The sequence below is a fragment of the Panthera leo genome, chromosome B4 (assembly GCF_018350215.1).
Source record: "Panthera leo isolate Ple1 chromosome B4, P.leo_Ple1_pat1.1, whole genome shotgun sequence".
NCBI classification, from domain to species: domain Eukaryota; kingdom Metazoa; phylum Chordata; class Mammalia; order Carnivora; family Felidae; genus Panthera; species Panthera leo.
In genome coordinates this window covers 79,019,913-79,081,290 of record NC_056685.1, presented here as the reverse complement: position 1 = coordinate 79,081,290, position 61,378 = coordinate 79,019,913, and the positions used below count along the sequence as shown (strand labels likewise).

General features: G+C 55.3%; 4 protein-coding genes across 9 annotated transcripts in view; 1 reads left to right on the top strand and 3 right to left on the bottom strand.

Annotated features, from left to right (window-relative positions):
* The window catches only part of SOAT2 (sterol O-acyltransferase 2), a 10,553-nt gene extending 466 nt beyond the window's left edge, over positions 1–10,087 (bottom strand). The window contains exons 1-14 of one of the 3 annotated variants that reach the window (XM_042946647.1): positions 9,074–10,083; positions 8,513–8,568; positions 7,852–7,988; positions 7,438–7,497; positions 7,043–7,150; positions 5,281–5,557; positions 4,779–4,848; positions 3,924–4,008; positions 3,373–3,418; positions 3,037–3,166; positions 1,961–2,058; positions 1,439–1,537; positions 797–932; positions 157–302 (exon numbers count right to left, since the gene is read on the bottom strand). In XM_042946647.1, coding sequence (XP_042802581.1) covers positions 157–302; positions 797–932; positions 1,439–1,537; positions 1,961–2,058; positions 3,037–3,166; positions 3,373–3,418; positions 3,924–4,008; positions 4,779–4,848; positions 5,281–5,557; positions 7,043–7,150; positions 7,438–7,497; positions 7,852–7,988; positions 8,513–8,568; positions 9,074–9,149 — 1,524 coding nt within the window. In that variant the 5' untranslated portion in view covers positions 9,150–10,083. Of the gene's footprint in view, positions 1–156; positions 303–796; positions 933–1,438; positions 1,538–1,960; positions 2,059–3,036; positions 3,167–3,372; positions 3,419–3,923; positions 4,009–4,778; positions 4,849–5,280; positions 5,558–7,042; positions 7,151–7,437; positions 7,498–7,851; positions 7,989–8,512; positions 8,569–9,073 lie in introns of those variants that run through there. The other 2 variants (XM_042946648.1, XM_042946649.1) reach the window with 2 other exon arrangements.
* Positions 10,088–10,441: 354 nt separating this feature from the next.
* On the bottom strand, positions 10,442–14,573 carry IGFBP6 (insulin like growth factor binding protein 6). The gene is made up of 4 exons (XM_042946646.1): positions 14,038–14,573; positions 11,900–12,039; positions 11,595–11,714; positions 10,442–10,796 (listed from the first exon to the last, which is right to left on the bottom strand). Exons 1-4 carry the CDS (start codon positions 14,363–14,365, stop codon positions 10,674–10,676), a joined length of 711 nt encoding a protein of 236 aa, XP_042802580.1. The 5' UTR covers positions 14,366–14,573; the 3' UTR covers positions 10,442–10,673.
* Positions 14,574–26,830: 12,257 nt separating this feature from the next.
* On the top strand, positions 26,831–41,273 carry SPRYD3 (SPRY domain containing 3). The gene is made up of 11 exons (XM_042946645.1): positions 26,831–26,920; positions 28,422–28,568; positions 29,558–29,633; positions 30,163–30,287; positions 30,607–30,742; positions 31,582–31,767; positions 37,880–38,029; positions 38,474–38,531; positions 39,215–39,334; positions 39,419–39,591; positions 39,928–41,273. The coding sequence occupies exons 1-11, from the start codon at positions 26,898–26,900 to the stop codon at positions 40,060–40,062; spliced, it is 1,329 nt and encodes a 442-aa protein (XP_042802579.1). The 5' UTR covers positions 26,831–26,897; the 3' UTR covers positions 40,063–41,273.
* A 209-nt stretch (positions 41,274–41,482) lies between these two features.
* TNS2 (tensin 2) lies at positions 41,483–57,545 on the bottom strand. Of its 4 annotated transcripts, none has more exons than XM_042946642.1 (29): positions 57,526–57,545; positions 53,007–53,115; positions 52,473–52,510; positions 51,551–51,589; positions 51,197–51,235; positions 51,000–51,049; positions 50,618–50,789; positions 50,283–50,333; positions 49,855–49,977; positions 49,703–49,767; positions 48,763–48,846; positions 48,187–48,299; positions 48,033–48,093; positions 47,689–47,764; positions 47,306–47,435; positions 47,160–47,225; positions 46,971–47,084; positions 45,573–46,784; positions 45,278–45,428; positions 44,572–45,161; positions 44,368–44,457; positions 43,898–44,023; positions 43,584–43,676; positions 43,404–43,481; positions 43,158–43,235; positions 42,587–42,755; positions 42,437–42,505; positions 42,260–42,289; positions 41,483–42,128 (listed from the first exon to the last, which is right to left on the bottom strand). In XM_042946642.1, the coding sequence occupies exons 7-29, from the start codon at positions 50,765–50,767 to the stop codon at positions 41,990–41,992; spliced, it is 3,858 nt and encodes a 1,285-aa protein (XP_042802576.1). In that variant the 5' UTR covers positions 50,768–50,789; positions 51,000–51,049; positions 51,197–51,235; positions 51,551–51,589; positions 52,473–52,510; positions 53,007–53,115; positions 57,526–57,545; the 3' UTR covers positions 41,483–41,989. The 4 variants fall into 4 exon arrangements, with proteins under 4 accessions (XP_042802576.1, XP_042802577.1, XP_042802575.1 ...); XM_042946643.1 differs by lacking the exon at positions 57,526–57,545 and adding an exon at positions 55,755–55,786; XM_042946641.1 differs by lacking the exon at positions 57,526–57,545 and adding an exon at positions 54,726–54,947.
* Positions 57,546–61,378: the final 3,833 nt, after the last annotated feature.

Genomic DNA, 61,378 nt, shown 5'->3' with positions numbered 1-61,378 from the left:
ACCCTACGCATCCAAGACATGGGAGCCCATCACCCCCAAACCAGGCCTAGCCCCTGACCATGGCTATTGAATTGGGCAAGAACAGGGGGCTGGCTCTTGGAGAGGGGAGGTGTGTCCTTCTGGATGGGGAGCTGAGGGAGGGCGGTGGTCCCTTACCTGGGGTAGGGGGCAGTGTCGCCGTGCATACCATTCCTGGCAGTACAGGCTGACTTGGATGCCTTGGCCCAGAAAGAGCAAGGTCCACATTAGCACATTCCATGCTGGGCCTGTGTGCCGGTCATGCATCATGAAGTTCAGCAGCCCTGATGCAGGAGGAAATGTTGTTACCCCAATTCCAGTGCCTTGTCTCCCTGGATGCCCCCCATCCCCCCATCCCAGGGTACTGGGAAGAGATGGAACAGGAAGGCATCATTGAGGAAGATCTTGAGCCCAGCTCTGGCAACCCATGGAGGTCTCAAGCGGCTCATGTAAAACCAGGATTCCTCAGTTTACACATCAATATCCTGGATCTCATACTAAACCTCCCAGCCTCATGCCAGTTTTCTCTCCTTTGTCTCCCTCTATGTGTGCCCTGCTCAGATGCTCCACTCCAGCCAGAAATCTTCTCTCACATCCCCCAGGATACCTCCTGCTGCTTCCCTCCCTGTTCCCAAGTTCCTCCCCACCCCAACTTTCATGCCTCTTCCCAGAAGGGTATGTGGCCTCCCCCATCCATCTGGAATCTGCAGGAGCAGGACTCCTGGCTTCCTCCCTCTGGATGGCTCCCCCTCCAGTGGCACACAGAGGCCAAGCTCACCTCCAAAGACAAGGAAGAGCATGAGCATGACCGGGTAGAAGAATCCCAGGACAAAGCAGAAGATGTACTCATGGACCACTGCAGAAACCAGGAACACACCCAGCATGGCTGCCCCTCGGGCCCGGCCACCGAGAAGCTGGCAGGGGACGGGGGAGAAGGGTGGAATGAGTCTCTCTAAGACTCTTCCACAAAGAGTCCCCTCCTTAAGGAAGCCAGAAAGTATACAGTACAATGGAAAGAATATGAGATTTGGGGGTCTCAAGGGGTGATACGTCCTACTTAAGTTCTTTGGGCCTTACATGCAATTTTTTAAAGGGGACATAATAATACTTACTTCTCAGGATTACAGTGCAGATTATATATGTGAAAAGCCTTGGTAACTGAGAATTGCTACATGCATGTTTCTTAGAAGTCTAAGGAGGAGAGAAATGCTCTGTGGAGGGGTGGGGTTAAGAGTAAAGAGGGAAGGAAGTTAGATCCTAAGAAGGATTTTCTGCCCACTAGGTTGGGTAGAAAGGAGCAGATGAAAGTCCAGGGGGCCCCTAGGTCTGGAAAAGGCAGATAATGCAGAGGAAGGGAAGGAGAATGTTCTGGGGAGGCTACATTAACTGTGGGAGCTGAGGGGGTCTGCAGAGCCCATACCCACAGCCCATCTTGATAGACGTAGCTGTACAGCCAGTCATGGACCACCACGTTCCAAGTGCGGTAGTAGTTGGAGAAGGACGTCGAATTCCACCAGTCCTGGGGAAGAGTGGGGTCAGGGTTAGGGGAAGGAAGTGAGCATCAGGGCCCTGACTTTCCCATGCCCCAGTGGCTTGCTCCCTGCACCCTATCCCAATGTTCTCCCACAAGGGGCTGGGCCCTGGCCGAAGAGGGACAGCAAGAACTTTCCCTGCAGTCTCTTCAGGACCTGAGGCCCGCACTCCCTCCTTCATCCCCTCTCAGGAGAAGATGGTTCCAGTGTACCATGCACACAGAAGCAGTTAGCCCTGGCTAGTCAAGAGGTGGACAGGTGGCATTAGAGCCACACCCAGAGGAGCGCATTTCTCACGTGAGAGCTTGACAGCACGGCTGAGGTGACATCCAATGGAGCCATCATCCTCCCCAGATCACTCCCCAGACCTCCCTGCACCCAGCTCCCAAGTGGCCAGGTCCAGGCCCCACCCGATAGAACATTCTGTCTCCAAACCGTAGCATCTCTGCGAAGGCGTTGAGCCAGCAGTGGAGGAAGGCAAAGAAGATGAGCAGCAGCATGAAGATGCCTGGTGAGTGGGGACAAGGGCTGCATGTCAGACTGCCCACCTGGCTCCCTTGGGAAGCCCTGAGGGGCCCTCATCAGCAACCAGGGCCCCAACTCCTTCCAGCCAATTATTTGTCACTCACAAATTCTTACATTCATTAATCCATCCATCTGCTCATGAACTCCAAGCCACATGTCGGGGATGCACAGATGAATCTCAAAGCCCTGGCCATTGGCAGTTCACAGAGTGGTTGGAGAGAGAGAAAGAGAGAGAGACAGAGGCAGAGATCGGGACAGAGACATGTCCAACCATGCGTCAAGGTCAAATGTGCTGGGAGCTAAGCACGGGTGGCCATTGAGGTGCTTGGGAATGCAGAGCAAGGGGTGGGTCATAGTGACTGATGGCTAAAACTGACAGGCTTCCTAGAGGAGGGGGCATCTCTGTTATGGGCCTCCAGAAACAGACTGGAGTTTACAGCTGGAAAATGGGGAAAGGTCATTCCAAGCTGAGACACCAGTATGAGCAAAGGCCCGGAGGCATGAAAGTACATGTCTTTCAAGGAATGGCTGAGCTTGTGGCAGGACGAGAAGATAGGCTAGGCTGTCGGGGAAGGGGTCTTGAATGCCAGGCCAAGGGGTCAAATCTTATCTGGAGATGCCAGCAATGGGGAGTGACTGGAGTTTTGGAAGCAGAGTAGGGAATGATTAACCTGTAGGAGGGAAGTTCAACCGGGGAGCAGTGTCAGGGGAAGGTGGGAAGATTGAGAGGGAAAGCAGGCAGGCGAGGAGGCCGATGTGGAAAGAGGGAGTGGAGTGGCCATCTGAATGAACTGAGACCCTGGCAATGGAGCAATGAGGAGGCGGGGGACACATGTGGGAGAGGTTTCTGAGGCAGGAGGTGTTGAATCTGACTGAAGAAAAGGAGTGAGGGGAGGGAGGAGCTCCCCGCTAAGACTTCCCAGGGTGCAGCCCTCCCCAGCCCTGCCTTCGGTGGGCATACCTGGCAAGGTGGCGTGCATGATAGACAGCACCAGAGCCCGGGTACTGAAGGGCTCCCGGCTCATGTTGGCAAAGACGGGAACGCAGAGGCGGCCCAGGATGAAGCAGGCATAGAGTACGCAGCCCAGAGCCTGGGGGGCGGTGGGTGGGGGGTACATAACTTTGACAGGGGTCACTAGCAGCTGCCCCCTCAACTCTGGAGTTGGATTCTGGCCCAGCACCTGCCTCCTCTTACCTTAGCCCCACCCTCTGACCTCCTCCCCAGGCCTCCCGGACCCCACTTCCAGAAATGCCCCACTCAATCACCACAAGTCACACTTCTACCCCATCTTCTGACCTGGGCAAAGTTTTTGGCCACGTAATTCCACCTGACGTTGGGTGTCCTGCAGCAGCAATGGGGACAATATGTTTTTAGTCTTTTTATCTTTTAGCTTGTTCCATACCCACTGGTACACAGGTTCTAGGGCCCTCTCTCTGAAGCTCCCTCAATTGCTCGGGCCTGGGAGGATTATCTAGGCAGGTAAGGGTCTAGAACACTTTGGACCTTCCCCAATAGACATGGCAAATGGATTTTTAACTTGAAGGTCAACTAAAGTGCAACCATCGGGAGGTTGCTCCAGACCGATGGGTTTCCCAGGGTGCAGGATTTTCAGTGCTAACACTGGGACAGCCCAGGGCCAACCCAGGACAGTTGGCCACCCTTGTGGGTTGTGCTTGGAGAAGGCTTGGAGAAGGCGTAGTCTGTCTGACACCTATTTCCCATTTTTATTATGGGATGCTTCCTGAGAACGTGGTCAGTGCCTGAGGCTAAAGGCCTCAGAGAATGGAAAGTAGAAGGCAAGGTCCCTGATGGGTCTGGGCATTTGGGAAAGAGGAGCAGGGTCTTACCTGGGGTAAGTCTCCCTGTAGATTAGTGTGGGGCAGAAGAGGAAGTAGAGGTAGCTGGAGAAACTGGGGGCCCGCATGCCCTCACCTGGGGAGGAAGGAGAGGGCTTGGATCAGTGAAGTGGGGAAGGAGAGAGGGCAGGGGGAGTGGAGGCTGGGACTGGTGGGTGGAGGCCTGGATGGGGCAGAGGTGGGGGGGGGGGGAGGAGGGTGGAGTGGGAGGGGCCTGACATTGGGTCTGGAGGTGCAGTCGGGAAGGTGAAACTAGGCAGGAGCTGAAGCTGCTCTTTGATTGCCCTTCTTTTGCTTCCATTCTAGGAACCCAACTTTCTGGTGCAGCACCTGCTGTGGCCAGAGTTTCATTTGGCATTTATAAGCTCCACCGCCCATTCTTTCTCTCCTTCTGCTCTGACTCCCCCACCACGTTTTAAAAAAGATTTTATTTTTAAGTAATTTGTACACCCAACGTGGGGCTCGAACCCATGACCCTGAGATCAAGAGTCACATGCTCTGCCGACAGAGCCAGGATATACGTCCATCAGATCTTAAGTCCAACACTTAACCACTCCGTCATCCTGGTACCTCCTGACTTGCTAATATGAGGCTCTCATACTCTGGGTCTTTCCAGACTAAGCCTGGAAATTGGAAAGCGCCAGAAGTCCTGGGCCACAGAGGTACCATATCTCAGAGGTGGGACCGGAGGATGCCTAATGACTAAAGCCCACAGAGTCTAGTTGGAGGTCAGAATTCTGCCTTGGGAGCAACACAGGCTTAGGAAGTCAGAGCTTTTATGAGAATCCTGGTATGGCTGGCTTCATTCAAACAGCCAAAATGACTGAGTTCAAAGCAGTGCCTCACCTCTTCTGGCACAAAGGGTTCCAGGCACAGCCTCTCTCAAGAAGGAGTAGCTCTTCATCAGGAGCCTGACCTGAGAAGGAATGGAAGGGAGGTTAAGTTGCTGTGTGGCTTTGAGCAAATCACTTAACATCTCTGTGCACTTGTTTACCGAAGAGAGAGGCCGGCGGATTGCAAAATCTGTACGATCAAAGCCCATACTTTATTTTTTTGTCGGATAGTCTTTTAACCTAACACAGGTAGCTGCTGGGATGAATCAGGAGTAAAGACGTACAGGAAACGCCAGGGTGGAGCCTCCAACCAGCCAACCCCCCTGACTCCTTGCAAAATCCGATTACTTTTGCATAACAGCAAATATCCTTGGTTCCTGCTGGTGCCCTCAAATCCTTCCAGATGGACTCCGCCCCTAGTAACTAGCTCCGCTTCCACCAATACTGTAGTATCAAGTCCCCTTCCCCACAGGGGCCCTACCCCAGCCTCGCCTGCCCATCACCCCATCACCTACCTGCTCAAAGACCAGGATACAGCGGGAGGCAGGCGGGAGCTGATACTTCAAGGCCACGTGGACGGGGAGGACCCAGAGCACGGTGGTGTGGGCAGCCAGCAGCATGCAGCCCAGGCCCACCCCCAGCATCCAGGCCCCTCTTGCCCGGGGCCTCGCCCACAGCCTCAGGGCCTGGTAGGGCACCAGCAGAGTGGACAGGAACATGGGGACCCACGTCATCAGCGCCAAGGGCAGCTGTCCAAAGCTGAAGATCAGTAGGTCAAACTCCAGCATCAGCCTTGGAGTAGAGAGGAAGAGACAAGGTAGACAAATGTGTGGCCCGACTTTGTCCCCTCCCTGTGCAGTCAGAACTCTTGGGAAATAAACTGAGGCATTTTGCCCGAGTTTCCAGCTCCCCATATCTGAAGGTGTTCAAGATGGCACCTCTATTGTCCCAAACTTCTAGCACAGGGCGTCGCTGGAAAAGACTGGATCGTGGGATGGGTTTGCTTACAAATGACCTTTAGAGCCCTCTGAATTTTGCGGTGTTGCAGAAGGGCTCAGAACTTTGTATGCCGTGGGCATTAGAATATGAGGTTTTCAGAGTTTAACTTTGATTTTTGTCAGTTTTGTTCTTTTGGAACGTCTGTCGCTGCAGACGCAAGTTAGTGGAAAGCAGGTCGTTAGGTGTTTTGTTTGCTTAGGTTAAGAGTGTTTGGCTTGTAATGGTGAAAAGTTGGAAACAACCTAAGTGTCCCTTGGTAAAGGACCAAATGAGCAAAAGACTGGCACCTCCAGACCACAGTCGTTAAGAACAGTGGGCTGACCTGGAAAGATCTCTGAGATAGGAAGATAGGTTGTTAAGGAATGAAATCAAGAAGTACAGTGAATATCTTATTTATATAAACTTTCTACACACCGCTTCTTGGTTCTTATAGACATGTGGGGGTGAATGCATGGCAAATGCTCTAGAGGGACTCTCTCAAACCTGTGAAAACCCTTAGTTCCGGTCTGGGGTTGAGAGAGTAGTAGGGAAGGACGGTCCCTTTACATGCATTTGAACTTTTTACTGAGATTTGATCCTTATACCACTCATAGAATTAACAACAGTTTTACCAGAAGGAAATACTGTTGCAGAACCTGCAGATCTTTGATCCTTTTCTTTTTACTGCTTCCTAAGCCCTACTTAGGGTGAGGTAGGGGACATGCAAATACAGACCCCCTGGGGCTACAGAGCCCTCTGAGGCTCACCCCCAGCGTGGGGGGTGCTCTTTGGGGGCGTTTGCATGCATGTCTGTCTCTCCCCTCCCCAAGACTGGTAGTGCCTTATAGACAGGGAGGGGGTCTGGCCGTCATCTCTCTAGCTCCCAGGGCAGGTCCTTGGGAGGTGCTCCATGAAGGTTGCTTGGGTTGAACTTGGGAAGAACTTGAGAGAGTGGTGTGAAGCGAGCCTGCTAGCTTAATGGATCTGCCTTGGGGCAAGTTTCCTACTGAGAAGTATTTGAGCAGGCGACAGAGTGTCCCCAGAGTGGCTGACCTGGAAGGTCAGAGCAAGGGCCATCCAAAGGCTGTGGAAGGAAGAAGTCAAGGTGCGTTTTAGGTGGGAATATTGCTGGAAGCAATGTTGATGTGGGTCCAGGAATCACAGGATCAAAGGAGGGCTTGTGCTGTCTTAAGCCAGTGGCAAGTGGAACACTAGGGACCTAGGGGGTGTGATCCGCGTGCCTGTCCCAGGCATGCGGGGGGCGGGGGGGGGGCGGGGGGGGGTGGGGGGGGCGCCTACCTGCCCTCATCAATGAAGTCGATGGCCAGGGTGCTGATGATGAAGACGCACAAGCCGGCGATGAACATGTGGTAGATGGTGCGGAAATGCTGTACTTCCATCAGCTCGCTTGGGGGACAGGGGCCCGAATGTCAGTGTGGGAGGGTCCTTGAGGTCCCGCGGACCCGCTCAGGCACTGTATGCGGGTGGGGGTGGGGTGGGGACTAGTGATTGGGAACTTCCAGCTAAAGGCTGGGCCGATCACACCCAGGGCAAATGGGGAGACTAAACTTTAGAAACCCTCTCCAAGTCTTCCCTCCAAACACCTAGAACCCGAGGATGAGAAATGAGGTGTCCTGGGACCCTCGCTGAATCCCTTTCTTTTCCTCCATCCCCTGCCCTTTAGGTGGACTTACTCAAGCAGGGACTTTCGGATGATGAAAATTTTCCGCTTCCCCAGGGATGGCTCCCGGGCCCTAAATGAAGACAGTTGTTCTGGATCAGGACCCAGAGGAAGAAGGCCCTGGGTAGAGAGCAGGGCCTTGCAGAAGGTCAATACTTGGGAGCCAAAGGCAATAGTAGAGGTAGGTCAGGGCCAGGGCCAGAGGGCAGGAGCAGGTGGAAGGTCAGGGCCAGGGCAGAAAAGGGCCCCAAAGGTGGAGGTCAGTGTTGGGCAGGCAGAGGCAATATGAGCAAAAGAGGGAAGGTTGAAGTCGGGGTCATGCCAGTGCTGGCAAAGGAAGCATGAGATGATATTTAGGGCTCATGACCCTTATGCTAGAGGAGCCCGCTCTAGCCATTCCCCAGCCCCCAGGTCCTCAGACTCTTACTTGCTCAAGGAATCTGGAGGAATGGAGGACAGGGGTCCACCTTGTGGTGGGTAGCATTGGATGGCTTCCTGCACGACCCGATCCAGCAGGTCTATCAGCTGTCCCTGTGCTTGCTCCAACAACTGTGTCTTCACAGCCTACAGGGCAAAGCAGGGCAAGGCCCACTGTCCCTCCACCCGGGCAGCCATCCTCTGGTTCCCCGTATATCTACTGAGCTTCTTCTCTCTGAGCCAGGCGCATTGCTAAGCGCTGGGGATAGAAACATGAACAGGCACGGTTCCTGCCGAGAGGCTCCCCCCAAATTTCTCTCTCTCTGGCTTCCCAGACCAGCAGTGAGGACCAAGAAAAGACATTTCCAGCGCCAGGGCCTGGATCCCAACCACCTTGTTGTCTTTGACCCTACTCCCTTCCCCCTGTCCCCAGCCTTCCCTCTGCTGACCTTTAGCCCGACTAACAGAAGACTGTTCACTGGCTGACTCTTGGCCTCTGCCCTGCTGACCTGTATTCCAACCCCCTCCATCTTAGCCGTTGGCTCCAACCTGATCTGAAAGGTTTTGAACCCAAGAACAAATGGTCTTTATCACCAGGCTGGTCTTCGTCCCTGCCTCCTTCCACTCCCAAGACCTGTCCATCTTGACGTCTGACCCCTGACCTCCCTCACCTCCATATGTCGGGTCCATTGCACCAAGTCCAGGCCTCTGTCCTTCTCAATGTTTCCTAGGGGGTGGGGTCAAAGGGCACACCCAAGGGGGAGAGGGAGTTAGGGTTCTGTGACCTTGTACGGACCCAGAAACATCCTCTTTCCAGGAAATGCTTTCTGCAAGCTCAGCAGCCTCCCTGCCCCCAACCAGTCGATATGTAGTATCACAGTGAGGTGATCAGAAGGGGAAGTTATGGGAGGCGATCAGAAGGGGAAGTCATTTTTGCAGGGGGTGAGGCCACTGATCAGGCCCAGCAGCCTGATCTCTTTCCCAGCAGCCTGACAATACCCGGGACTGGGAAGCTACTCCATTCACCCTCTGGGGTGAAAGAGTCTGCAAGACAAGGCAAGGCCCCCGCGCTCCGAATATCCCTTTCACTTCCCTTTCCCGGCTGGGCAGTGAGGGACAGAGGCAGGGGCTGCCTCCCTTATCCTCCCAAGAGAGTAGGAGCCTCCCCTGCAGCAATGCGTCTCCACCTCCAATGCCCCCTGAGCTTTCTGCACCCCCAGAGGGTGCCTCACCACCTCCGGAGCGGCGGCGCTCTTGCTCTCCTCTCGGCCCTTCTCCCTTCCGCGATCGGGCCGCCCTTGGCTCCATGGTGTGAGTCTCGACTGGGCAGTAGGCGGCTATGGAGTGTTCCCTCCCTTCCTTCACAGCCTGCCAAGCTCTTATCTCACTCCGTTCATCTGACAGCTCCAAAGACTAAAGTCCTTTCAGGAGGAGGAGACCTCCAGGAGCACAATACGTTATCAGGTCTAGAGGGTAACACTTCTCAGCTACAGGCTCGGCTCGGCTGGCTGTCCCAGGGAGGGTTGCAACACCCCAACAGCCCTACCCGACGCCCAGATGCCCAGCTGAGCAAGCTATCCCTCCCACTGGAACAGTGGCCGTGTACTGTGTACCTATGTATGTCCATGGGGAGGGGGACTTTGCCTCTCTGAGGCTTATCACGTAGGATGACTTGCCTGCCGATCTCTTTCCCAGCAGCCTGATCTCTTTCCCAGCAGCCTGAAGGATCTTTAGGTGTCAGTGCACTCGGCTCCCTTAGACCGGGAGATAAGGTATGTGAAAGAACCTTGTCAGCTCAAAAGCACTGTGTGCAAGTGATTAATGTTCTGATGTGACTAATGTTCTGTGACAAGGTGGCGTTCTGGCCCCTCCAGGAAGTGCTGGGTGCCAGGACCCCCGCCCCCCAAATCAGCTCTTCCCTACACCTGCTTGGATTAGCATGTGGGCAGAAAGGGGGCAAAACAAACACTTATTCAGCACCTAGGGAACACCAGGTATCGTCACAGACCACTCTGAAGGAAGAGCGAGATTTGAATCCTCCCTCTGTCATTTACCAGCTGTGTGACTTCAGGCGAACGACCCAGATATTTTAAGCCACAGTTTCCTCCTCTGAAAAACAGGGGCCAAAGTTCCTCCCTCACAAGGTTATTGTAAGCTCAGAATGAGGTAGTGCAGGTAAAAACACAGGGTCCAGGGTCTGGCCCATGGGAAGGGCTTAGTAAATAAGAATTTCCTTCCCTTTTTTAGTAGGATGTAATAGAAGGATAAGTGCTTCGAGAGTTTCCTCTTTGTTGGGCTTCTGCTGGGGATTAGCTATTAATCCTTTCTCTCCCTTCTCCCATTGTGTCCAAAGATGAGTGCTGGAAACAAGGTCACAACTTCAGACCAAGGTCATGGCCTCAATGTCTCCCCTGCTCTCGCTCCCTGGTGGGTACTGGAGTGAGGGCTGAGGGCTGGAAACCTCCGCCAATGGCTGTTTCCTGCATCCCAAGTGCAGCAGGAGAGACAGAAGGTAGTCCACGGGAAAGGAGAGCTGCTATGGGGGACGGGTAGAGAGAAGGGCAGAGGCTCCATAAATGTGAGAGGTGGACCCAGAGACGTAGGCCAGAGACCCCCAACACAGCTTTATTAACATCCCAAGCCAACACCAACCATCTTTCCATGTGTGGGGTCCCAGGGGTGAGGGGGACACTGGGAAAGGGCCTGACGGTGGAGTGTGGGGCTCAGGGCTCCCGAGTTACTCGTCCGTCACTCAACAAATGACCCAAGATGATAGCTCCGTGCTCCTGCCAATGGTCCTGCAGCCTCCCCCTCCCCGCCCCCTGCCCAGCCTTAGCCGCTGCTCCCGGTGGGACAGGAGGAGCCTCCTTCGCCTTCTGGGGACCCCGGCAGGGGCTGGCCCATCCGATCCACACACCAGCAAGGACCTCTGCGCTGGCCCTGGGAGGAGCGGCACTGGGGAGAGAGGCACACAGATCAGAGGTGCGGCACTGAGGCTCCCGCAGGAGGGATGAGAGGGCCCGTGGGTGGGGGATGGGCTGTGGGCCCCAAGTGCGAGTGTGCAGAGACCTCTGAGAGCTCTCAGGACAAGGAGACAACTTGGGTCCCTTTCTCTTGCTCTCCTCTTCTCCACCCACCAAACGGTGCCCATTCTTCTAGGCAGAACAGTAGTTCTCAAAGCGTGGTTCCCAAACCAACAGCTGCAGCAGCAGCGGGCACTGTGTTAGAAACGCGAATTCTTGGGCTGAGAGGGGCTCAGCCATCTGGGCGTTCCCAGCCTTCCATGACTCTGAGCTGCCTCTCAGATGTGAACCTCTGAGTCAGGCAATCTGGCTCCTCTACCACAGCGTGGGGCTATTCTCTAGGTTTCTGTGGGCCCTAAAAGTTGGGGGATCCTTAAAGGCAGCAGCAGTGTCTTCTTTGTGCCCCCTTTGTTGTTGTTTTTAATGTTTGTTTGTTTGTTTGTTTGTTTTGAGAGAGAGAGTGAGCATGAGCTGGGGAGGGGCAAGAGAGATCAGGGCAGAGAGACAGGGGGACAGAGGATCCGAAGCAGGCTCTGAGCTGACAGCAGAGAGCACAGGGTGGGGCTTGCACCCACGAATGGTGATATCACAACCTGAACCGAGGTCAGATGCTTAACCGACTGAGCCACCCAGGCGCCTCTCTTTGTGCCCCTTTGTAAACTCCCCCCACCCCATCCCTGGTGGGAGCCTTGTGCCACAGGATGGAGGGGAGGAGAGGTGGGGGCCTCACCTGCCGCTTCCGGTAGAAGCCCCGATGGTCACAGTTAGGCACGTAGAGGGTCTGAGCCCCTCGGTACACCTCAGTCTGGAGTTGCTGCAGCACCGAGTCCAGATGTCTGCGGCATGGGCCCTGGGGGAAGAGAGAGCAGGCAGCTCAGAACCCGTCCAGCCTACCTCCACTGTCCACCCCCCTCCCACCACCAGCCAGGTTCCCAGGATGCATGTGGGAGACTTCTCCAGGCCCAAGGGGATAGCCTCGGACGGGAGTGTGTAGGACTCCCCACCCTGCCTGCTCCCTCCCATTCACAAACGCACCATCTCCGTGTCTTGGGCACCCCCCGGACTGGGCCGGGCGGGAGTGGTCGAGGTGCCCGGATTCCTCTGTTGATCTCTGCGGTTCACATCCTGTGGACGAGTGGTCCCTGCCTGGGATTTACCCTCCTTAGGATTCTCCCCTACAGCCACAAGGGAAATGGGGGAAGAAGAGTCCAGAAATCAGCCAGATGCCAAAGACCAGAACCAAACGGAAGAGAGCCCTGTCCACCTTGACTCCCTGAAGTGGGAGGAAGGGAGGGGCTTTCCAAGTAGGAGAAATGAGGGTGGTTAGAACCTGGCTCCGTTACCTTCTCTTGGCTTCAGTTACTTTCTCCAACAAATGGTGATATTAGCTTTCCTGACAAAAAAAAACCCAGACTAGTTTTAAAGCTTATAAGGGAGAAGCACTTTGGAAAGCAAAAACCTAGGACGAGTACAAGTACATTAGGAGGCCTTGGGCTTGGGGAGAAAAGACCTGGCTGTTCCCCCTGAAGCCAGCAGGGGGTGCACCAAGCCAGGAAGATGAGGCAGAAGAACAAGGGGTATGGGAGGGGGTTAGCAGGGACCCAAGTGGAATGTGTGTCCCCGCGGTGACCCTGCGGTGACTCAGCCCACCCCCTCCCAGGCTGTAGACATGGTTACTTTAGGGGCGCTTGCATTGGGGGCCTCTCCCTTCTGGTCTCCCATAGCTCAGCCTAGCTCAACCCCAGTGGTCCCAGGAGCAGGTACGATTCAGCCCTTAACCAGGACAGGCGGAGGGCAGGTTGCAAAGATGCAGGGAATGAAGGGCTTCTGACCTACAGGCTGCTCTTGGCTCTGGAGAAAATGTCACACGTGGTGTCTGGGGGGCCTAGGGAGAGCTCAGGATGGGAGGAAGTGAGGAAATAAATCAGGGCGTCAGGGCAAGGGAAAGGCAGGGAGGAGAGTGTGCACTGCCTGGAAATCGCCCCAGGTGTAAAATGAGATATTATGGCCCCTAAAAGGATCGTCTCTCCCTTTCCATGCCCAAAGACAAGCTCTGCTCAAGTCCCCAGTCCTCAGACCTAGACATTTGCTCCCACCTGCCTACTACCTGCAACCCAAGAGCAATTTCCTCTGCAATCCTGACTCGCATCCTTCTTCCTCCACCTTTCTCAGACCTTGCCTCTCATTCCCTCCATTTAGCACCCTACCACGACCATGCTCCCACTGCCTCCTCTGACCCACCTACACACCCCTTCCTATGAGGACCCTCTAGCAGCTTGGACCCAGGCGTTTGGGACTGAAAGAAATTCCAAGTTAATTTCTCATCCCTTTCCGTGGAAGAAACCAGGAGATCAGATGCCTGGTTGGGGGGAGGGAGTGCGCTGCTTTTATTTCCTGCCCTATCTCTCCCTGCTGCCCCCCATCTTTTGGGTTCTGACTCACTTCTGTCCCATCCACCCAATGACTCAGCCTTCTATTTTCCTCCCTAGGGTAGGGTGGGGTAGGGTGGGTGGAGGGTTCTGAGCAGCTTTAAATCATAACCCTGATTTGGCAGATTCCTTCTTTTCCCACCTCTATCCCATCCTTTTGAGGCCCCCAGAGTCTGCCCTCTGACCCCAGTGTAGTCTGACACAATTCAGGATTTGGGACACCTTCTGTTCTAGGCCCTATGTTCAGGTGCTTTGGACACCCTGATATTAAGAGGAGAGGAGGGGATATTTCTCAGTGTGTGTGCAGAATTTGGGAGTCGGGGTTCCCTTCCCTCTTTCTCCAAATGGAAGCTGAGAACACCACCTGGGTCCTTTCTCCAGCTCCGGGGTCCAGGGAAGGAGCTGGGATGCTGTGGCAGACGGCATGGCCCTAAACCCTCCACCCTCACCTTTCCCCTCAAGAGGAAATAGAAGCGGCCAAAAAGGTTGACCGCTGGGACATGTCCCTGCTTTATCCCCAGGGGCCCCTAGCTGCATCCCGGCCTTCTAGCGGCTCCCCGCCCTTGCCCCTTCATCCCCCCCTCCCCCCCCCCCACGCAAACGTGACGCCCAGGGTTAGGAAGGGGAAGCATCAATGGCAGAACCCATCGCAGGGCTCGCAGGGCTGCCCGAGTCCTTTCCAGGACCCTGCCGGCCGCTTTGCGGGTCTCACGTGGGCGGAGCAGGGGCGGGGCGCGGACTCACCCGAGGGCGCGCGCGCCCGGCGGCAGCGGCCCCGGCCCAGCAGCAGCGCCCGCAAAGGCGCCTCGTCTTCCTCGGGCGGCTGGCACTGCAGTCCTGGGGCGCAGTTAGGGGTGTAGACCCCGCACTGCTGCCCCTCCCTCCTGAGACAGCCCCCAGCTTCCTTACAGCCCTCCGCCGGCGGCCCCCCCTCCTCCTCCACGCAGCCCCCTGGACAACCCGCCTGCACCCCCTGCCCGCAGCCTGGGCACCGTGCCAAGGCGGCTCCTGAGCGGGCAGCGAGCAGCAGAGTTAGCAGCAGCAGGAGCGGCAGCAGCCTGTGGGGGGTCATGGTCAGGATTTTTGCCCCGTCCACTCCTCCCAGCGCAGTCGTAGCACAGCTGCTGCCCGCCGCCGCCCCTCCGCCTTAAGTAGCCGCCGGTCAGGGGCCGGGCCCTTTAAGAGCCAGGTGAAGGGGGGTGGGGGGAGAAGGCAGGGGCATTCCCTAAACTGGGTGGGACTGAAGAGCCTCCCCCCGCCCCCACCTGGTCCTCCCCACTTTTCTCTGCCCACTCCCTTCCCAGTTTCTGTTTACTTCCCAAATTACTCTGATTTTTCTTGCTTTGTTCCCGGGACTCTTGGCTGGAATTTGGGAGCTGGACAGCTGGCTGGAGGCACTGGAGAGTGGGGAGGGGTGGAAGAAGGAGAGGACGGGAATTGGGATGAAGGGAAAAACCTGGAATCCAGCGCGGGTGTCTGTGTCCTGTCGGGGATGAAGCCGCCGCGGGGACTCTGGTGGAGAGGGGATTGTTGTCTGAGAGGGATGGGGAAGGGATGGTGTGGGAGTCACCAGGGAGATGTATGCCAAGGGAAAGAGAGAAGGCAGGGATGATGGGTAATGGGGTCTTGGGATAACCCACTGCTGATGGGAGAAAGTAGCCCAAGGGAGAGGCAAGGAAGAGCAGGGCCTGAGATGTTAGTGTGGGAAAACACGGGCCAGGGGGCCAGGGGGCCAGACTGGGCGATAGAACCGGTTGGGGGAAGCAAGGGGAGAGATGGGGAGAGAGTGGGGAGTCACACCTTGAATGAACAGGCTTTAACCCTAGGATCGCGGTGGGCTCATAGGAGTATCCCAGAGGGTCCAGTGTGCAAGGGCGACAATGCGCTCGCTGAACACCTGGCAGGAAGGGACAGGGTAGTGGTGAGGGATTAGCCCATCGAATTATGGAGGTGGTGGTGTATGGGGGTGGGTGGGTGAAGCACAAGTTAGCATGAACCCATACTCTGGGGGCTCTTGGGAACAGTGGACAGAAAACAGACCCCCCCCCCCCCTTTCTGTCATTCATCCAGGTTAGCCCACTCCTCCATTCCTTTCCTTTCTTAGCATCTGCCCCCTCCCCACCCCCACCCCGGGCATCACTCATTGGGTTTTCTGGATTCATCAGGTTTTGCTTTGCCCAGGGGGGCACTGGACCCGGAGAGTCTGGGTATTTCTTCCGGCTGTCTGTCTACCCCACCCCCCACCTCCCACAGCGGCTCTCTGGGACAGTGCCCCACCCATCCCCAGCCTCCTAGCGGAGCCGGCCTTCCTAGAGGCAGGAAGAAGGACCGCTTCCTTTGGCAACTCACACCCGCTCCGGATTACGCAACAAGGGCCATCTCATTCTTTCCTAAAACAAGAGCTCTGGGCAGTGGCTAAGTTTAAATTCTGGGCCCCCAAGCAATAACATCAGCAAGGGCTTCCTGAACTTTTAGGCAAATACAAAAAAAAAAAAAAAAGAACTTCATTCCCAGCAGCCCTCTGCCCCCTTCGTTGGCTACCCTGGGACCCTAGAACATGAATTTGGGGAGCAGTGCCTTGCAGTGGCTCTGAGACACGGATGCAGTTTGGACAGGCTGGGAGGAGGGGGGTTGGGGGAGTGGGAGGGGGCAACTGTCCTCCACTGTGTGAAGACTCTGTGACCTCCTGCCCCAAGCTCTGACCCCAGGGTGGAGAGCTCTGTCCTGTCCCCAAATCCCTACCACTATTTATTATGCCTTGCACATGGGTTCCAGCTTGTTGCTCCTGCATAAAACGGGAAGGCCCTGGGAAGTTTGGGATGGGGAAGAGATGGTCGTGCTCCCTGCAGGATCCGCGTGCTCCCTGCAGGATCTTGCTTCTCCTTTGTAGGTTATATTGCGGGAAAGCCCAACACTTGGCTAGCCTCTCATATCCGCCACTCCCTTCTCAAACAGATTCCCCCAGGTTTACTGCTCCCACCTGCCCAGCTTGCTCCCTCCCTGCAGTGCAAGCTGGGCTGAGCAGTCCAGCACCACCACGGTACTGTTGCACGGTACTGCCCTTTCTCCACCCCTCCAGTGTGGGTGTCCAGAGCTGTACACCGTGGGTGCTGGAATCTAACCAGTGTCTTCTTTGCAGACTGAGACTCTTGGACTCTGCTTTTCCTCCCTTGGGGATGCCCTTCACCACAGTGCCGGGAGCCGTGGGATCTGAAGCACGTGGTGAGTGCTCAGGATGGAGTGTGGGCCAAGCTGCAGTCCTTTGGGACTCTGCCCTCCTTGAGAGAGAAGAGTTTGCTGAAAGCTTTTCCAAGGCTGTGAAAACAGCTTGGGCTATTGCTTCGGCTTTTCCAGAGGTAAACTCTGCTGAGCCTCCTCCTCCTCCTGTATGGGACACTGTCTTCTTTGGATCCCTTATGCTCTGTGACTCTCACACCCAGTAAAGGAAAGGGCCTGCCTAGAGCTTTGAGTCTGAGGAAAGACAAGTGGTGGCCCATTTCACAGGCAGAAAGCTCCGGGGATGCAGATCAATGATCACATCACGACATGGCCAAAGTCTAGCATGGGCTAGACGGGGACTCTTCTGATAACCTCAGCTGGCCTCCAGCCTTCGGTCCCTGCAGTCTCCACAGAGCCTTCCAGTTGGTCCTGGTGCACACAGTTCTGACCATGGGACTCTCTCCTTCTCGAAGGCCTCTGGTGGTGCTCCATGTCCCCTGCCCCTCACCCCGAAAAACCTGTGCTCCCATCTACCATCCATGGCTCTGGGACAGTGACCCTGGGAGCACACTCTGGTTCAGCCAGCTGGTTGGGTCACCTTTCCCAGAACCCCGTGGCAGTCTCCCATCTCTGGGGCTGAACTGAGATTAGGGGAAATGAAGGTGTGGCCTAATCGGGGCTCAGAGGGCAATTCTTCCTCTGGATTCCAAGCATTCATCTCATGGGGACAGAACCCTTATTCTCTTCAACACAAACCAAATCCCATCACTTCGTCCTCACCTGCTCAGCAGGCAGGCCAGCTCTGTGCCTTCCTTTGAATTCATCCACATTATTGTGCTGCTATCGTCAATTTTTGTTTATCCTTTCGTGTGTCTTACTTTTCCTGTTAGATTGTTGGTGCTTTGAGAACAGGAACCCCACACCCTCTTCATCTCCGGGCCCCCAGCTACTGTATAAGGAGTTTGGAATTGATGCAAGTAAAAGTTGGTGTTTTGGGTGGGAGCAGAGATAGTCCTGGGGGAGAGCATTGAGAGGTAAGGGGGCACACTGTACCACTTTTGGAGGCTCCACCATCACTCCTGTGCTTCTGGGCTAGCCCAACCCACCCCAGGAGGTCTCCTGGCCCTCCCACCACTTCAGCCGTTCTCTCTTTTTTCTTCTTCCTCCTCTTGCATTCAGAGTAAAGGCCGAAGCGTCTAAGAGGCCCAGAGTATGGTAGGGTGCAAGAAGAGAGGGACATCTGGCTCCAGAATAAGTTAAAGAGGGCATCCTAGAGAATGAGGCTTTATAACAGAGCTTGGGAGAAGAGATGGGAAGGCAGCAGGGCATTTTTCTAGACTGGGCTGGAGTCGGCCAGACAGTTGGGAACGGGGAATCATTAGTGGACAAGAAGCAGCAACTGGGGATCTGAGATTTGCTTCTTTGTAATTAAATGAACAAAGCGTATTCAATAGATTCATAGAGCCTTTATTTATGTGGATATAACTAGCTTAGATGGACGTAATAGGGAGACGTGGTGCTCTCTGAGAGCTTAGAGTTTATATCTCTTCATCCAACACATACTTCATAAACACTTAAAAAACAAGGCTGCTAGGGTATTCCAGGATAGAATGTAGACTGTTGCAAACGAATCTAACTGTATTACAGATCTATGACGTAAGCACACTGAAGGTGGTGAGGGGAAAAAAGGTGCTGACCTCAGTAACTCTAGAAAACAGTGTTTTGACTGGAAACTGTAAGGCTAAAGATAAAAGGCACAGCATAATCTATATAAACACTGTGCTCTAGTTGATACATTTTCTCCTGGGTTTATAGGTTACAAACTTTGGAAACTGCTTTAGATGTAGAGCAGTGTTGAACAAATAAGTTACGGATATTGGGAGCCAGGTTTCTCATTGCTGGTGGGAGAAGTTACAGATAAGTAAGGGGAATAAAGTAGAAAATAAAAGTCCAAGTACATACTGATTGTATTAATTTGTTAGGGCTGCTGTAACCAGGTACCATAAATTAGGTGGCTCAAAACATCAGAAATTTATTGTTTCACGGTTTTGGAGGCTAGAAGTCCAAAGTTAAAGTGTTGGCAGGGCCATGGTCTTTCTGAGACTCTAGGTAGAATCCTTTCTCGCCTTTTCCTAGCTTCTAGTGGTGGCCATCGATCCTTGGCATTCCTTGGCTTGCAGATATATCAGGCTAATCTCTGCCTCTGTAATCACATGGTCATCTTTACATTGGCTTGTCTCTGTGGGTATCTGTCCAAATTTCCCCTTTTTATATAAACACCAGTCATATTGAATTGGGGCCCACCCTAGTGATCTTGACTTAGTTAAATCTGCAAAGACCCTATTTTCTTTTTTTTTTTAATTTTTTTTAATGTTTATTTATATCTGAGACAGAGAGAGAGAGAGAGACAGCGCATGAGTGGGGGAGGGGCAGAGAGAGGGAGACACAGAATCCAAAGCAGGCTCCAGGCTCTGAGCTGTCAGCACAGAGCCCGACGCGGGGCTCAAACCCACAAACTGTGAGATCATGACTTGAGCTGGAGTCGGTCGCTCAACCGACTGAGCCACCCAGGCGCCCCACAAAGACCCTATTTTCAAATAAGGTCACACTCTGAAGTGTTGGGGCTAAGATTTCAACATTTCTTGTTTCGAGGGACACGATTCAATCTATAACACCGATACAAATAAGTGATTAAATAAATAAATTAACAAATAAGTGGGGAAGAGGAGACAGATCTTCCTTCCAGAAGACTTCCAATGTGTGTAGATACTCTGACCTCCAGAAGGTAGAGCTTAACAACTCTCCCACCTTGGGCTAGACTTGGTGATCATGCTTCTAAAGGGGAAGGAAAAATAGTAACTTCATAGGGGAGACACGTGGCAAACACTACCTTAACCTTGTGATCAAGGTTAACCTCACCAGTGATTGTCAAATGGGTATTCATGTATCCCCCCTCCCCCATATATGACATGGGAAGTACTTCACCTCCATGAATTTCTTTCCACATATCCATAACCCAATCCAACTGCAAGAAAAACATCAGACAAATCCAGGTTGGGAGACATTTTACAGGATACCTGGCCCATTTTCCTCAAGACTGTCAAGGTTATGAAAACCAAAGAAGGACTGAGAAACTGCCTCCAACAGGGGAGACTGGGGAGAGATGACAATGAAGGCAGTGTGGTACTGTGGATTGAATCCCAGATTTTGATCAAATCCAAATAATCTTTTAAAGGGGGGAGGGGCACACCTGGGTGGCTCAGTTGGTTGAGCATCTGACTTCGGCTCAGGTCATGATCTCACCTCTTGTGAGTTTGAGCCCCGCATCAGGCTCTGTGCTGACAGCATGGAGCCTGGTTTGGATCCACTGTCCCCCTACTCTCAAAAATAAATAAACATTAAAATATTTAATTAATATATATTAATTAAAGGGGGGGGCACCTGGCTGTCTCAGTTGGAAGATCATGTGACTCTTGATCTCAGGGTTGTAAGTTCCAGCTCCACATTGGATGTAGAGATTACATAAAAATACAATCTTAAGGGATGCCTGGGTGGCTCAGCTGGTTAAGCATCTGACTTTGGCTCAGATCATGATCTCATGGTTCGGTTTATGAGTTCAAACCCCGCATTGGGCTCTGTGCTGACAGCACGGAGCCTGGAGCCTGCTTTGAGTTCTGTATCTCCCTCTCTCTCTGCTCATGCTCTGTCTCTCTCTCTTTCTCAAAAATTAGTAAACTTTAAAAAATTCTTTAAAAAATACAAATAAAGTTTGGAGTGTAGTTAATAGCAACATACCAATGTTGTCTTCTTAGTTTTGGCAAATATACCATGGCCATGTAAAATATTATCAGTGGGAGGAACTGGGTAAGAGATATTGGGCAACTCTCCACACTATCTTTGCAACTTTGCTATAAATCTAAAATTATTGCCAAATAAAGAGCTTATTAAAATATATATATCACAGTAATGGTTTCACCTCAGTTTCTAAACAAACAAAAATTTTGTATGTCCCATGCCCTGAGCTGAAGATAGAGAAATAAGTAAGATGGCCCCCTGCTTCCGAGGAGATCACAGTCTATAGAGGATGGCCATGTGAATTACTGACAATGATAATAATAATAATAATGATAATGGTCAATAAAAATAATAGCTTACATTATCTAATACTTTCTATATGCTGAGAACTGCACCAAGCACTTTACATATAATTCTCACTGTAAGTTATTAAGATGGGTGATGTTATTATTTGCATTGTTCTTCCTATAGGGGAACAGTAAGTCTTCAAATAGAGAAGTGACAGAGCAGGGGTTTGAACTCAGATTTCACTTGAGCCCTCTGTGAGCTGCTTCAGTGTTGTCAACCTCCTAGTCATCTTTGACGGTGTTGCTGGAGGGTTTTGTTCAGAACCATCTGCTGGGCAAATACATCTCCAAAAGACCTCTTTAAACATGATCACTTGGACTGGGAAAAGGGCCATTCCACAGAGCGTCTGTGGTTAAATTCTGAGCCTTTAATTCTGAGCCATGGCCAACATGGCTATCAGAACATTAGGCATCGGAGGGATTACCTAGGATTCTAATGGAATTTTCCACCTGTCCCTATTTCAAACCCAACACGTCTAAAATCACACTTATTTTCTCCTCCCACGAACCATTCCTCAACTTTCCTATTTTGGGCTTGGTCTCAGCACTCTCCCAATTTCCCAATCATCTTCCATGCTTTTCTCTTTTCTCCTGAAATTACCTATTCCTGTTGCTTTCCCCCATCTGGTCTTAAAGTGTTTCCATTTCTGTGGCCACCTTGATTATTTGGGGTCTCATTGTCTTTCACCTGGACCATGACAACAGTTTCCTATGGACTGTCCAGTTTTCAGACATTATCTACTCTGTACCCAGACTATTCTTTCTGAAATGAAAATAGAGCATATAATTCCTCTGCTCAGAAACCTTCAATGACTCCCTATTAACTCCAGGATCAAGTCCAAATCCTTGGTTTTCAATCCTCTTGTTCTATAACCCCTATTATTACCTTTCAAGAACCACCCACCCTGACCAAATATGCTCTTTGAATTCATACTTTGGAGCTTTTATTTGTAATTACACTCCTAACCTTGCCCTTCTTCTCTAGCCTTGTATTCTCTAGTTTTTATGATCAAGTTCTGGGTGAAATTGAATAAGTCTTTTCACCCTGATCCCAAGAAACTCACAGTCTCTGGGGAAAATAGACAAGGAAATCAACAATGACACTATGTAAGGATAGGAGGGATCAAAGACTAAGTGACACAGAGGAAGAAAAACTTAAGCTTGCCTGGGAGAATCAGAGAAGGCTTCACAGGGGAGATGATGCTTTGGCTGATTGTTGGAGTAGAAACTTATTAGGGAGGGAGTAAGGGGAAGGCTTCTAGGCAGAGGGAGCAACACCTGTCTTTACCAATCATGTGGCTGTCCATCATGTGTCTTCTGTTAACATTTCTGATAGTTTGTCTTGTATTTCTAGCACACTTTCATATACCAGATCTTTTCTTCTTATAACTGGCTTATAAATGCCCTTAGATTAGGGGCCATATCCTCTATTCCCCCATCCATAAAATGCTTGTTGCAATATCCACTTTGTAGAATTGTTATGTTAGGGGAAATTCATGTGATGTACATGGTAGGCATCCAGTGTTTTTGTTTTTGTTTTCCTATAATGAATGGAATGAAGTGTCTAACTCAGTTCCTGGCCCACATAATATACTCAGCACTTAGTGAATGAATGATCCTACCCTGGTTCAAAATCGTTGTGTTCACATCTGAACTCTGCTTTGGAAGGCCTCATTGGATGGGAAAAGATCCAGAGAGATGCAATATTTCAGCAGGGTGAGGATACCTGCCCGTGAGAGCTAACCAGATGAGGGCTGTCCAGTCTGAAGAGGAGACAAAGATGTTGAGATTCAACTGAAGTTCACTGAATGCTTATTTATATTTTGCATAATTTCACAATGTTCTATTACCATCTCCACTTTGCAAATAAGAAGGCATATTTAGAGACACGAAATACCTGGCTGAAGGCCACACAGCTGGACGGTGGGATCCACTGGATTCCAAGTTCAATGCTTTTTACACTTCAACATAAAAACTTTCATGATGTAGAAAAACATTAAGGCTTTGGATAAGCTAAATACAGACTTGTTTGCTAAACTGTCTAAATACTCAAACCACATGTAATTTCTAGAGCTAGAGAGAAGTTGTTTTAAGGCAAATAAAAGGAAGGGCAGACTTGTGTTCAGGGTAGGGTAGGAAGAAACACAAGAAATGTATTATTATGATAAGCAGGACAAACTGGAAAAGAAAGAAATTAGAAAAGAATTAATAAAATCATAGGTATAAGATCCCTGGCAAGTCATGAAAAGACTAGACCTCCTCTTTTACTTCTTCTTGAGCTATGAGAACACCCTCAGCCTAAATCTGGCCTCTTTCCAAAGGCAACCTGGAGTTGTTTGAGGTCTGGGTTCCTACCCTTCTGGGCAGGCCAGCTGTGCCCTCTTTATTACCTGTCTCTGGCAGAGCTGTTGAAGAAAGTATCCTAGGCTGTAACAAAACATTGGTCATAGTAACTATTTCTTTTTTTCCTCCCTAAAATTTTGGCTTGAGGGCCTAGAATTTAGTATTAAACAACCAGAGTAAGTTTAGGGATATAGCAATTAAATCTCATACATCACACTCAAATACAGCTGACCCTTGAACAACATGGGTTTGACCTGGTCCACTTATAGGTGGATTTTTTTCCCGATCAACACGATATAGCACTGTATTTTCTTTTCTTTGTTATTTTCTTAGGAATATTTTCTTTTCTCTAGCTTACTTTGTTGTAAGAATACAGTATATAATATACATAACATACGAAATATGTGTTAACTGACTGTTTACGTCATTCGTAAGTCTTCTGGTCAACAATGGGCTATTAGCAGTTAAGTTTTGGGGGAGTCAAAAGTTACACATGCAGATATGCTGTATTTATCGGGAAAAAAAGCCCACGTACAAGTGAACTCGCACAGTTCAAACCTGAGAAGACAAGACACAGACTGGAAGAAAATATTTGTAAATCACATATCTGATAAAGGATTTGAATTCAGAATATATAAAGAACTTTCAAAATGCAATATTAAGTAAAGCAACTCAAGTTTTAAGACTGGGCAAATGACTTGAACAGACATGGTCACTATCTTTATTGTGGACCTATTAGGATTAGCTATGGAGGCCAGCCTCAGGATCTTCATCTGCAAAAAGGAGATAATAATAAGAGTCACCAAAGAAGATAGACGGATAGCAAATAAGCATGTGAAAAGATATTCGATATCGTTAGTCATTATGGAAATGCAAATTAAAATCACAATGAAATACCACTACATATCTATTAGAATAGCTACAATTAAAAAGAATGACAATGCCAGTATTGGAGAGGATGTGGAACAACTGGAACATTCATCCACTGCTGACAGGAATTTAAAAGGATACAACTGGGGCGCCTGGGTGGCTCAGTCGGTTAAGGTTAAGCGTTCGACTTCCGCTCAGGTCATGATCTCACAGCTTGTGGTTCTGTGCTGACAGCTCAGAGCCAGGAGCCCGCTTCAGATTCTGTGTCTCTCTCTCTTTCTCTGCTCCTACTCTGATCACGCTCTGTGTGTCTCTCTCAAAAATAAATAAACATTAAAAAAATTTTTTTTAACTGACACAACTATTTTTTTTTTTAATGTTTATTTATTTATTGAGAGACAGAGAAGGAGAGAGAGAATCCCAAGCAGGTTCGGCACTGTCAGCACAGAGCCGGACTTGGGGCTTGATGAATCCCTTGATGAACCTTCATGGCTTCATGAACCATGAGATTATGACCTGAGCCGAAATCAAGAGTTGGATGCTTAACCGAGTGAGCTACCCAGGTGCCCTGATACAACTATTTTGGAAAACAGTTTGGCAATTCCTCAAAAAGTTAAGCATACGTCCACTATGTGACCCAGCCAGTCACTGCGAGGGGCTTACCTAAGAGAAAATGAAATGTATGTCCATACAAAGATTGGTGCGTGAACATTCATAGCAGCTTTATTTGTAAAAGTCAAAAATCAGAAACAACTAAATGTCCATCCATCAACAGATGAATCATTAACAAATTGTGGTATATCCACACAGTAGCATACTACTCAGCAATAAAACAGAATGAACTAGTGACACATGCAGCAGCAACACAGACGGATCTCAAAATATTTATTCTGAATAAAAGAAGCCAGACATCCCTTCCCCACAAGAACGTGTGTGTGTGTGTGTGTGTGTGTGTGTGTGTGTGTGTATGAAATCTGTGATTTCACTTAAGTTTTAGAATATGCAAACTAAACTAGTGACAAAAAGCAGATTAGTTTCCTGGGGATGAGAGGGTGGGAGGGAGGGATTACAAAAAGAGCACAAAGAAACTTTTTAAAAAATGTTTTACTTATTTTTGAGAGAGAGAGTGCAAGCGAGCAAGCGAGCATGCGCGGGGGAGGGGCAGAGAGAGAGGGAGACAGGGGACTGGATATGGGCTACTCGCTGACAGCAATCGGCCCAATGGGGAGCTTGAACTCACGACCCATGAGATCATGACCTGAGCCGAAGTCCAATGCTCAACCGACTGAGCCACCCAGCCATCGCCAAAGAAACTTTTGGAAGTGATATTATGTATGTTCATTGCTTTGACTGTGGTGAAATTTTCATGGGTGTATACATAATCTATTAAATTGTGCACCTTAAATATGTAGGGCTTATCCTATGTCAATTATATCTCAATAAAGTTGTTTAATCAAATACAGTTAGATATCAAACACAAATTGTCAATCAAATCCTGAGAATGTTAACAGATTGATGATTCACCAAAAGGGCCAGCCCCACACCTGGAACCCAAAGATGAGGAATTCTCGAGTGGAATCACCAACCATTAGTAACACTTTGGAAACACCTTCTTCTGCCCTTTCACCATTTGAGGCCCTAACTAGCTAACTAGTTTCTGGAAGGAGCCAGGAGACCCTGTGTTGTGACTCTGAGAGCCCCCTGGGCTGTTGCTTTCTGGTTGCCTTTGGGAACAGCTGAGTTGAGGCTTGGGGTATTTTTTATAGTTTAGGAAGGGGAGGTTGAAGAAAGCAATAAAGGAAACAGGAGCTGGAGATGAGTTGGGGAGGGTAATTCCAGATTCATGGAATCCAGGGGCTGGAATGGCGCTAAGAGACCACATGCTTCAAAATTTTTGTTTATGGGTAAGAACACCAAGACCTTGACCTCAGGCATAGAACTGGGGCTCTAATCCAGATTTCCTAATTTCCCATCTACATTTTCTTCCATCACCTATTTCCATCATGCCAAGTGGCCACTGTATATCTAGCAGAGACAGACCTATATACAGAAGTGACTTTTAGGTAATGAAAGATTGTAAAAAGTGCTTAGATGAGGTGCAAATGAAATGGTATGAGAACGCAGAGGAGGGAAAACCCTCTGATCTGGAAGGGACATCTGGTGATGGAGGCGACCTGGGCAGCCCTCCCGAGAGTGGTAATAAACACCCTTTAGTAGGTGCTCAATAAATATGAGTATCCTTTCCTTCATATAATGACTTGGGCCTAACTTTCCTTAGGTCACACCCAAAGCTTCCCTTCCGTAACAGCCAGAGGTTTCATGCCATCGTGGTTTTGCATCCGAAGTTCTCTTTTCCTGGAATGAACTGTCCTTCCCAGAATGAGCGGAAGGTGACAAGACGTGGAGCTCGGGGGGAATAAAGAGCACATGGTAATAGCATAGCTCTGGAGAATAAATATAAAGCACATGGTAACAGGCGCACGAGCTATGGAGGCCAGCCTCAAGATCTGCATCTGCAAAAAGGAGATAATGATAAGATTCATTTCATAAGGTCATTTCATAAGGCTGCTGGGTGGCTTAAGAGGACATTCCTACGAAGCTTGCTTTCAGCGTCGTCTGTGCCACAGAACGAGCGCGCAGGCAAGACTGGCAGCAGCTGTAGGTGCGCAGGGACCTTCCCCGCTCGCCCCGCCCGGCGCGGGAGCCGCCCCTTGACCGCCCAGTCCGCGCCCACGGCGGCCGGCACGGCGCCCGGCGCGGCGTCCGCGCCGCCACGTCGCTGCCTCCACCCTCCCACCCTCGGGTTTACCAGCCCCTACCCTGAGCTAGGTAGCCAGTTCACCGGGCCGCGCCCGAGCCTGCCTGAGTTCTCCCATTGGTTCTTGCAGATGCCTGTCGTCCAGGGCCGCTGCAGATTGGCCGGGGAGGGTGGGGATGGGCGGGCCTCGGAGAGCGTAGGAAGGGCGGGGACCCGGATGTGTGTGGTGGCGGCGGCCGAAGAGCTAGTGTGAGGAGCTGAGAGGCCTATGGATGAGGAGAACGCGGCGGCCCCGGTAGGCGGGGATCGGGGGGGGGGCGGGGTCCCGGAGGCTTCGGGTCCCCCCCCCACCTCGGAGCCTGAGGCGGGAGGCGGGGGTCCTGGGCGGAGGCTTCGGGGTCAGAGGCGGGGCCTGCGCCCCGGTGCCTGGGCTTCCTGCCTCGGGACCCTCCTCGGCCCCGTGCCGGGCCTGGGGAGACTGGGTGTAGTCGCGCTGACGAGCCCGGCCCTCCTGCCCCAGGGTCTCGTCTGAGGGCCAGGCGGTGTCCGGGCTGGAGGCGGGACCCGGTGCGGCCACCGCTCGCGGGTGCCAAGGCTGTGCGGTTCTGGGCGAGCGGACGTCCTTAGGTCTGGGGGCCACTATCTATCTGGGGTGGAGCCCAGGCGGCGAGTGAGCAGGGCAGCCCCGCCGGTGCCAACCCTTCTGGGCCACGTGGTGCCTGTGGCTACCGCAGAAGGGTGTAACAAGCGCATTGGGGTCGAATTCAGCCCAGCTAAGGCTCATTTAAGCACCTACTGTATGCAGGGTACTGTCAGGCCTTGATGGAACCTCTGTCCCAATGTTTGGGCGATGGGAAGAGAAAAGTACCTCCCATTTTCGTCACTTTTGGCTTCCAGGAAAAATTCATTCGTTCGTTCATTCATTCATTCATTCATTCATTCATATATTAGCACCGTTGGTGATTTAAATATCCAGGTCATCCTACTCCTCTCCATCTTCACTGCTACCCTCCTAGTGGATGCCATCTCTCATTGGAGCTGCTCCAACAGCCTCTTACTTGTTCGCCCCTTCTGCTCTCACATATCTGTGATCAGTTCTCCAGCCAACAGCCTGAATGATCTTTAACATCTGATAAACCTTAAAAATCCCGTCATTTCCTTGCTTAAAACCCTCCAGAGGTTTCCTGTCCCGCTTGGGATAAAATCCAGACTCCTTAACCTGTGGTCTGCTCTGGCTCCTGGCTTCTTCCCATCTTCTTCTTGAACACTCTCCCACACGCATTCCCTACGCACCAGCCACCCTGGCCTTTGTATTCCTCTACCGTGCCTGCCTTTCCACCCCACGATCTGTGTCCTGGCTGGCCCCTCTGCCTGAAATACTCTTTCTTGAGCTTGTCCCACGCCTGGCTTCTTCTTAACTCAAGTGTCACCTTAGAGAGACTTCCTCTGTCCGCTGTATCCAAAGTAGTCTTTAGACTTTACGCCTTTATTCTGCGTCACCCCATTCTACTTTTTTCCTCTACTGTCCGACGTCGTCAGGTCCGTGTCTTCCCTGTCACGCCTCCCGCACTGGAACGGAAGTGCTGTGAGAACAGGAATCCCACCCATCTTGTTCACAGCTGTACTCCTAACACCAAGAACAGTGCACATAGTAGGAGCTCAGGAAATGCTGGATGTAGGGACGAGGTTGGGGATTGTTGACTGACTTTGAGTCCAGTGCCCTCTCCACGTTCTGGTGTGCTCTGGGCCCTGCCTCCTTCTCAGTCTCCTTCTCAGTCTCCTTCTCCCCATGGCAGGTTTGTTCTCATGAACAAGATGGATGACCTCAACCTGCACTACCGGTTTCTGAATTGGCGCCGGAGGATCCGGGAAATTCGGGAGGTCCGGGCTTTCCGATACCAGGAGAGGTTCAAGCACATTCTTGTAGACGGAGACACTTTGAGGTGAGTTTAGGGGGAGTGCTTCCACATTTTCCTTCCTCTGCCAGGTCTTAGAGATGAAAAGGGGTCTTTTCAGAGGCAGACGACTGTTGGCACCTGCCCTGCGAGGGCCTTTGACCCTGGAGGCCTTTCTGAGTGGAGCGGTGTGGAGCTGTGTCTCTGGGTCACTCTGTCCTGGTCCACATTAGAAGCAGTCATGTAAGAGAGAGGAAGCTGCTGGTGTGTCGAGTCGCCCAAGTGCCTCGTTGAGGGGACTCCAGTGGGTGTGTGGCTTGTCTGGGTCTCCTTCTGCCTGCATCTCAGGGGGTGGGGTTTGGTGGAGAGTAGCCGTTTCAGAGGCAGTGGATTTCCTGTTTTGGGAGGACAGTCCCACAGTGCGTCCTGCCCACCAGTTTCCAGCCCTTTGGCTTGTGTGTTTGTGTTTGTTTTCTCTCTCTCCTGGCTTGAACCCCTTCCCTGACTCCTTCTGAGCCTAATTCTGTCACAAAGTTGTCCCTGAAGTGGGGGGGGGAAGGAAGTAGTGCTGTTTAGCCTGAAGGCAAAAAAGTTGAGGAGTGGGGACTGAATAACCGTCTTCCAGTCTACGAAGGGCTTTGGTGCAGAGGATAGAGACCAGCTGTGCTTCAGCTCCACTGAAGACAGAGCCAGAGAAAAAGGCCAAAGCTGCAGCATGAGGGATTGAGGTTAGACAGGGTTGTGAGACCCCGGCTAGGCAATTAAGGGAGGTTCCGCATTCTTTTCCTCCTAGAAATGAAGGAGCCACGCTCATGTTGTCTGATGTGGGTTGGACCCTGGCTGGAGGCAGCAGGAGGGGTGGGTGACCTCAAGTATCTTGTTACGGTGTCTGTGCAGATGTCCCGAAGTGTGGCCTGATAGATTCTCCTCTGTGTTGGCCCTTACCGGGGGATGGGGCAGCGGTGAGGATGCTGAGGCCCTACCCCCACTCCTGGGCTAGGCTGCTAATGAACCCCCCCCCCCCATTCTTCTGTTAGTTACCATGGAAACTCCGGTGAAGTTGGCTGCTACGTGGCTTCTCGACCCCTGACAAAGGACAGCAATTATTTTGAGGTGATCAAGGCAGTGGGGGGGGGGGGGGGGGGGGGGGGGGAGGAGAGCAGGGGGTGAGATTGTTAAGCTCCAAGGAGATTCTTGCTCTCTTCCTTTTAATTTGCCATCAGGGCTGTCTTCTTGGCTGAGAAAAGGGCACAGAATACCATGGTGCCTCAGCTGAGAGATAGATGCCCCAGTGCTGTCACCCTGTCTCTTCTGTTCTCCTGCCCCTCAGCTAGGGGAGGAGTTATGACCCACACCCCAGACTCGGACCCATGTCCTTTCCCACTTCCTAACCCGAGCCCAGCATCTGCTCATTTTCCTATCATTTTCCATAGCTTGCAAATGATTTTCTGAGTAATCATGACAAAGTAGGCCCCTGGTCTCCCCAGTTCTCCCCTCAGTGTCCTTTCTTTTTCTTTGATTACCATGTTTTCTGTCTCTTTGAGGCTCTTTGAGCCTTTGATGTCTGACTCCCCTTCCCCACCCTGGCAGAAATTCATCTCGATGCCTGCTAACTTCCTTCCCCCTGCGCTCTTCCTTGTAGGTGTCGATTGTAGACAGCGGGGTGCGGGGCACCATTGCTGTGGGGCTGGTCCCTCAGTACTACAGCTTGGATCACCAGCCTGGCTGGTTGCCTGACTCTGTAGCCTACCACGCTGATGATGGCAAGTGAGTTGCCTCCTGTGGAACCTTGTCCCTTTCCTGTGGATTCGGGAACCTTAGATATAAAGGACTACCTGGACGTGGTTTTTGCCATTCCTTCACCTGTCTTGGGGTATTTTCATAGACTTTTCTGATCAGGATGGGAAGGTGGCCTGATAGCTACCCTTGGAGGTTTGCAGACTTGGAGGGGAGGGTGGAGCTCATGCGTGGACACAGATGCCATCGCAGGGTGACTGGGAGCAGCAAGGTAGGCCCCAGGGGTCAGTGCCGTGGAGAAGTTGGGAGGCCAGGCTCAGGTCCTGTGTCTGTGCTGCTCTGTTTGCAGGCTGTACAATGGCCGAGCCAAGGGCCGCCAGTTTGGGTCAAAGTGCAACTCCGGGGACCGGATTGGCTGCGGCATTGAGCCCGTGTCCTTTGATGTACAGACTGCCCAGATCTTCTTCACCAAAAATGGGAAGCGGGTGAGTGGGAAATCCCAGGTGGGATTTAAGCGCGTTGAAGCCATCCGAGGATCTGTGGGAGTGGAAATCATCTCCTGGCTGGGCTTGCTCAGGGACCCATAGGCTTTAGTTCCACCTCCTTCAGGCCAGCCTCAGGTTCTCCTGAAGTCTGTGTACGGGACAAGACACTTTCCCTGCCCAGGGGAAGCCAGGACATTGGCTAGATGATATGTGCACAGGGGTGGGTTAGTGCAGTGGAGGATGGGCAGAGATTGTAGGGGACCGAATTGGGTTATTTGGGGGAAAGTTTTGAGCAGAAAAGGAGAGGAAGAGGTTACAGCCTGGGTGCATAAGCTGGAGGTCCTCTTCGGAGATTTGACTTGAATGCTTTTGAGGGATATGTCCGTTCTGTGTTTATTTTTCTTGTTTCGCTTCTCCTTTCCTTCCCTCTTTGGAGACAGGCTAGTAGCGGTGAAGAGATGGGTAAGAGCGATGGAAGAGAGACCCTCAGCTGTCTTTCGTCTCCTTTCCTGCTCCATCTCCCACCCTGGGAAGATTGCTCTCTCAGGCCTTGGTGGGGGGCGGGGGGCCCTCCTTAGCTTCTGTGCCTCTAGAACACACACGTGCCGAAAGCATTTGACAGCAAGTCAAGAGATTTATGTCTGCCCTCTAGCTTTGTGGATACCTTGCTTGGCCAGGCGTGCTTAGCAACTTTTTAAACTTTTCCGTACCTCTGTTTTGCCGTCAGCGTGTGTGGTAGTTATTTGTTGCATCATCTCAAAAGTACCCTTGTGAGAATTAGGTGAGCTGTGGAAAAGTGAGCCAGGTGGCAGCTCCCTTCCTCCCTCCCTCTGCTGCAGGTGGGCTCCACCATCATGCCCATGTCCCCAGATGGACTGTTCCCAGCAGTGGGCATGCACTCTCTGGGTGAAGAGGTGAGGCTGCACCTCAACGCTGAGCTGGGCCGCGAGGACGACAGCGTCATGATGGTGGACAGTTACGAGGACGAGTGGGGTCGGCTGCATGATGTCCGAGTGTGCGGAACTGTAAGTGGAGGAGAGGGTGGAGTGGTGGGGGTTGGACCGGGAGGCCTGGGCTGAACTCTGCGGGCCACGTATGCATGTCTGAATTGCTTAGAATGGGGAGTGAGGACAGTGTCTTTTATAGGGTTTTGGGAAACGGGAACTTGGGGCCTTGACGCAACTTCTTGAATCCAGATCTGTGTTCTCCTTAGTGCTGATTGGCTGTCTTCCTTTTGTGTCACTGAGAGCTCAGGTTAGTTGCTTTACCCTGAGAACAGCAGTAGTTCTCCTTTGCCTTCTTTGGTTCTTTTTGCATCTGGTGGCTTCCGCTGCCCTACACATCCGGGCTCATTTGGAGGCGGGATGCCTGGATCCTCCTTTCAAAAGCCCAGTCTTAGCTCAGCTGGCCCAAGCTCTCCACTCACTGTGCTGCAGGTTATGTGTGGTCACAAGCCCTGCTCCTGTGGGGGAAGGTTCTGAGATCTGTCTTGAGTAAGTATCAATGTCAATGTCTTCTGTCTTCCCCCTACATTTTGATAGAGGAATGCGAATGAAGGCAAATGAAGATTCATTGACAATCCTTGACCCTCCAGAGTCTGCTTTTTTAATACACCGTCTCCTCATACCTGCTTTGGTCTCTCCCTGGATTTGAAACTTTCTTGGGGAGTGTATGGACCTTAGGAGAGGGAAATTCTTCACATCTACCCTCGATGCCTCATGCTGGGCTGGGAGTGAATGGATGCTGAGTCAGGGGTCTGGCCCTGGCCTCCAGTGGGCTGCTCCGGCCTCCCACTTCGAATTGTCCCTCTGCCGCCCTCTTGTTCCCGGCTCAACCTTTTTCTCCACCCTCTGGCCTTCTCACCCCAACCCAGGCTGTTTTCAGCTTAGCCTTTGATAGCAAAACAGAAGCAGTGGGGGGTGGGAGTGGGTTATGAGCAAGGCTCCCCCATTTCTGGAGTTCAAGGTGAGTCAGACTCAAGGAAAATGGCAGAACGTGTGCCCTCCTGCTGCTCCTGACACTCTGCACCCCCTCTGGCAGTGGGGTCTGAGGACCGCAATGGCGGCAAGCCGGGAGGCTTCAGATGCCCACTCTTTGATCCTCATCTCTTTCTTTCCCCCTTCCGCCATCATTTTGACAACATCTACAGAGTTGAACTTGGGACTGAGCCAGGGCGATGTTCCAGCTCTCATCCCTGACCTCTCCTCAAGACTGTTTTCCTGGCATCTTTTCCCTGCCTGGACCTGTCCCCACTCTGGCCCCAGCTCCTCCCAGGCAATCTTTTTTAATTGATGTAGAATCCTGTAGACATTTATAAATAGCCTTCCTTCCTCTCCGCCCTCCCCCAATGCCCTCAGGTCACACATTTGAGAATTTTTTCTTTCTTAGACATAAGCTGTTTGGCTCTTCTCTCAGACCCTCACCCCAGCTGGGGACAGCTGGCAGGGTGGGCACACTGTTCCCTGAGCACCTGCTCCTCTGGGGCAGAGTGGAGCATGAGCCTCTTGAGAGATACATGCCTTTCTTCTTCTCTTGCCAGCGACTCCATCTTTCAAATGAGGGTGACATACCCGGTTTCTTCCTTCCATCCCCTCGGACCCTATCCCTGCTTGTCTCTTGCCCTGCTCCTTCTTGTCCCTTCTGACCATCCATTGTGTTTGTGATCTGGGGATCGGAGTTGTATCTCCTGGAGGAGCCTGGGAGAGGTCATTTGGGCTATTGGAGGCCTGTGCCTCCCACTTCTAAAGATGTATAGCTCAGCTGTTTCTCCATTTTGCCCTTCCTGTTTTCCTGTCCCCTCTGTGGGGAGCCTTTCCCTGGAGCCTCAAGACCTCCGCTGTTGGATGGGCCCTGTTTCTCCCGCCTTGGGTGACATTCCCGGTAGAGCGCCTTTTAGAACCATAAAGGTCTGGGGGAGGCTCTGATGCCATCCAGTCCAGGGCTTCCCAGTGTGGAGCCGAAGACCATTCACCTTGACATGCAGGACGTTTAGCATCCTTGGCACCCAGACCCAGGGTGCTGGGAGCTCCCTCCCCTAGTCTTTGTGACAGCCCTCATGCTCCCAGATCTCTTGTGCGATTGATGAAAAAACAGCACCAGACAGAAGTGAAGAGACTTGTTCAAATGTCAAACAGTGAATTAGTAGTGAAACTAAGTCCAGATATTTATTCTTTGATCCCTTGCCACCACTCTGTCCACTGCCAGACACATGCTGTGCCCTTCTCCCCAACTCCTCTTCTGTAGCCCGTCATCTCTCCTCCTGGCCCTTCTTGTAAGGTGAATCGGGGTTCCTGGGCTTTAAGTCCCCAGCTCCCCTGTCAGTCTCCTGACTAGCTCTCTTAGCCCACGGCCCTTTTGGGTGAGCTTACCTTGCTGCCTGGGACCCTTTGCCTCCTGGGCCTTTCTCTCAGTTTGGAGTCTCTGTTATCTTCTCTCTTCCCTTCTCACTGGTTCTTCCTACAGAGAAGAACGAATTCCTGACCCTCTTTTTTCCCTCCAACATTAAATTATGAACAATTTCAAACATATGGAAAAGTTGAAAAAATGGTTCAGTGTGCACCCATTTACCTGCTACCTAGCTTCAACAGTTGATATTTAGTTGTGTCTGTTTGATCTGAGCACCTGTATATAGACAGACCTGGCTCTTTCTTGAGTGGAATCCTTCCCCCTGCATCCTGTGGCCTCAGTTTCCCCTCCTGAAGAGTCCCTCCTTTGCAGAGCTCTGAGGGTGTTGAGGAACCGCTGCTGTGTTTGCTCAGGGATGGGGGTGTTACCCCTCACCTCATCCCTGCCCCCAGGCTTTGCAAAGTGAGGTAATGTGTGGAGGGTGGGGGGCAGTAGGTAAAGCTGGGGGATTAGACTGATTCTGTCTTTGTTTCCTGCTCATAGCTCCTCTGACAACTCCTTAGTGATGGAGCAACGGCTTTGGTACACAGAGAGGGGTGAATAAGGCCTCACCCTCCAGGGGTCCTCCCGGACCCAACCCAACCCAACCCAGGAGGAGACCATGTTGAGGCCTGAGCTGGCCGGTGGGGAGTGTGGAGCACGTTCTTGGTGCCTGTTTCAGCTGCTTCTAGGCCCTCAGGGCACTGAGCCCTCCCTTGCTCCTGTCAAGAGGGATTAGGGTCTCTGCTGGCAAGAGGAGGAGGGCGGATACCAGCCAGAGAGAAGTGGCTGAGGAGGCGCTACTGGGAGGTGGGGGGTTGGAGTGCAGGAGGCTCTCTGCACTCTGGCCCGCAGCTTCCATTCTGTGGCTTCGAGTCCACCTGTTTGGCCTCTCAGGGCTTTGGTGCTATGGGGAGGGAGGCTCAGGAGTCGGGGGGCTTGAAAGCACTGAGGAAAGGATGCCCTTACCCCACCAAAGATGTGGGGGAATATTCCTGCTGCTTGGGCATTATTTGAGAAGTACTAAGAGGAGGGCAGCTGGTCAATGGGGACAGAGTAATCTGGGGCGTGCTCATCTGTCCTAGGGGAACGGTGACCAGTTCTGGGGCCTATGGGGCTGCTGGAGTTGGAGGTAAGGGCTGAGATGAAGGGTCATTTCTGTCTGTGATGCGAAGTTATAGTCTGTTGTAGCTTTGGGGTGACGGTTCATGTTCACGGAGCATTGATACGTGGGTATGTTCTGGTACACCCCCCGTTTCCTGATTTAGGGAAAGGCGGAACATGTGTTGATCACCTGGGGGCAGGCTCCATGCTGAGCACTTGACACACTTCATTTAGTCTTCTCTCGCCCATTTTAGGAAAATTCCTTTTACTGAGGAAGAAACTGTGGCTTAAAGGAGCAAAAGTCGCTTTCTCGAAGTTAGCTTCTAGTGACTAAGAGGAGTTAGGATTTGAACCCAGGTCTGTGTGATTCTCTTTCCAAACTGAAAGGCATTTGAGGCACAGATGAGGGACCAGCATTGAGATTCTAGCAACTCAGACCCTAGGGGCTAAACCTCCCATCTCCACTAGGTTGCTAAAGCCCTAGTCTCAGGAGGGGAGGAGTGAACTCAAGCTAGGATCTGTCAGGGAGGCCACACTCCCCACCTGCCCCTGTAAATGCTGAGAGAGGATCAGATGAATTGGGGCAGTTTACACCCTAAGGGGAGGGTGGTTCTTCTCTTGCAGAGGGCGGCATTTGCTGGGACCTAGTCTTCCAGCTGTCGGCAGTCTGTCTGAAATGCTGTGCCAGGTGGGGAGTGGGTTTCAGAGTCCCACATTAGTGGGTTTCGTCCTCCTGACCTTTTAGCTGGAGGAAGCGTCCCCACCCTGTCCACAGACAAGACTGCAGTGGCCGCAGTCCTCAGGGCTGAGGCAGAGGGAATGGTTGGGCGGGTTTTTCCCAAGGATCAGGATCTGGAGCCGCTGCCTCTTGGCTCTGGAAGTGGAGAACACTGTGTTTCCTACGCCGAGGCCAGTTGGATGGAGTGGGTCGAGGGCAGCTGTGGGATCCCCCACCCAGTTCTGCAATGCTGGCCGGAGAGGGTGGGCTGGGGGGCTCCTCGCACTGGGTGGAGCGTTAAGCCAGTTAATGCACACCAGGCTCTACCCCTCCCGGCTTGTGGGGAGATGCCGAGGAGGAACCCAGGCCCAGCAGAGGATACAGGACCTTGAGGGGAAGTCCAGCAGTGTGGGCCTTTAATTAGTACCCGGTAAATCAGAACATGGCCTGTGGGGGAACCCCCTTGTGGTGAAAGAAAGCAGTGTGAGCTAACCGAGAAGACCTGGGCTAGGGGTGTAAATAAAATAGGGTCAGCATAACCTGAAACACAGAAGGTCATGGCTGGAGAAATTTGAAAAAAAGCCTGGGTGTGGATGTAGGAGGCTTCCCATGCAGCTCTGGCTTTTCCTCTGGTTGCCTCTCCCCACCTCAGTTCTCTTTTGGAGAGGAGGGGAGGACGGACTTGAGGTGGCAGGGCTTTGGGGATCGAGGGCTGAGAAGGGGACCCCGTCCCTCAAGTGTTCTGTCTGAAGGGGTGGTGAGGGTGCAGGCCCTGCCTCTGCCACAGACACCTAGGCTTTTGCACTGGTGCAGGCCAGCATAATTCCTTTCCTGTTCAGGCAGGAGTTCTTTGGGGGTGAGAGGCCAGCATCCCAAGGCTTGCCAGGGATGAGTGGAGGAGGTCCCCAGGCAGTGTTTTCTTCTGGGCTGGAGGGGTGGGAGGGTAGACTAAAGTCTTGAGGGGCAGTTTGGCTAATTAAAAAGGGATTAAGGACTCCCAGGTGATGCTGAGGGTGAGGAAAGAGGGGATGGGGTTGAGTCATAACCCCACCATTACCATGACAACTGATAAATAAATCCTCCCAGCTTGGGGGTGGCCGCCCCATCATGCCCAGGCAGGACCATTGTGGAATTGAAGAGCCCCAAGAGTCCGTCAGTCGCCTCCCCTCTCCCTCCACCTCCACACCCCTGCTGTGAAAGGGCCGAGAGGGGCTGTGAACAGGAAAGCCTGCCTTTATGTCTCCGGCCTGCCTGCTCCCCTCCTTCACATTAAGTAAAGAGTGGAGCTGGTCATTCTGGGTTCCCTGATTCCCTGCGGCCTCCCTGACCCAGCTCTGTCCACAGCCAAGTCAAACAGCCCTTGAGAAATCACGTCCGTCCCATCCTAGGCAGAAGTGGTTTCTGAGCTGTCTCCCCTCCCTCAGACATCTGGAGTTGGCACCTAACCTCTGCATCCTCCCTGTCCCCATTAGGCCCCCTCATGTCTCCTCTCAGCGCAGGCTTCACGTCCTCACATCTCTTTTTCTCCTGTCCAGGGCCCCTGGGTAGACCTCTTCTAGCAGGGTCGTTCAGGGCAGGGAGGTGACAGCCTGGAGACCCCTAGTGTGGTCCTGGGTGCTCAGCCAGCTGGGGTGCTGTGCTGCTGCCCGCCTCTCCCCCAAAGCAAGGAGAGGGGCTGTGGCTCAGTAGGTAGATGGGTGCGGGGCTCAGCCCTCCTGCCTGTGCTGCCTCCTTTGCTTCCCCCCCTCCGCCCCATTCTCCCATGCCTGCCCAGAACGTTGGGGCCCAGTTTCTTCTAGGATCCTTTCCCTTCCAGCCAAGGGTTTGTCACGCTCAGGAAACTGGTCCTGAGTGCCTCTGGACCAGGTTTCTAAGGGCAGGTGTCAGTCTACCCTCTGCACCACCTGCTGCCCCTGGCTCTTCCCCCACAGCTGCTGGAGTACTTGGGCAAGGGCAAGAGTATCGTTGACGTGGGGCTGGCCCAGGCCCGGCACCCGCTGAGCACCCGGAGCCACTACTTTGAGGTGGAGATCGTGGACCCTGGAGAGAAATGCTACATCGCCTTGGGGCTGGCCCGGAAGGTGGGGACTCGTGCCCTGGAGAGCTGCTCAGCTCTGGGGCTGTTGGAATGGGGCCCAGAAGCTCTTGGGGAAATCGGGGAGCAGGGGGGCAGGCTGTGGAGGGAGAAGGGTCTTTACCCGAGCATGGTTGTGTGTGTTCGCTGTGGGAGGGTACGCACCCCCCATGACCCACAACCAGATAGAGGGTCCTGACTGCAGCACTCAAATGGGCCTGCAGGTGGGGTGGGGGCAGCCTGCAGCCCTGGCTGCGAAAGCCAAACACCTTTGTCACCTTCCCTGCGTCCCCTGCAACCTCAAGTGCCTGAAGGAGGTGGGAGGCTGCAGGGGAGTGAGCAGCCCTCTGGGGTTGTAGCCTGTTTCAGAAGGTTGAACGTGCAGATGCCCTCTCTCCTGTTCTCTTTCTGTGCATGGGACCATAGGTTTTCTCTTTCCTTCTTGGTGCAGGATTATCCCAAGAACAGGCACCCTGGCTGGAGCAGAGGCTCTGTGGCTTACCATGCAGGTGGGTAGGGGCTGCCCCGGGGCAGCTCAGGCCGTGGGGGCTGTAGAGGCACAGGGACATCCATTTTCCTGACCCCCAGCGAAAGGCCTCCCCTCCAGTGTCTGGCTGGTGAGACTTTCCCCTGCTGCTGTCTCATCTCCCCTTCCCAAGCTGCTAGTGCTTTCTCTTCGTCTGTGTTTTTCCTCCCAGCCTGAAAAGCGAGGGGAGCCGAAACAGGGGCGGGAGATCTGGGCCCAAACTGGACATTCCAGGCCTCTGAGTTGGCTCCCTCTGCGCCCTTCTTGCAGATTCTGCAGTTTCTTTTTTTGGTCTGCTTCATTTCCTTTAAGGCTTTCTTTAGAAAGGAGTTGCCATGAGCTCCCAGTGCCATCCCCATCCCCTCCTCAGCCCCTGTCCCCTCTCCCTTCTCCTGCCAGCATCTGAGGGAGTCTGCTGCCCCTTAGCATCTTGAGCGAATATTGTGTCTCTCTTTTTTAATATGGTGCCCTCTTTCTACTCCTGTCTTTCCATCTTTGTTTCACCTTGACCCCTTCCCTTCCTCAGTGCCAGAGAGGGAGAGGAGCAAGCATTCAACTTCAAGCAGGGACCTTTCTCTCGCCCGGTGGAGGGTAGAGGATCAGCCCTTCCTTCAAGTGTGTGTCTTCTCCCTCCCCTCCTCCCCCTCTCCCCCCCCCCCCCCATAGATGATGGGAAGATCTTCCACGGCAGTGGTGTGGGGGACCCCTTCGGGCCACGCTGTTACAAAGGGGACATTATGGGCTGTGGAATCATGTTCCCCCGGGACTACATTCTGGACAGTGAGGGTGAGTAGGTGGGGGTGGCTGACCAGGCTGGTCAGGCAGATGGTGGGGGCAGTACCATGGGAGCTCAGTTTCCTGGCCTTCTAGGTGACAGTGATGACAGTTGTGACACAGTGATCCTGTCCCCAACTGCCCGAGGCGTCCGGAATGTCCGGAATGTCATGTACCTGCACCAGGAGGGAGAAGAGGAAGAAGAGGAAGAGGAAGAAGAAGAAGATGGGGAAGAGATTGAGCAGGAGCATGAGGGCAAGAAGGTGGTGGTGAGTGGGGACAGGGTGGCGTTGGACTAGGGTTCTTGGGCCTGGGCAGGGGCTGGCATCATTGGGGAATAGGACCCCCAGCCAACGCAGGGAAGAGGGGAAGGCCTGGCCCTGGGCGTGTTCTGTTCTGAGGTGCTGGACTTTGCCCAGACTCTGGTGGGGAGCTGGTTTCCAGACGCCCCCTTGTGGTCACTTCCCACATCACCCTAAGTCTCTCCCCCCGAGGGCTTCTGAGAGTTGGCAGTGCTTGGGGTTCGGGCCTGTGTGGCTCTAGTAGCATCATCAGAAGAGGCTAGAGCCCACCTGCTCCACTCCTCTACATGCCTCCACCCCCAGGTTTTCTTCACTCGGAACGGCAAGATCATCGGGAAGAAGGATGCTGTTGTACCTTCTGGTGGCTTCTTCCCCACCATTGGAATGCTGAGCTGTGGGGAGAAAGTCAAAGTGGATCTGCATCCCTTGAGTGGCTAGGGGCTTCTTCCCTAGACCTGCCCCATCTCCTTTTCCTCGCCCTTTGCAGAACCGGGTGCCCAGTTCCTGCCTTCCCCAAGGATTTGCTTACCCAGCAGGCCCCCAGGGAGTTCATAGTCCCTCGGGTTCCCCCCAGATCAGGCCCCTGCCGAGCTCCTGTGTGCCCATGTTTCTGACCTGGTGCTACCTCGATCATCAGTCAGTCCTGGGCCCGAGTCCCTGGTTGGACAGAAACAGGCCCTAAGAATGGAATTGGTATATTGGTGGGTCTCGCTTGCTTTGGCTGGTGGACTCCCGCACCTTTTCTTTCCCCACCGGCCATAGGAGTGGAGAGGAGTGAGCACTCTGTCTCAGCTGCTATTTGGGCATGAGGCTTTGCAGGGGGTGGAGTAGAGACATCCCCCTCCTCTATTTATCACAGTATTTCCCGTTGCATCTCCCTTTTTTGTTCCCTGTCCTCATTGTGAACCAGTTGCTGCTGTTATCCCCCTGGCTGGGCTCGGGGGGCTCTGTTGGGCCTCTCTCTCCTTCCACTGACTGCTGTCCCAGGAAGACTACTCTAGGGTCTCTGTTCTTTCCCTTGAGAGCCCGCTTTCTCCTTCATTGCCTGCTTAGGCACCGTAGTCCCGCAGAGAATCTGAGTCTCTGGCTCCCCGCAACTGTACACACAGTCGGGTGCCTGTTACGTGTTGAATGGAGTGAGAGAGGGGCTGCCAAGTGAGGGGGCCTGGGGCCTCTGCTCCCATCCCCTCCTTGCCATCCTTGGGACACCTGTGGTACCCTTGTCCCTAGTTCCCTGGGATGCACGGTGAAGGCAAGACCCGGAGACGTGGTCGCAGGCGCAGAAGGTGGCTCGGCCCCTCACTCCCCTTCCCTGCTGCACCCGTGTCCCAGCTTGCTGCCCGTGCCAGTTGCCTGTTTTGCTTCAGTGTTTGATTCTAGCACTTACATACGTCCTCCCCTACCAAGCCCTCCTGTCTCCTGCCGCCACGACCCCTGACCCCCTTCCCATACAGTGACTTCTCCTGGGAGGAAGAGGGAGCGGGAGCTGTTAGCCTTGGTTTGCACAGAGTGGGTGGGCCTTGGGGAAAGGGGGTGAGCTGCTGTGTTGCTGGTGTCCCCCCTTTGGCCCTCCACTACGATGTATGAAATGTATGTACAGCCCAGAGATGTTTATACGGCCAATAAAGATGGAGTTTCTGTATTTATCAGGATGGCCTGGACAAGGGAATCCTTTCCAGTCCGTAGGGCCGGGGCCAGGGCTAGAGTTGGGGACTGCTGAGGGGGACTTGGACCCATGTGAGGCCAAGGGTGGGGATTGTGTACATTTCGTGGACCTGGGATGCCCCCAAGAAGCCCCCAAGTGCCCCGAGGAGATGCTTTGACCTTCCCATGAATAAGGTACAACTCCAATTCTGAGTAAATGTTATAGAATTTCTTTATTAGACAAAAATAGACTCTTTCCCCCCCCTTTTCATGTGATCCCACTCTGATCTCTCTGCTCAGAGGGGGAGGCGGAGGAGGGCGTGCCTTGCTCCCCACACCTCTTCCCCCTCTCCCTGCCAGGCTGGGACCTGCAGCTGGGTGGAGCTGGCAGGCCCGCTTTCCCCTCTGGGCTGATGTTCTCTTCTCGTGCAGGTGGGGCTGTCCAGATCCCCTCCAGGGCTCAACCGCTCATGCCTCCTCACCCTTCACACACCCATCTCTGCCATCTGCTCACGTGCAAGGTCATCTCACAGGCCCATCCACTTGGCTTAGCAGGCTGGGGGCAGGGAAGGAGAGCAGTGTCCCAGGCTGATGCCCACTCCCCATTCCTAAGGGAGGGGCTGGCTCCTGGGTCTCCCCGGCCCAGGCCAGGGGAAGTGAGGACTGTGGGGTGCTGAGAGGTGCGCGGTGTTGAAGTGGGCTCTGAGCTTGTGGCCTTCCTTCACTTTCTCTGACCCAGTAGGACTTTGGTGATGAAGGTGACAATGGCGCCAGCAGGCTGATCTGGGTCAAGCTCTGCAAAGAGGTGACACACGTTCTCCCAGGGACTTCCCGGCTTCTTGGCCACGAAACCAAAGATCCTAGGGGCACAGAGGCAGTGTGGGGAGGGGGCTCAGCATGCCTTCCACAAAGGACTGCAAAGCCAGGGGTGGGGAGGAAGGCAGCGCCTCTGTCCCAGGGAGGGAAGAGATGCACCCGTGGGGAGGCTTACTTGGAGGTGGTCCCGTCGGGGTTGGTCCATCTGCAGAAAAAGAAGAACCGTGACGGAATGCACCCAGGGTCTGGCTACCGGAGGAGGAGGGCTGGGGCAGGGGACTTTCTGGTCTGGGGGAACCTGACGGGAGCGTGGAGTTATGGGAGCAAAGAAAGGGTCGAGAGGGAGGCTCACCTCCGGTCCTGAGGATCAGTGCTGCAGAAGGTGATGCTGTTCACTGGATAATGGCGGCGAAAGAAGAGCCTGCAAGGAGGATCGTGGGGAAAGTCACAACCGGAACCGGGGGTCCCTAGGGTCCCCCAGGGGCTGGGCGCACACACTCACTTCCTTTGGTTGTCCGTCAGCGTAATGCCCTGGGCTGAGACCTTGAAGTGCACGATGGCTGGGGTTGGCCGGGGGCTGCAGCTCAGAGCTGCAGAGCTGGCCCGGGCCACCGCTTGGGGGCCCGTCAGTGACTCTGTCTCCACTGAGGTCAGGTAGAGCACGCTGCAGGCTATGAGGGCAAGAGAGGGCTGGAGGAGAGCGCCGGCTCTGCCAGCACCCAGGTCTGTCTTCCCCTATCGCCCCCCACCGCCAGCTCTTTCTTGCGCCTTCCCCAGCTAGCGCTGCTCAAAATTCGTTAGAATCCAGGTCACTTGTTAAAAAGGCAGATTCTGCGACTCTGCCAGATCTACAGTCGGAAATGCTCGAAAGAGGCCTGACAATCTGCATTCTAACAAGCCTCCCTCCAAAGATTTTCATGTTCATGAATTTGAGGTCCTAGACTGAGGACCCCCTTTCCCACCCCCACTGCAAATATAGGGGCCCACCCACCTCAGGGCCTTTCAGTGCCCCGTGCCTGCACACGTAGGACCCCACTTTGCACCCAGGGAGAGAAGGGAGGGAGAGGTCCTACCGGCACCCTGACGTAGGAGGTCGGCTGCTGTGCTCATGTTGGCCGGCACTGGGGTCTCTGGAGTCTCCTCTAGAGGATCTGGGGGCAATGAGGGCCAACAGGGAAGGTCAGCAGGGAGTCACGTTCCCTAGGAGCTGGAGAACTCTGTTGTCCCAAGGGAAGGCAGGCTGGGAGCCAGGACCTGGGGACGCTGCCTTGGGCTGCAGCGGGTGAGGAGAGGCGGGAGGGCAGATCACAAGCACCCACCTTTGCTGGGGATGCGCAGGCAGCAGGGCAGGGACAGTGGGGAGATGGAGTGCTGGGACACCAGGGCCGACAGGCTGCCTGCAGGGGGAGGTGACAGAAGCCCTGAGGTGCCCACAGGTATCCCCCCCTCCCCAGCTCTCCCTCCACCCTCCTGAGACCCCCTTGGCCCCTGTGCCTCACCAAAGTAGGGCTCACTGGGACAGCCTTTGATCTTCACCCCTTTGGGCCCAGTCTCAATGAGAAAATGACGGACCAGCTGTTCCAAGGGGTCCCCTGAGGGGAGGGGAGGAGGCCGGGTGGAGAGGAGAGAAGAAATAGACTTTATCAGATTCCAGATTCCAGTTTTCTCCTGTGCTGGGATTCTTTCCAGCGCCGGAGAGGTCACTTCCTGCCTCTCCCCACCAAGAAGTGGCATGGCCTACCCTGCCTTGTCTTGTCTCTGGTGCCTCCCCCCCCACTCCACTCCCCTTCTCCCCCGTGTGGGCATTCTTTACCTTTCCAGGGTTGGGCGCTGGGTGGAGGTGTGGCCACTTTGAGGGCCAGCCCGTAGGCTCCTTGGAATGAATGACTGTCCCTGATCAGGAAGGCCCCAGGGTCCTTGTCCTTCAGCAGAGCAATGGCTGGGGGGAGGTGGGAGAAGTTTTCACAGTGGTGGATTGAGCCCCAAGTAGCCCCTCTCTACCTCTGCTACCCAAGCTCCCTAGGCCTTTCACCCTAACAGCTGTGGTGTTTTGGGGCACCTGGGGATGGAACTTCAGAGTTAAAAGGGTATTGACAGTGTTGAGTTGAAACCTCCGTGGGCCCAGAGCCCAGAACCACCTGCTAGTGAGAGACTGCCTGGGGTAAACCTGCTGAGACAGGGAGGAGGCACTAAGGGTGTTAACTGGAAGGATGGGTTCTTAAGCCAAGACAGAGCCCCAGAGGGGCTATAAAACGGGAGGGGTGGGGCAGGCTGCCTTCTCACCTTGGTCACGGGACAGGTGTGGTTTGTACCAGAACTTGGATGTATCCTGGACGAACTTGACATTGCTCTGGCTCTCTTGCATAGGGGGCTCTAGGACAGGGAGGGACCGAGCTTGGCCCAGTGCTTCCCAGTGCCCGTGCCATGCCCCTCCTTGGCAGACAGGGTTCTCCCAAGGGGGCCCCACCCTCCCCAAGGCCTTTATACCTGGGGGTTGGGGGACATTATCCGGGAGCAGAGGTGCAAAGGTGACATGGTGACTGGTGCCTCTGGCTGGTGGTGATGCCTGCTCTGGGCCCCAGGGTCCTGGCTGTTGCCCAGGTCCCAGCAAATGGCGTTTCTCGGGAAGTGGGGGCTGGGTGGGGCCGTTGACATCATAGGATGCAGCCAGGGGGAAGGCAGGCGTGGGTGAGCTCTGAGGCGGCTCTGGGCTGGCCACAAGCCAGGGCATCTGGGTAGGCACAGGGGTGAGGGGGGACCCATCCGGGCTATCTGGAGGGTCTCGAAGTCCCTGCCAGGGGGCATGGCGGAGGCCAGGCAGTGTGGTGGGCACAGGGCCCCTCGGACTGGCGCTGTCTGAGCGGCTCCCCGGGCTCTTCTCCTGAGGCCAGTCCTTGGGTGAGCTGGGCGGGGAGGTGGGGGAGAAGGGGCCAGGGGCTGGAAGCTCAAGCCCGCTTCTCGCTGGCAGCTCGGGAGCCTTTTCAGCGCTTCCCTGGGGAACGGACGGCAAAGCCTCGCCAGGACTTAGTCTCTGAGTGGGCACCAAGGTGGGGGACGTGGTGTCCTGCCGTCGGGTGCTGCAGTTTGGGAGGGCGGGCAGGTGGTCAGTACATTGGTAGGGCTGCGGAGCCCCCGTGTGAGCTGCCCCCACCCCCAGCTTCAGTGCCTGAACAGCCCCGGCCCCTCTGTATACCTTTCCTTGCCCTGGACTGGGCTGCTGGTGTGCAGGGGCGTGGAGGGACCAGACAGCTCAGAAGAGGCACTGCACTGAGCATCACAGGGAGACCGAGGCAGGGTGCTGTGCCCGCTGGGGCCCTCCCTCCAGGATGCTGGCTCAGGTGATTCTGTAGGGAAGGTGGGAGAAGGGGCCGTGAGCCGGAAAAGTCCCTTTTGTCTGGCTTAGCTCTTTCTCATTCTGCACCTTCCCCCACCTTCCATCTTCCAGAACCCTCCTCTTCCCCGGGCACTCCCCACCCCAATGCCCTCACCTGCAGATGCCAAGGCTCCTGCGGGGGCCAGGTGCCCAGGCATGGGGTACCTGTCCCCTCCCTCCTCTGCAGGGATCTCGTAGCTCAGCTTCCTGGATTGTGGGTAGGGCGGGCTGCCCGGGGAAATGGAGCCAGCCCGTGGGGAGTGGGCACCGGAACTGGAATACCCTCTGCCCTCACCTGAAGAGCCACAGCTATGAGGCACCCGGCCATATGCTGGGCAGTAACTGGGAACGGCTCCTCCATAGCCATATGTCACCAGGGCAGGATACCCTGGATGCCCATACCTGCCTTCAGGGCACAGGGCGTAGGAGCAGCCCTCATGCCCTTCCTCGCCTGCCTTGGGTGGCTTCAGGCAGCTGTAGTCGGGCATCGGGGTGTGGTGATGCCCGCAGGCAGGCACCAGCAGGGGCAGTGGGTGCCCGGACCGCACCGGGTGCAGGAGAGCCTTGCCAGCCTCGCCCGCCCACCCCTCTCCAGCCTCCCTCTCCAGCCTCAGCCCATATAGGGCTGCAGTGGGCAGCGCCAGCTTCTCCTCACAGGCGGGGCAGGAGCACAGGGCAGGCATCCCAGGGTCCTCCACGATCACCACCTCCCGGTAGCCTGGGGAACGGTAGCCGAAGTCCCCGTTGGCTGGTTTCCCCAGCTCAGGGGGGTAGGGATACGGCCCCTCAGACAGGGATCGGCAGAGGCGCCTCTTCTCCACAGAGGCCTCGGCGTAGCCCTGGGGGTGCCCCTCGTAGCCCCCATAGGCCAGCCGCCGCCTGTCCAGGGTTCCCTCTGGCCGGTAGTAGCCCCCATTGGGGACCCCGCAGGGCTCCCGGTAGCCCTGGCGGCAGGAGCAGTGGCGGCTGAGGCTGGGTCTGTGGCCTGAATACACTCCGAGGTGGGGGCCTCCGCCCACGGGCGGCTGCTCTTCGTCATCCAGGATGGCCGTCTCGCGCCCGGCTCCCCGGCCCCCACCGGCCACTCCACAGCCTCCCAGGAGGCGGTCTAGCTCCTGTCGTTCCGCAGCCGTTGGGGGTGGCCGGCCAGGGGACTCGGCAGCCGGCTCCGTGGTCAGTGTGGACGAATGGCCGGAGTCGCTGCTGACAGAGAGCATGGGGGGTGGAGGTGGCTCTGGAGAGGGCGCCGGTGGGCTCTGGCGGGGGGCCCGCTGCACCTGGGCGTAAGGACTGCCATCCAGGGGTCCCCGGGTGTGTGTCGGGGAGCCTGAGTGGGGACAGGACCAGGGAGGGAGGGCAAGCAGGAAGAAAGGAGAGAGAGGGAGTCAAAGAGAGGGAACAGTGCAGGGGACTCCACTTCAGGGGTGTCCCTCGGGAGGGGGATCTGCCTGGGAGGAAGGAGTGTGCCCCTCAAACCTCCACCTCCCACCGCCCCTGGGCCTGCCCCACACACCGTCCACGCTGTCCTCGTGGTGCTGATTGAAGTTCTCGTAGGAGTCCCAGCGCACGGCAGGCTCTGCCGTGTTGTAGTCAACAGAGACCGAGGGGTCGTTCCGTGGGGTGTTGCCTGTGGAACGGGCCGCCCAGGTGTTGAGAAAACGGACAGACAGCCTTTAGCCCTGACCCAAGGCTTGGCTCTTACCTTTGATCTTTTCAGGGCTGGAGGAGAAGACGAACTCCACCGAGGCTTGGAAGGGGAACCTCTCATCTGCGGGGAGTGGCCGTGAGGAGCCGGGCCCCTGCCCACCCTCACCTGGGCTCCAGCCCCCACATCCGTCTCCAACTCACCAGCCCAGGCCTCGTCCAGCTGGTCCTTGGGGAAGGTGAGCCGTGGTCCGTGGATGGTGCATGTGTGGAACTGGACTCGGAACACGAGGGTCCGGTCTGTCCCCCGGCCACCCTTGTGATAGCAGGTCACCTGGATGAGGGAAGGGAGACTAGGGGTCAGGCCCTCCTGTCCACTTGCGTCTCCTCTGTGCTTCCACCCTGGGGACTGTCTGGCCGCAGCGCTGCCTGGGGCCTCAACCTCAAGGTGGCCCCTCCCCCATCTAGGGGACTAGCTTTCCACCCTCCAATCTGCCTTGAATTGATGAGTCCCCAGAGACTGTGCAGCAGGCAGGATACACCACCACCCCTTGCACCCCTGCCCCTTCCCAGGATGGTCCCCTCACCATGACATCGCCTTTGAGGAGGAGGGCTGGCTCCAGGCTGATGCAGAGCTGTTGCGGCCCAGGGCCTGCAATGTGACTGAGGAAGGAAGGAAGAGGCACAGGCTGAGTCAGAGGCACTCGGGCTGGGGTGGGGAGCTATGAAGAGTCAGGAGGGACTTGGGAGATTGGAGTCCGAGCCCTGAGCCAGAGACCTTTAGCCTGAACATCAGCCTCTCCATCTGTAAAATGGATTCCATGATGGCCAACGTTTTTAGGTGCAGTGGCAGGAACCGGAGGACCCTGTGTCTGGGGAGGCTGGAGGAACAGGAATGCGGGGAGCAGGGGCCTGGGAAGAGAGCACTCACTAGATTCCAGATGTGTAGACAAGCTGCATGGACTGGTAGATCTTGAGGAAGGGCTGGAAGCCTGGAGGGACAGGAAGGAGAAGGCATGTGGGGCTTGCTGAATGGAGGGGGTGGGGACGGCCCTCCTTGTGGAGCACACCCCAGGCAGACTCACCTGTGCCAGGTTCAAAGGCTGGCAGCACGGGCACAAGCACATAGTGCAGGAAGAGAGGGCTGCTGTTCATTCTGATGGAGCCGGACAGGAGGCCGCTGAAGTAGCTGATATATCTGGCAGGGGGTGTGTCAGAACATAAGCCCCTTCCTCTGGAGGCCCCTTTGTACCATTTCAGCTATGCTCACCACCACCCGCCTCCCCCCCACTTGGAAAGCCTGCCCTTCTTAGCACTTTCCTCACATCTTCCAGCTCACGAGAAAGTTCTTCCTTGCATCTAACCTCAATCCTTCTTGCTGTCCCAAAGGTTTGTACTTGCTGGCCCCTCTGGCTAGAATGCTCTTCCCCCAGATCTCTGCTTCCCGTCACAGAGATGGGTTCTGACTGTCCTGCAAGTCTCTCTTTACCACAAGCTCCATGAGAGCAAGGACCGTGTTTGTTCTGAATTCTCAGCACCTGACAGTTCCTGGTACACAGAAGGCGCTCCATTAAGGTATGCTGTATGAGTGAGAGAATCTCGGCCTTGGCAGCCATGGAGGGAGCCTGCTCCTCCAACCCATCCCTACCCAGGCTGCTCACCGGCGCTGGGAGGGCTGCAGCTCCGCGGCCACCTTGTCCTCACAGAACTTCCTCATGGTAAGCGTAGCCAATGCCTGGTCCGCCCTGGGGACAGCAGGACCAGCGTGGGGGATTAGGGGCTGGTATCCAAGCTGGCCTCTCAACCCTAAGCCCCAGGATAGGGAGGAGATGTGTGATCCCCCCCAAGGCTAGAGGAAGCCCAGAGTGGTGGTGAAGAGGACTAGAAACCCCACAGACAGTCACTTTACTAGTTGTTGGGCCTCAGGCAAGTGCTCCCTGAGTTTTAGTTTCCTCCTCTGTAAAATGGGGAAATAAGACCATGCTATAGGTTGGGTTTTTGGCTCCCCAAAAGATATGTACCTCTGAATGTGATCTTATTTGGAAATAGGGTCGCTGCAGATGGAATTAGTTAAGATGTTATACTGGAGGAGGAATGAGCCCTTAATCCAATATGATTGGTGTCCTTAGAAGGAGAGAAGAGACAGACAGACAGACACACACACAGGAAGAAAGCCATGTGACGACCAAGGCAGAGAGTGGAGTGACGCAGCTGCAGGCTAAGGAACACCAGGGACTGCTGGTCACCACCAGAAGCTAGAAAGAGGCAAGGCAGGGCTCTACCCAGAGTCTCCACGGGAGTGCAGAGCTGCTGACACTTCGATTTTAGACTCCCAGCCTCCAGAGCGGAGACAACACATTTATGTTGTCTCTAGCCACTTAGTTTGTGATACTTTGTTACAGCAGCCCTAGGAAACTGACAAAAATCCTCTGCTGGGAATGGTGGAGGAGGTACAAGCGAGAAAAAGGAGGTGGAAAGGCCAAGTTTATGGTAAATGGCTCTCCCAACACAGAGGCGGGCTTCAGGGAGAAGGGATCATCTCGGCCAACTGGGGGAGGCAGGTCACTGGGGAGGGGCCAGTCAGGGGTCAGGGAGTCTCACCCTGCAGAGATCTTGCTGTAGTGCATGTAGGCAGAGACGATGACCCCGAGCTTGCCCTTGCTCCCCTGAGGGTAGAAAGATAGGGATGCAGGGCCTGCTGAGGCCTCAAGCTGAGGTCACCCCGGCCCTGTGAACCCCAGGTCCCAGCTCACCTTGCAGTACAGTACAACCACGTGCTGTGGGTCAGCACTGAGCCACGTCTCCATGGCTTTGCAGATGGAACACAGCTTGTCCAGGGGGGGCGCATGCAGCTCAGGCCAACCGAAGTCCTGGACCTGGGGGGGGCGCAGGGGTACAACTGAGGGTGGGGGCCACAAGCAAAGAGACATGGGTGGGGATGGAAAAGGGACCAGGTGTAGGGGTCGGTGGGGGCCAACCAAAGTCAAGAGACTGTTGGTTGTCCACGACAGGCTCAACACTTTCCTCATGGGTACAATGGGGTTGATACCCGCTGCACCATGCTTTGGAGTGTCTCAAGTAAGAAGTCACCTGGGAAGGTGCCAACTGCTACTATTAATAAGGAGGAGCTGGGGGCTTGTTGGGGTGGGAGTTGAGTTTAATGGCTTTAATCCCCTCCTACCTTGGGGTTTAGGCGGGTCAGGTCATGTCTTTTCTCTGAAAGGTTGAAGAGCTGCAAGTAAAGAGGGCACTTTAGACGGAAGTGACCTTGGGCAGCGGGTGGCGAGGCGCGGTCCCCTGCTGCGACCCTAAGCAGTCTTTCTCCCAAACGAGGACGGCGCTAAGGCCCGGCCTAGCTACGACCGCCCAGCGGGGGCGTTCCCTATCGGCTCCGGCGGCCCCCGAGGCCCCGCCCCCTAGGCCCGCGCCTCCGCGAGTTTGTCGTCAGGCAGCAGCTCCGCCCATCTGGGCCTCCCAGTCCTCTCATTGGCTGACTGCGGAAGGCCCCGCCCTCACCAGGTACTTGTCGCGGTGCTTGGATTGCAGCACGTGAGCCAGCTCGCGCAGGTGTCCCCGGTGTCGCTGCTCGTCGGGCCGCGCGGGGAAGGCGGCAGCCAGGATCCGCTCCGTCACGTAAGTGAGGTCCAAGTCCCAGCGGCGCTCCATAAGCGGGTCCAGGCTGAAGCTCCTGGGGAGGGGGCAAAGCCTGCGTCAGGCACGAGGGCGAGGCTCCGGGGGCAGATGGGAGGGGAGGGCGAGGCCTCGGGGTCCCGAGGGTAGGTGGGGCCGCTCGGGGGCGGGGTGGGGGGGCTGCCTAGGAGAGCTTTGCTGGGGGGGGGGGTGCGGTGCGGCGCTGCGCCGGGTTGAGGTATGGGACCACCCCGGCGCCCTCACTTACCTGGGCAGAGTGTTGCGCTGCTTTGAGTGGTTTAGAGACTTGGTGGATCCCTGGTGGACGAGATGAGACGGTGCACATCTCTTTGGGTGCCCCCCACTCTAGGCTCCCCGCTCCAGAGTCCCGTGAACTTTCGTAAGATACCTGGGTCCGTACTCCCAGAGCTACCTGCTTCCGCCCCCTCCGCCAGCATCACTTACCAGGTGCTCTATGCGCCTCACGGGGGCCGTGTTTCTCCGCTAGAGGGAGACGGAGGAGGAAAAGGGGGCGGTTAGGGCGGGGGTAGGGACCAGTCTGCGCCTGGGGATGGTGGAAAAGGCACGCCGGGCTTCCTGTGGGGGCTGCACCGGGCCAAGGGAGAGGAGTCCTAACCCCCAGCAGGGCCAAGGGCAAGAAGATCAGAGGGCTCATTTTTTTCCTGTCCCTCAGGATGACCGGCACCCACAGCAGTCCATTCAAGCTAACCTCCTGGGGGCCCTCTCTGTGGCCACCAGACCTTTGGACACCTCAGCCAGGTTCCTTGCCACTCCCACCCCATCTCAGAGCACACTCACCAGCTCCGCCGGAGGCAAAGCCTGACAGGACGAAGTCACCTGGAAGGAGACCCGAGTGAGGGGCTGAGCTCCTGCTGAAATGGGGTCTCCTGGGCTTGACGATGGGGCTACCCCTCAGCTTCAGCAAGAAGGTGGAGGGGCTGTCAGCAGATGGGCACACACTCCAGCTGAGGTTCCTCTATTTAAGGGAGCCTCCCCTCTGGCCTCTCTGGTCCCCCACCCCTAGGCCCCCCACTTGTTGCTCTTGGCTCCCAGCCCCCTGCCCACACAGACCCCCATTCATCCAGCTGCGGGGCAGGAGTTATATATAGAGCCATGTAGGCAGGCCATGGCCAGGGACGGACACTGGCCTCTTTCACCGGGAGACCCCGCCCCTGGGCACACAGCTCCCCCAGGCCAACTCCAAGGCCCTGGGACCCCCCGCACTGCAGGAGGAGGACGAGGGAACCTCCTCAGAGATGGGGCTGCCTCAGGTCCCCAGTGGACAGTGGTGCTATCTACAGCTTGTACCTTCCGCCCGGCCTTTCCAGGGCCCAGGACGAGACCCACCCAGGCATCCTGAGGACCCTTCCCCAGAGGGAAGGCACAGCCCATCCGGCTACCCAGTCTTTGAAATCCTGCTCCCCCACCCACCCACCCCACCCTTCCTCGTCCTCATTCTCCTCCTCTTCCCCACCCCCATCCTCTCGCCAGCTGCAGCCTGGGCACAGCACCAAGACAAACCCTGTCTCCTGTCCACCCGCCTGGGCCAGCCCTCCAGGGGGTGGAGTAGGGTGGTTCTTAAAGGGCCCAGTACAGCACCCTCTCCCACTCCGGCAGGGGTTCCCCATGATGAGAGGGGCTGCGGTTGATGCCGATGTGGCTGGAGAAGCCTGTTTCAGAGGAAGAGACTCTAGTCCTCCTCCCCCAGTCAAGTACCCACCTTTGCTTCACATTTTCTGTGTGTTGCCACCTTGCAAACTAGAGAGGGATGGTGGGGAGAAGAGAGGGGTTAGCAGGCACATACTGGGGTAGCCCTCCCCCTCTCCCCAGGCCCTGGAACCAGATCCTGGGATTTCCAAGACTGTTGAGATGGAATGGGGGAGCAGGGGCAGAGTTCAAGGGAAGTGTCAGGCAGCGGGGTAGTACGCTCAGGCCAGGGAGGGAGGGGGCAAGGGCTAATGTTCCAGGGTGACTGGGGGTGAGGGGGGAGGGAGGGAAGTCCCCATCACAGGTCCACTGGGGAGGCAGTGGAGAGGACTGGGTCTCCTGGGTTGGGGCGGGAGTGTCCGTCATGGGGACAAGGGCTGTTTGGAGGGGAGGCAGCTCCCCGTGACGGACACCCTCTTGGTTCCCATGCTGTCCAGGGGGCAGCATGCACATTACGGTTTGAACTCTTTGTGAGTCTACCCGCTGGAGTTGTGCACACAATGGTGCTGGGTTAGAGGCTCTCAGGGTCACAGGACAGGCACCTCACCTCTGCATGAGACGCCAGTTCCATCGATGGTCACCTTACACACTGCACAGACTGGTGGTTTCTTCCGGAAGACCTTCTCCCGGAAGCTGTGTGGCTCGGCTTTCCTAGGCTAGGGACGGAAGGACACACAGGCAGAGGTGTCAGTTCTCAGTGGACCCATCTCTGGGACTAGCTGGGGTCTTAGCACTACCCTGGTTTCTTTCTCCTCCATCCTGATAAAGCCCCTAAACTCCTAAGACACACTTGGTCACAGCTGTTTCTTGGCTTTTATGGGGCCTGTCCTTGATGGTATGTGGAATCTGCCCCCTTGCATCACCCCAGACGGGTCACCTCCTCTCTGAGGGTCACTCGGGACCCTCGTATGGTGTGTGAAACCCTCGCAGTCACTGCCACACCAGGTGCTAGAGCTTTCCTCCTGATCTGGGAGGTGGGGGGGTGCTCTCTGACTTTCTTCTATGAGGGTTCTCCATTTCTCCTCCCATTTTGCCTTCCCCAGATGGAGGTCCCTGTGGAGAGTGAGCAGGAGGGGGTCCAGAAATGAACGTAGAATGTCAGTCACGCAGCACCCAGACTGACCTGGCGGGGAGTGGCCTGAGCCAGTCCTACTCCCCTGGCTCCCGCTGTCCCCGTGCTCCAGACAGCTGACATGCCCTCCTCCCCCTACTGTCAGAACAACATGTTTACTCATTGTGCATTGAGGCGGCAGGCAGCAATTGTGTAAGGAGGGGGTGGTAATGCTGGAGAGACAGGCAGACAGAGGCACGACATTGGGGAAAATGTTCAGCTGCCTTGCTACTTCTGGATGTAGTGAGCACCCTGTCACTTGAGGTTCAAGTGGGATTCCAGCATGGAATGGGGGAAGGGGTGGGCTAGATGCCCTCTTGGGCCTCTCCCCACCCAGAGTGCAGTGAGGCAGGGATGCCCCGTTATGGCCCTCATCCCCCTCCCTCCACTGTGGGTTCACTCCACTCATCTTCTGTCCATATGCCTCCTCTCCCTTCTACCCATTTTTCTCTTCCCTCAAGTGTTCAAGCTCCCCCCCCCCCCATAATATTATCTCATGTTGCCCTGAGCTGCTTCTTTTGGGGTATGGCTGATAAAATATGGGGAAATGGAGTCATAGGCATCCAGGCCCCCCATCCTGGGGACCCAGGCAGCACTTTTGGTCTCTTGGCTGTCCCCCAAGAACCTGGATTAAACCCAACCTGAACTCTTATGGGCCAGCCTTGCTGGACCCGTTAGGAAACTCGGGTGCATTCTGACATTAACGGCATGCACTGATGATGTCAGGGGAAAGTCCCAGTGTCTAAAGCACTTCTGAGACCTGGCCACCCCTCTCCCTTCGCCACCTCCACCCCATTTCTCCCAAACTTCTGAGCTCAGGGAAGGGGCCTGATCTCGGCCCTGCCCTGGGGCTCCCCGGTAGTACCTGGAAAAGTCCTACAATGAAGTATACCTGAATGCAGGTTTAGGGGGCCAGGATCCCCAGGGTTGGCCTGAATTAGAGCAGGGAAGTTGGAGGAGGGAAAGTGAACACCAGGTTCTGCTTTAATCCAAACTTCTGCTGCTCACACCACAGCTCTGGCTATTCCAAAGGGGCATAGTAGTGAGGGGATTCGGGGCAAGGGGAAAAGGTTCTGGCCTGAGTCCTGGTCCCCTCCCCCACTGCCCACCCCTCCACCCCTGCCCCTCCTCTGCCCAGCCAGCGGGCACTCCTACCCTGCTGGTGGCCCGGCTGCTGTCCCTCCTCCCCAGGGCTCTGAGCAGCCTCTCCACGGGGCCGCTGGACTTCATGATGTCCGGGCGGCTGGCTGGGGTGCCGACTGCGGGCCTGAACAATGCTGGGGCCCGGCCCGGGGCTTCCTGGAAGCGGCCTGGCGGAGGCAGCCGCTTCCCCTGGGTGGAGGGTAGGCTGTCTGGCTGGTGTGAGGAGAAGCCCGGCCCTGGAAGTGGAGGGGAGTGCAGGCGGGAAAGGGGCAGGTCGCTGCTCCAGGAAGTGGGGGGGGGGGGGAGGGAGGATGTGGGGGAGGCCAGGAGATCAGATTCCCAGGATCTACCCTGCTGGGAGTGTCAGCCCAGGATCTTTTGCCCCCCAGCCCCTTGCTGTGGAGCTGCCCCTTGCCCGGGGGATCCACCCTATCCAGGGATGAACAAGGATCCTGAGATCCAGCCCCCAGTGGAGTGGGGTGGGGGCAGGGTGGGAATTTAGGTCTCCTGCAGGGCTCAAGGGCCAGTGGGGAACACTGTGTCCCAGGCCAGGCCAGTCTCCCAGCCTGAACTCTCAGGTTCTCAGGGGACTTCTGGTGGGGAGGAAGGGGGAGCTGGGAATCACTACCCCAGCCAGCTCAGAATCGGGGTGCATCCTGAGGGGCCGGGGAAAATAGGACTGAGAGCCAGCTTCCTGCCTCAGTTTCACTGGTTGTGAAGTATAGGAAAAGGAAAGCATTCACTGCTTCTCTCCTGCCGCCCCCATACGCACTGGAAGGCCTGCTTCCAGCCACAAGATTATTCTGCCCACAGGAGTGAGCCATTCTCCTGCTCCAGCCCAAGGCATTTGAGGCTCTTCTCCTGAGAGCACCCCACCCGCTCTGCTCCTGACAGTCATCCCCTCTGTTCCCCCATTCCATGGCTTGTTCGTGCTAGACCTCCCAGTCCCTAGCCCCTCTTTCCAGCCCTGCTGTGTAGGCCCTTCACCCAGACCCTAGGGCTGGGCCCTAAGCCCCCTGCCCCCCAAAGCCTGAGTACTACCTTCATGGCTCTCCTAGCTCTGCTCTCCTTCCTCAGCAGCTGTCCCAGGTCCTAAGGACTGGACAGGCCCCCCCCCCCCCCCCCCCCCCCCCCCCCCCCCCCCCCCCCCGCCCCACCTCCCAACACATACTCCACCCCCCTCTGTGGGCCTCCTACCTCCCTCCTGGGAACATGGCCAACTTCCTGTCCCAAGAGTCAAGGGAAGGAGGTGGACTGGAGCCTTGGAAGTGGGGGGTGGGGGGGGCAGTAATCTTCCAAAAATAAATGGGGTTAAGGGCCAGGGGTCCTCAGCCCCAAGCCTTGGACAGCAGCCCTTTGACCGGCTGGAGCTGTCACTTGAAAGAACGCGCAAATATGCCTCCCCTCATTTGCATGGTATTTACTGAATGTACCGGTGCTCAGCCTTCTCCCACTTGGTCCTTAGACCTCCCTCTCCCTCCTTCAGGCCCAAGGGACTGGTCTAATCCTGCCTTCTCTGGGATGAGCCCCCTTAGGAGAGCCCACTCAGGACACTTCTTTGGACTTGCCTGGCATGGGCCTGGCCTGAGGCTTTGCCCTTGAAGATTTAATTCTCCTTCCAAGTCAGGAAGTCTGTCCCCGGGGTACCTTGGCCAGAGGGAGGTATCTCCGTGGCCAGGCTTGGGCCCCTAGCGTGTAACTGGAGAGGGGGCACTGGCTCTGCAACCCACCCCTATCCCACCAACCCTGGCTGGGTCCCAGGACATTCCAGGCCCCTGGCCAGTGTGGGCAACTGGGCCTGGCCTGGTCCAGTTCAGAGCCTTGCTGTAGGAGAAGCACTATGGTGGGTGTGTGGGTTGGGGTGCCTTTTCTGTGCCTCTTCATGCCCCTTCAGCATGCTTCTTTCTACACCTGCTGCCTCCACAGGGGCTGAAAAGTCCCCTCACCTGGTAGTTCCTTCGTGGGGGACTCATTAACCCGTGTTGGGTGGCCAGGGAAGAATGCCTTTGAGTCTCTCCCCACTCTGTGGGGGGCACCTCTGTAGTGAGATGGAGAGGGGGGAAACAGGGTTGAGAGGAAAAGGCACTCACCAGGGCAGGGCTGGGAAGGCATGGCCAGACCCCGGTAGGACCCTCACCCTACTCCTGCCTGGAACATTCCAGAGCCTGTCAGTCTCTCCCCCAGCCTGGCCCCCTCTCACTCCGAAGCCTTGGGTTTGTTTGGAGAAACCCCTCCACCCACACTCCCCCTTCCTGGAAAATAGCTGTGGTTGGATGAGAGGCTGGGAGCCCAGCCGCGGAGGAGGGGTGAGGCCCGGAGAAGGAGAGAGGGAGAGGCGGGATATATGAGTGTGCCCTGAGGGATCTAGAGAATTGAGGGGAGAAGCAGAAGGGGGGCGGACGAGTGGGGCTGGAAAATTGAAATGGGCCTCAGTGTCCCAGAAGTGAAGTAGAAAAAGAAAACCCTCGCGACGCACGTTCCCGGGGCCGGGCCGGCAGTTCCCACCCGGGTCCGGGGCCCCGCGTGTGGGGGCAACGTGCGCCCCGTGGCGGCGAGTGCGCCGGAGACGCGCGAGGGCGGGACGGCCGTGTGACCGCGGGCCCTGCCCCGCCCCCTGCTCCCTTTCCCGGCTTCCCGCGGCCCCCGGCCCCGGCCCCAGCCCCAGTCCCCCACCGCCCCCCACCCCGGCGGCCGCCCCGCGCCCCAGAGCCTCCGGGCGGCCCCGCGCCCCCTGGCGACCGGCCCCGGCCCCGCCCGGCCGCCGTGACGCACAGGCCGCCGCCCTCCCGCCCCGCGCCGCGCGGCCACTCACCTGCGGGGGGCGCCCGGCGGGGCGGGGGCGCGCCGGGGCGGGGCAGCAGCAGGGGGAGCCCCCGGACCGGCCCATCCTGCCGGGCCCGCGCCGAGCGGCCGCGGAGGAGGCGGAGGAGGCGGGAGCGGGCGCCGCGCTCGCCCGGGCTCCCTCCTGCGCCCGCCGCGCCCCGCGCCCCGCGCCCGCCCTCGCTCCCTCCCGCGCTGCTCTCCTCCCTCCTTCCCGGCTCCAATCCCCACGTTCCCCCGCTCCCCGCCCCTCGGCCTCCTCCTTCTCCCTCTCGTCGTCCCCACCTTCTCCTGCGGGCCCACGCTCCCCGGGGCGAGGAGGGACGCGGAGACTGGCGGAGGGGCGCTCGGGGACAGGAAGAGACCGGGATGGGGAGAGTGTGAGGAGGCGGACGCGCAGGACGCAGAGCCGAGAAACTCTCCGAGCCCCGGGGAGACTAGCCGGCAGGACACAGCAAGAAGCAAAACAAAACACAGGAACCAGACAGACGTAGAAGAAAAGCGGCCATGGGTCCAGAAGGCGTTAGAAACAGCCTCTCATCCGCCCCCTCCGCGGGGAGTATTTGGGATTGAGCCTGACCCCAAAGTCAGGACCCACCTACTCAAGGGGCGCCAGATTCAGACAAAGATACCTGCTGCCCCCTGTGTCCCCAGTCGCTGGACACCCTTCCCTAGTCCTCTGCCACAGGGGAGACGTCTAGGCCACCTATTGTCTCCAAAGGACTCGAAGCTGAGGAGCTCCGCATCAAGTGCAAGCTCCCACCCCCTAAGCAGCTCCAGTCAGCCCATCATCCATCGCTCTGCTTTGGAACTGGACCTGGACGGTCATTCCCACTCCCTGACTCTGCTTATAAAGAAAGTCCTCCCTCCTCCTATATAACTCAAGTCACAGGTTTCCCAGTGGAGATGGAAGTTCATTCAGTCTGTGGTCTAATCTCATTCCCTTCTTTTCCAGGGTCAGGATCTGATACTGGTTAGAAACTAATGGGCCCTGGGGGTGATTTGAGTTGGGTCACCCTGGAGGGGAAGATAGAGGGAAGGGATGTCTTTTCAGAAACTGAATCTACTCCCATTCTCAGATTCACCAGTGTTCTCTAGTATTGAGTACTTCCTGGAACTCCCTCCTGCCCTCCCTCACCCTCCCCACTGAATTTTCCATGATGAAAACTGGTGTGTGTTGGGGGTGTGGATTCTGAGAAGCCAGTGCCCAGGGCTCAATGTCCAGTGCCTGCTCAAGGCAGCCAGTACAACCAGCTGCAAAGCCCTCTGTCCCTCCCTGTCTCAGCTCCCAACTGGGTCGTCTCTGCTCATCTTGCCTTTGGCAAAGGCTGGGAAGTCTGGTTCTGATTCCAATCTGGCAGCTGGGGGGAGAGGCACGGTGACAATGCGATCCCTCAGAGACTGGCATTTGGAAGGGGTGGGTGTGGCTGGGACTGGGGAGCCTAGAGCTTACTGCTCTTGGCTGAGTTGGTGTCCAGTAGGTCGTCTCAATCTCAGAGGTTAGAGCAGTGGGAACTGCTGGGAGCTGGAGGGAGGGCTGGGGGGTTGGAATGGGGTGCAGGAGGGAAGAGGTGGGGAGGCACTGGGAGGAGGGGAGAGGCAGGAGTTTGGGGTAAGCCCCAAGGAGAGTGACCGGGATCAGAGGCTAGCGGGAAGGGGGCAGGGTTGAAGGTCATTGTGTGTATTTTGGTAAGATTTGATTATGTAACCGAGACACATGAGGCATGAAAATTTGCTCGTTTCTTCGGAGTCTTAGCTAGTTTTTTAAAAATCGTGTCCTTTCCAGAGTTCATTAGGGTCTTTGGCTGGGTGCCTGGGATGCCTGCCGAAGGGGGTTAGTAGGTTCTATTTTTTTTTTTTTTTTTTTTTAAGTAATCTCTACACCCCGTGTAGGGCTTGAACTCACTACCTTGAGATCAAGAGTTGCATGCTGTTCCTACTGAGCTAGCCAGATACCCCAAGTTCTAATGTTTAAAGGTACCAAGGAGAGACTGGTGCTCAGAGAAGAGGCACCTGATTGGATCCCAGAGAGGTAGGCAGGGCTTCAGCCTCACACTCATGCTGGTGTGGTTGTCCCTACGGAACTTTTGAGGTTTCAAGGAATTGGGAGAGTCATAAGATGGGCAGCTGAACTTTCAGCTCAGACTTGATTCCTGCTGTCAACCTGGGGACCAGGGGGCTGAGGGGGCTGGAGGAGGGAAGCTGATGAGGAAGGTTGAGAGTGAAAAATTATCCACAGGAGGTGGCTTGCTGGGAGTGCTGTGAACACGGGTGGCATATGGAGCCAGCCAGACATCCTGACTACCAGTTCAGAGCAACAGAAGCTTCAGAAGGGAGGGGAAAGGGAGAAGGAAGACAGGATGATGTTAGCAAAGGTGAAACAGCATTTCAGGAACAGTATCATGACCCCTTCTGACCCCTCCCTCCATGCAGGTTTTCTTACCTTGACTATGCAGAGGGCAACCCATCTTGGGACCGAAGGCTGGACCCCCTCTTCCAAGGTCTGGGGCGATCCCATGCCTGCGACTGAGTGTGCTCAGATCCTTGGGGTGGGAGGGCTTTGAGGGGCATGGGCTATCCTGGCGGGGAGAGCACTGGGTCAGGAGGATTTGAGTGGAGGGTTTGGGCCCTGGGAACCAGGAAGAGCGGGGGAAGGGGCAGAGCTCACTCCAGAGGCGGATCTGCTGGCCAGGACAGAGGACAGAGGGTGTATTGTCCAACCGGGAGGTTGCTGCAGCTGGGTGTGGAGCAGCACAGCTCGCCTCTTCCAAACTCCTTTCTGGGGAGGCGGGAGGGTGAGGGAAGTCGAGTCCCCCCTTCACTTGTGGCCCTGGGGGCTATGACGGTTGCCAGGAGACAAGGTTTTATTTGAGAAATAATGCTTCCCAGGAGCAGATGTGTAGCTCTCCCACTTCCTGAGAAACCAGATGCTGTGAGCTTGCTTAGCACTTTAGGGGACGCCTTTGGCACTAACTGGGACCCTCATTGCCTTGGGATCCAGAGCCTGGTGCTTGATTCTGTTTAGGAGAAGCTAAGCTACGTGGACTTAACTCAGGATCCGAGCAGCCTAGAAGTGACCCTTGTAAAGTCGGATGCTATACCTGTACCCTTCTGATTTACGGTAGGTTGACAGGGCGCACCGGTCCTGGGATCTACTTCTGAAGATGGGGGTTGTACCAGCGCCTACCTTTCCCTTGGATTTCGAGTACCCTCTTGGGACACAGTACAGGGAGCTCCTTCTTTACCCTTCCTGTGCCCAACCAACATGAATCTCTCTGAAGTTAGCCTTTCCCACTCGTATTCTTTTATTTTTTGAGGTGGGGAGAGGAGGGAGAGAGCGTGCCAGCTGGGGAGGGGCAGAGAGAGGAAAGAATCCCAAGCAGGCTCTGTGCTCCACCCCACAAACCATGAGATCATGACCTGAGCCGAAAGCCGGACTGGGCCACCCAGGCGCCCCTAGTCTCCTTTCCATCGTCATTTACCCAGCCTCTGGCGAGTGGCTGGAAATGAGGGCTTGGAGAAAGTGGCAGACCGATGCGGGCAGTGGAGGTGGGTTCCACAGGCAGCCTGGGCAGCGGCCTGTTTCCTTCCCACCTAAAAGCTTCCTTTCCCACACGGAAAGCTGAGTCAGCACAGCATGCTGAGCCTCTTACCCCTCCACATCTGAAGAGATCAGTGCACCGGCAAGAACCACAACTGCAGTTGCTGCGATGGGCCTAGGAAAGCCACTTGTGTAGCTGGACTCCCGTGCCGGCACCCCCCCCCGCCCAATCTTCCCCCAAATTGTTGACTGAGCTTTCCTGGGCTTTCTCTGCTTCACCCCATCGTGACCTTAAGGATTCTCT

What these genes read in the sequence shown, in the direction of transcription:
- IGFBP6 (XM_042946646.1), bottom strand. Translation starts at nt 14,365, where the DNA reads ATGACCCCCCACAGGCTGCTGCCGCTCCTGCTGCTGCTAACTCTGCTG. An exon ending in CCGGGCGCGCGCGCCCTCGG is followed by an intron (nt 12,040 to 14,037) that starts GTGAGTCCGCGC and finishes TTGTGGCTGTAG; the next exon opens with GGGAGAATCCTAAGGAGGGT. An exon ending in GCTTCTACCGGAAGCGGCAG is followed by an intron (nt 10,797 to 11,594) that starts GTGAGGCCCCCA and finishes CTCTCTCCCCAG; the next exon opens with TGCCGCTCCTCCCAGGGCCA.
- TNS2 (XM_042946641.1), bottom strand. Translation starts at nt 54,800, where the DNA reads ATGAAGTCCAGCGGCCCCGTGGAGAGGCTGCTCAGAGCCCTGGGGAGG. An exon ending in AGGAGCCTTGGCATCTGCAG is followed by an intron (nt 45,429 to 45,572) that starts GTGAGGGCATTG and finishes CCTTCCCTACAG; the next exon opens with AATCACCTGAGCCAGCATCC. An exon ending in TAATGTCCCCCAACCCCCAG is followed by an intron (nt 44,458 to 44,571) that starts GTATAAAGGCCT and finishes TCCCTGTCCTAG; the next exon opens with AGCCCCCTATGCAAGAGAGC.
- SPRYD3 (XM_042946645.1), top strand. Translation starts at nt 26,898, where the DNA reads ATGAGGAGAACGCGGCGGCCCCG. An exon ending in GTAGACGGAGACACTTTGAG is followed by an intron (nt 28,569 to 29,557) that starts GTGAGTTTAGGG and finishes TTCTTCTGTTAG; the next exon opens with TTACCATGGAAACTCCGGTG. An exon ending in ATGTCCGAGTGTGCGGAACT is followed by an intron (nt 31,768 to 37,879) that starts GTAAGTGGAGGA and finishes CTTCCCCCACAG; the next exon opens with CTGCTGGAGTACTTGGGCAA.